We start from the raw sequence: 60,729 nt of genomic DNA, 5'->3' as shown, positions 1-60,729 counted from the left end.
CAACCAAATTTGCTGTAATCCAGGAGTTATTATTGTATTGTAAGCATCCCCATGAAAAATTGTCAGTATTGGTCCATGATTTGGTTTACTCCCCTATGATTTATATATCGATTTATTTGGGCAGATGTTACTTAAAAATATTTCAAAAAATATGAATTCAGCAATTAAAAAAGTGTGTTAAACTTTTGGTCATAACTGCCAAAACCGCAAATTTCCGCAAAAAGTCTATACAGTTTTAAAATCTACAGGCGCTAGGCTTCAATTTGGTACTAGTGGCCATTTGTGCGAATTTGTGGAAAGTAACTTAAACTTTAAGGGAAATCCATACATCTATATTAAATATTTTCATTTTGACCGATATTATAACCAAAATATTTGGCAACCCTTGCAATTTAGAGGAATTTTCATAACTAGAAAAATGAAGCTAAGGTAATTTACTAAATGATTCGACTTAAGTTAAGGCATTAAAAATAGTCCTTTGTTTCATAAATTCGCTTAAAATATAACCATTTTTCTCATTTTTAAATAAAATTTTTTTCTTCAAAATTAATCGTGTTTGTGAGGCTTTTTCTCCTCAAGAACCGCGAAAAATGGAAAAAATAAGTTGATTTTCGAAAAATTCGGAATGTTTTGAAGCGATTTGCATTTTTAAATTTTTAAGACGATGTCATGATGTTTTTATTTTTGTCGTTGGGCGCATCCACTGTGCAATGTCCACATTTTTTGATAGAGAAGTTTTTAACCACTGGGAACCATATACATACAGTGGCTCCAAGCGAAAGTCGTACACCTAATGAAATTTTTATACCCTCAGCATTTATGCTAAAGAGGGTATATACACTTTCATACGGGCAAAATGTGCCTCATCGAAATAATGGTTTTAGACCCCAAGTATGTTTGGACGAAATGTGTTTCAGACAATTTGGAGCCGATTGAGCAATGTCCGTCCGTCTGTCTGTTTGCTGTCTGTCTGGCTGGCTGGCTGGAGCTCACGATAACTCTCGAACGGATGAACCGATTCGGTTCAAATTTTGGCTTTCGTAATATTTTGCCCAAACTTAGTTTAAGTTCGAAGATGGGCTAGATCGGTCCACTCCTTCCGGTACCTCCCCCACACAAGTTCGAAAATGTTCAGAAAATTTGTGCGCACGATAACTCTTGAAGGGGGTAACCTATTTGGTTCATACTTTGCCCATCGCGAAATACGTACCAGACTTAGATAAGGTTTCAATATGGACTTAATCGGTCCACTCCTTCGGGTACCTCCCACACAAAATTTCGGAAAAGTTCAGTTTAGGGCCATCTGTCGAATCGCTTTGATTTTTGTTTTAGCAACTTGTATTTACTGCCGCCTATACCAAGGTACAAGTTTCATCAGGGGTAAGTCCATACTTTCTGAGAAAATGGCCTGAAAGTTGCAAAAACCACTATGACACCGAGTGAGGAGGTTGGATCGCAAGATAATTCTCGAACGGATCTGCCGATTCGGTCCAAAATTTGGCCTTAGTAATATTTTGTCCAAACATAGTTTAAGTTCGAAGATAAGCCATATCGGTCCACTCCTTCAGGTACCTCCCCCACAAAAGTTCAAAAATGTTCGGAAAAATTGTTCGTACGATAACTCTTGAAGGGAGTGGCCAAATTGGTCCATACTTTACACATCCTAATATATCTACCAGGTATAGATCAGGTGCAAATATCCGGTACCTCCCACACAAAATTTCGGATAAGTTCACTTTAAGACCTACTATCGAATCACTTTGCTTTTTGTTGAATCAACTTGCAGTTGCTGCCTCAATTAGGACAGTAAACGTTTTTTCAGGGCCAAGTCCATACTTCTTGAGGAAACAGCCCAATGGGTGTAAAACCCTCTATGTCACCATGTAGTGGCTGGAGAACACGACAACTCTCGAACCAAATACTGAGTGGACCACCACACTTTGCATGTCGTAGTAGTTTTTCCAATATTATATGAAATTCGAAGGTGGTCCTTGTAGATCCACTCCTTTCGTTACCTACCCAAAAAATTCGAAAATATTCGCTAAAATTGTACGCGCGATATCACATAAACAGGGCAAAACGGTTCGAGGATCACTTGAAAATTTTTACGTAGTTGTCTTGCTTACAGCGATATCATGTTTTTCGTAGGCAGGTACATGCTTCCTGATATAATGGTGACCAACTGAAACGAAAGGTGGTCGCGATATCTATCGAATGACACCCAAAATAAGACCCACTTCCAAAATGAACTTTTTCGGTCCTTTCCTTTAGATATCTCCCCCGCAAAACTTTTTGAGCTTCTATCGAAATCAATATTTTTGCCGGTTCATACGCCCAAAATTTTTACGATCCTATCTCAAAATGGACTATGTGGGTCCATTCCTTGAAGTACATCATCCGCAAGAAATGTGTATTTTAACCCACTTAGCGCCGAGAATTTTTTTGCGAGAAAACTTAAAATTTTTTATGAAAATTATATTTTTGAGATTTTTTAAGCATTTTTTAACAAATAACTTTTTTCTCTAAAACATATGGTTTTCCTGCAATCGGGCCTTCTTTTAAAAGTTCCAAACACTTTGGAGGGTAATATTGGTGTATCCTTACATGCCAATACCTTGGTTTTTGATTGAGAAAATACTCTTACTATATTCCTAACAAATCCCTGACTTTATATGATTCTAACATTTTTGATTCAATTTTTTATCGCATATTTAAATTTTTCATCAAAAGTCGAAAATTACAAAAAAAGTCGATTTTTTTGAATAGCTTGGGTTTTTGGCCAATTGCGTGGAAATGCGTAGGTCAAATGAAGCGCTATCAGCGTGAAATTACAGATAACAGACAATGTTATAACAAAATGCAAAAAAACCCTCAAAAATATTTGAAAAAAACCAGAGATTTACGTCAATTTTTGCAACCATTTTTTGTAGCGTTTAAACGACCAGTGGCTTTATCTGGGTTAATCACACAGGCTGAGGGTATATCTCTGTCGGCAAAGCCGACTGATCCTTTTTTACTTGTTTTAATTGACTTATATCACCGATACAAAAAGAGATATGAAGAAAGTATTTACGCAGCTTTATAGTGTATTTAGTCGACAATTTAGAAACACGATATAATAAAATTATCAACCCGTTTACATTGTTTTAAAATTAAAATATCTAAAATACTAAGTATTTTAGCACCAAGCGAAAGTCGTACAGCAATTATAAAGACAAAATATTTATTAATATAAATCGTCCTTCGGCATATTTCTGGTTTCAGTTGAATTCTGCAATCGATTTAGAATATTTTTGAACAGCTGAAGTTTAAAATATGTCGCTGTTTGTTTTGAAAATCTCTCCTATAAGGATGTCTGGAAGTATAAGTCGTCTGGAGACATTTTCCATTTATAGAACCACTATAGACGATTTATTGTTCGAGCTTGGACTACAGTCCAGCCAACCCATGTTATTGAAACAATTATTTAATACCAGTGGTCGCAAATAATAAGCTTTTATGCTTGAAGTCAGAGTTTTGGCAGAAAGAACAACGCTTACCTTGACCAATACACTATTCGCCAGGTAGTAAGAACTCATTTTAATTATAAAATCACTAAGTTCGATTCCCAATGACTTCAAAAAAATTGTAAAACAAAGATTCAAATCAGAAAGATAAGCCCCACACACTCACAGATACACTGATGCGTTATGTTCTATCATTCGTGTATTAGACATGAAGCTAATTTGTGGGGTTTATTCACAATGTAATGCCAGGTTTCGCACATAACTTGTTGCATCTATGAAAATTACACTCTTTTAAGAAAATTCATGCATTCAGCGCTATTGTTTTGATATTCTAAACATCGCTCTTGGATAAATTTATGTATAGCTTTTTTTACGCCTTTTTTATCACCAACTGATAAGGATTTATGTTGTAAAAATTTGACTGCAAATTGGAAAAATAAGCTTCCAAATATTTTTCTCAATCGATTAGAGTGTCGGGCAACTAAAAATCAACTCATTTTGCACTTCGTGTATTAAACTATCCACAAGAAAATATTATTTATTTAATGTTTGAGTTATTTTAAATATTTCATATGTGTTCTTTTCTTATTAGTAGACATCAAGGTATTGAATAGCTTTGCAGTTTTAATTTTCGATATCTGCTGAATCTAAAAAAATTGTTTTTGTAAAGTTGAATAAATCATTTTCTCATGTTGTGTCAAAAAAATAAATTTTATTTCATTTTTACGCTTCTTTTCCATTTAACCAAGTTTCCAGAATTGACCCTCCCAATTGTAAAGAAGCACAGATGTTACACTAAATCGATCGTAGGATTTAACAAAAAACAGGAACATGTACTAGAATTAATTATATTAACAAATACTTTGTCTTTATAATTGCTGTACGACTTTCGCTTGGTGCTAAAATTCTTAGTATTTTAGCTAATTTAATTTTTCAACAATGTAAACGGGTTGATTATTTTATTATATCGTGTTTCTAAATTGTCGACTAAATGCACTAAAAGGCTGCGTAAATACTTTCTTCATATCTCTTTTTGTGCCGGAGATATAAGTCAATTAAAACAATTTCATTAGGTGTACGACTTTCGCTTGGAGCCACTTTATGTTGACAATTATTGTTGGAGAAGTTATGTGACCACCCACCGGGTATCTCAAATGTCAAATTACAAAAAAGTCAAAAAATGTAGCTACACTCCTAAAAATTCGGAAATCGGGAAGTACCGTTATATGGCGGCTATACCTAGACATGGACCCATGTTGACAATTTTTGGTGAATAAGTTTCGTGACTGCAGGGAACACCAAAAGTCAATTTATTGATAGATAAAATCCTCAAAATATCGAAAATCGGAAAATATCGCTAATTCGTAAACGTGGACCTATGTTGACAATTTTTATACCCTCAACATCTATGCTAACGAATGAAGGTGCTATACACCTTCATACGGCCAAAATGTGCCTCATCAAAATAATCGTTTTACACCCCAAGTATGTTTGGACGAATATGGAGTTGATTTAGCCATGTCCGTATGTCTGTCTGGCTGGTTGGCTGGCTGGCTGGAGGGCACAATAACTCTCGAACGGATCAACCGATTCGGTCCAAAATTTGGCTTTCGTAATATTTTGTCCAAACTTAGATTAAGTTCGAAGATGGGTTATATCGGTTCACTCCTTCCGGTATCTCCCCCACCGAAGTTCGAAAATGTTCGGTAAAATTTTTCGCACGATAACTCTTGAAGAGAGTAACCGGTTTGGTACATACTTTGCACTCCTTCGGGTACATCCCACACAAAATTTCGAAAAGTTCAGTTTAGGTCCTGCTCTCGAATCGTTTTGATTTTTGTTGTAACAGGCTGAAAGTTGCAAAAAAACCCTATGGCACCGTGTGTAGTGGTTGGACCGCAAGATAACTCTTGAACGGATCAACCGATTCGGTCCAAAATTTGGCTTTCGTAATATTTTATCCAAACTTAGTTTAAGTTCGAAGATGGATTATATCGGTCCACTCCTTCGGTAACCTTCCCCACAAGTACGAAAATGTTGGGAAAAATTGTGCACGCTATAACTCTTGAAGGAAGTGACCGATTTGGTCCATACTTTGCACATCCAAATATACCTACCAGATATATATCAGGTTCGAATATGGACTATATTTGACTCCTTCGGGTACCTCCCACACAAAATATTGGATAAGTCCATTTTAAGACCACCACTCGAATCCCTTTGATTTCTGTTGAAGCAACTCGAATTCGCTGCCTTAATAACGACGGTAAACTTTTTCAGGGGCAGGTCCATACTTCTTGAGAAAACAGCCCAAAATGTGTAAAAACCTCCTAAGGCACCGTATATAGTGGCTGGAGAGCACGATAACCCTCGAACTATTTAGTCCAAAATTTCATCTTCGTCATATTTTGTCCAAACTTAGTTTCAGTTCGAAGATGGGCAATACCGGTCTGCAACTTCCGCTACTTTCCACTAATATTAAAAAAAAATCACTAAAATGGTATGCACGATATCTCCTGAACGGGGCAGCCAATTTGGTCCAAACATTGGATTACCTAATATGTTGCCCAAATTTAGTTTAACTTCTAAAATGACCCATATCGGTCCTATCCTTAGGGTACCTATTCCACAAAAGTTCGAAGACCCTTTGGAAATGTATACCGATGCAGTTCGTTGTGGTGCTGTTCACAGCCATATTATGTTTTCCGTGGACAAGTCCATGCCCAGTGGGCTCGATATCTATCGAAAATATATGACTCCCAAACTAAGATCCACTTCCATAATGGACTATGTCAGTACATTCCTTCAAGTACGTCATCTGCAACACTTTTGAACTTTAATCCTAATACACATTTTTGTCGGCAAGTTCAAATGTTCAAAACCTGTCTGTAGATGAAAGTTTCAATTCACATAAGCTGAGGGTATATCTCTATCGGCAAATCCGACTGATACTTTTTTACTTGTTGGTAGAGAAGTTTAGTGACTGAAGGTAATCTCAAATGTCAAGTTATGGGTAGTTCAGTCCAAAAAATTAGTTAAAGCCCTCAAAATACTGAAAATTGGGAGGTACCGTTTATTTATACATAGGCCTTCGTTGAAAAATTTTTGTGAAGAAATGTTGTGACCCCTAAGAACCTCAAATGTCAAATTACATCTAGTTCGGTTAAAATTGTAGCTAAAACCTTAAAAATACCGAAAATTGGGAGGTACAGTTATATGGGGGCTATACCAAAACACGGACATATGTATATATATTGACAATTTTTCATGGCGTATTTTCGTGACTGCACGGAATCTCAAACGTCAAGTTAGAGGTAGTTCAGTCAAAGGTAAGGGTAGGTAAAACCCTCAAATTATCGAAAATCAGGAGATACCGCTATATGGGAGGCTATACCTAACCATAGGGTTCTGTTGACAATTTTTAGTGGAGCAGCTAGTTCAGTTAAATTTTTAGATAAAACACTCAAAATATCTAAAATCAGGAGGTACCGCAATATGGGGGGGGGGGGGGGCTATACCTAAACATGGGTCTATGAGACAATTTTCAGTGGAGAAGTGTTGTGACTGCAGGAAACCTAAAATGTCAATTTAGGGGTAGTTCAGTCGCCAAATGTAGCTAAAACACTAAAAATACCTAAAATGGGGGTACCGTTGTGTTAACCTATGTTAATAATTTTTAGTTGAGAAGTTTTGTGACCACTGCGAAGCTTAAATATAGCTAAAATCCTCAAAATATGTAACGAAATCGGGAGGTACCCTTATATGGGGGCTATACCTAAAAATGAACCTATGTTAAAAAATTTTGGTGGTAGTTTCGTGATTGTAAAATGTAAAATAACGGGTACTTCATGTGCGTAAAATCCTCAAAATACCGAAAATCGGAAGGTACCGTTATATGGGGGCTATACCTAATAAATTTTGGACTAGAGCATAAACATAAAAGGGAATATTAAAGAGCTGACCAGCCAATTAAACATAGATGGAGTTAGTGGAGATCAAGACAAAATCCAGTCATATGAGGAGTACTTAATTACTTACTTTGTTTGCCACCTACAGATCATTTGTCGTATAAGCAGAACTAAGAAAATATTTACATTCCTCTCTATTTGCTGCTTTACTTTTTCCAATTGCGGATATCGTGTTTTTGATTGCGTTTTCCACTTGTCGATTCCATGGAAGCCTTGGCCTTCCAGTTATTTGTGTACTGCCATTATTATGTCATGGCCTACGAAAATCGTTGTATATCAATACGTTTAACTATATATTCACCGTCGACGCAGATTGGCTTCTAGATCATTCCAATTTTTTTTCTCTTAAACACACCAAACACTGCCTTATCTGCTTGCGTAATTAATTACCCAGGCTTCGGAACCATAGATTATCACTGGTAATATCAGTGTTCTGTAAAGTGTTATTTTTGTTTGACGAGATGTGTCTTGGTTTTTAAACTGATTATTTAAGCCAGAGTAGCATATGTTGGCCAATACTATTCTTCTTCTTATTTCACAACAGCTGATGTTTGTTGAGCTTATGGTGGTGCCGAGGTAGACGAAGTCTTTAACTACCTCAAAATTATATGTACCAGTTGCCACAGTTGATCCGAGTTCTATGGACGCATTGCGCGTCGATACCATCAACATAGTCCCCAGACCCACTTTAGCAGATTCTCCTTTGATCTTTTTAATCAGTATCAGTTACTTCTTTTAACCATGATGTCAATGTCGGGGAAATGTATATATGGGGGCTATATCCAAATCTGAACCGATTTTTGTCAAAATCGATAAAGTACATGTACTTATTGAAATTTTCCCAGGATTTGCCGCAATATATATCTGATCAATGGCGGATTTGCCAGGTCCAAAGCCGCATTGGCATGACCCAATTATTTCGTTGACCATATGCTTTTGATGTTCACACAATATCCATGACACTATCTTATAAACAAAAAGGAGTAGACAATGCCGCTATAATTAGAGCACAATTGGTATTGGAATATTGGTGGAAAGCTCATTTTCTTCTTGAAACTTAAAGCGGTGTTCTGTTCTTGAGGAGATCTTATCCTATTCGCCGCTTCTGAGCGAGTGGAGGGAGTATTACTGATCTCCTTTGGAGCATCGAGCTATTTATTTTGTTGTTGCTGTCGGATTCGGAGTCAGGGACGCTCACGAAGGTTTCCAAAGTTAGTGATCATACTACTAATCTCCAGACAGATCATATCACAAAGTGATTTCACTCGTTAAGAAAGGAGTAGTATAACCATCCAACTCCCCCTACGCGCCGATGGGGACGCGCCTTGTAGGTGAACTGACAAAACAGCCTCTGACATTCCACGGGGTTTGTGAAGATGCCATGCTCCACTATGAAATTTTCTGAAGTAAAATGGAATTATTAGTTTTCTTTCTGATAGGAAAATATCAATGTCCACAATTTGCGGTGGGGAAGTTTTCTAATCACTGGGAATCCCAGTTTCCAACTACAGCAAATTTGGGCCGAAAATGTGTATAACAAGTAAAAAAGTATCAATCGGCTTTGCCCACAGAGATATACCCTCAGCCTTTTTGAGATGAAACTTTCATCTACGGACACATCGAAAAGCGGCCACACAACAAAGATCCTTTTTCCCTAAAAATTTACTTTTCTGAATTTTGTGGCCTTTTTTGGACGTTCATATGAACTTGCCGGCAAAAATATGGATTTGAAATAAAACCCAAAAGTGTTGAGGAGGAGGTACCATTTTGGAAGTGGATCTTATCTATGTTTTCTTTTCGATAGACATCGCGCCCACCCACCAGTCATTTCAGTTGGCCACCGTATAACTTAGATCTTTTGGGCCATGGACTTGTACACCAAAAAAATGTCCAAAGGATCTTTCAACAGATCCTTAACTGCACTTAATCAAAAATGTTGAACTTTTGTGGGGGAGGTACCCAAAGGAGTAGACCGATATGGACCATTTTCGAAGTCAAACTATTTTTTGACAAAATATTACGCAGGCCACATTTTTGGACCGAATCGGCTGATCCGTTCGAGAGTTATCGTGCGCTTCAGCCGATACTCATGGTGCCATAGGGGTTTTTTGTGCCGTTGTAAATGGGGCAGCGAAAACAAGTTGTTACAAGACAAATCAAAGCGATTCAGTAGGAGGTCGTAAACCGCACTTTTCTGAAATTGTGTGTGGGAGGTACACGAAGGAGTGGACCTATATACACCGTATTCGAACCTACTCTATGCCTCGTAGAGATATTACAATGTGCAAAGTATGAACCAACTCGGTTATTGCCTTCGAAAGTTATCGTGCGCCGCATTTTACAGAAAAATTTTGAACTTTTTTGGGGACGTACCTGAAGGAGTGGACCGATATGGCTCATCATCGAACTTAAACTAAGTTTGTACAAAATATTACGGAAGCCAAATTTTGAACCGAATCGGTTAATCCGTTCAAGAGTTATTGTGCGCTCCAGCCACTACACATGGTGCCATAGTAGGTTTTTAAAGCTTTCGTACCATTTTCTCAGGAAGTATGGACTTGCTCTTGAAAAAAATTCTTCCGTCGTAATTGGGGGCTGGGAATACTACTAGTTAAAAGAAAATAAATGTGATTCGAGAGGCCTTTAACTGCACTTTTCCGAAATTTTGTGTGGGAGGTATCCGAAGGAGTGGATCGATAGAGTACATGTTGGAACCTCATCTAGTCAGGTAGAAATTTTACGATGTGCAAAATTTGGACCAAATCGGTTACTCCCTTCGAGAGTTATCGTTCACAACATTTTACAGAAAAGTTTAAAATGTTGTGTAGGAGCTACCCGGAAGACTGGACCGATATGGCCCATCTTTGGTTCGAATCGGTTGATCCGTTCGAAAGTTAAAGTGCGGGCCGTCAGCTAGACAGACGGACGGACATCGCTAAATCGACTCCAAATTATCTGAAACAAATGTCGTCCAAATATATTTGGGGTCTCAAACCCATTACTTCGATGAAGCGCATTTTTTGGTCGTATCAAAGTGTATAAAACTTCAAACTGGTTTCTGCAGGCGGGACGGTTATATGGCGGATATTCCAATTAAGACCAGAAATATAGATACCTGAATCAGGTGGTACCGAGGGCTATATCATAACGGGAGTATGTTCAACATGTTTAATCATTAAGGACCATTATTATATCTGTTCTTTTACTATCTGATGGATTTGAAAATTCAAAATAAACCAAACTGGAGGCATTAAATATATAATTTTACATTGAAAGTTAAGGCCAAGAAGCTCCTCCTTGAAATTCAATCATCACTTTTAACTATAAGTTAACCGGAACGCTATAAATCTGTTCGGTAAATCCAAACTATAACAACATAAGACTTATAATAATGGGGATTACCCCATTAGATAGAACAATTACCCCATTAGATAGAAAACTTCAAAACACCTGAAATCGGGTGGTACCGTCGCACAGTGTTGCCGCTTCCATACAAAAGTGGACAAAAATAGAAGGAGTTGACCTAGGTTGATGAATTTTTGCGCAAGTACTTATAAGGGCATAGGAATGCGACGCGTCGCACAATGGTTCAGAAATCGATTTTTCTTGCCCATTTTTGTTGGCACCGATTGTTAATTTCTATTGTTGCCTTTAAGAGTCGTTTTAATAAATTACGTTTACACGAAGTGAGCTATTTTATTTTTCCTCAGGTACTAAATTTTAGTGAAATTCCAAGTTTAATGGATTAGAACTTTTGGGGAACAGATAGGAACAAAGAATGATGCCCGAGAGTCTTCTCTTTCAGCCCATATATACTTTTGTACACGCTCCGTCCGTTTAACACTTTTTTTTAATTTTTTGAAATTACATGGGTAAAAATTGGGATAACTTAGCGCCTTTGCTTTGAATGTCTTCATTAATACAAGTCAATTTTGTTGAAACGCATTTAAGTGCATCGTCAGTACAACTCAAATAAAAAAAATGGAAAAGTGGGATGTACGCCAACCATCAGTAGGCTTCTTTCTCTGTGAGACCTCCATCTTTCTCTGTGAGACCCCCAACATTTCGTGAGGATCCGATCAAATTTCCGATCTGTAGTGTGATTGCACAAAAAATGGAAAAAGGGATGCATTACCGACTATTCCGATATCTCTGTTGTTTGACCACCAACGAAAACCTACCATCATTTTTTTCGGTCTAAAGACCAACTCAACAGAAAATAGTGAGAATTGGTCCAGATTTAGATACAGCTCCCATATATATTGGCATCCGAGTTTAGATAAATGATATACAAAAAGCGTTATATACATTTTGCCGTTTCCATTGTAAAAGAACTAAATTTATCAATATTAATTTTTGTAAAAGGTTGCTTCAAAATTTTGAAATGATTATTCATATTCTACTTGAAAAACAATCGTTTTTTCCGAATATCGCAAACATATATCAAGCTTTTTGTAGAAAATTAACTTATGTTGAAACTGAGGTATGGGGTATTGTAACTCGCGATCAGTTTAACTATACCATAACTTTTGACCGCATTTCGGTAAAATAAACTGTTTTAGCCCGATTCACCGAGGGGTTTCTTAAAATAATAATTTGAGCGGAAGCTGTGGTCGTACTAAGATAAAAAAAATCGTTGAAATAAACGAGTTTCATTATGTTATTTTCCAATTATTGGTTTTACAACACAATGTAGAGCTTAATGCTCAAAGGAGAATTTAAAGAGCACACTTCAGAGTTGAAGTTTCTAACGTATGATTTTTTAATATATCCACTGTATCTGCCTCAAACGGATGCTGACAATTTGAAACCTGAAAAATGGGGTTTTTTGAATTTTTGCTTTAATCGTGACGCGCAGCTGGATTTCCCTAAAAGCACACTATTTGATTGTAGTACTCGCGATTTCGCATTTTTTAATGTATAACATGAGGGTGTAGCCCTCACAGGATCACAGTAATCTTCGCCCAAACACGAAATTTTTGTGCGTAAATTTTTCTCAAAAACCTATTTTTTTTGTTTAAAATTTACAAACGTCTTTCGATTTCCGTGGAAACTCGCGTAAATTTAGTTTTTTTACGTTCTGAATCTAACAAGCCACGACGCGTAAAAATCCACCCACTAGATCGGCGGATATGATACCCCTCAAATTTCGAAAATTTGCAAAAAATTATTTTGAAAATATCGCATATTAAAACGCGTTTTGGATGTGTCAGTTCTACTTAAATAAATAGATCGACACGCGTGTTTAAACTGCGCGAAAACAGATATTTAAAAACTCTCGTAAATGCAGAGATATACTAGATTTTTTCTAAAAATTTAGTGCGATGCTACATCCACGGTTCTTGATGGATCGCATTGAAACGGCATAGAATGATGTATTTTTTAATAGTGATTATTGAAATCGGATGCGCATAAAATGTAAATGAACTTCGCGGAAATTATGAACATTTTACTGTATTTTGCACCATAATATGCAGCGGATGCTACATCGTGGCCGCCAAATAGAATTTGACTAACTGTACATCAAATAAGAGGGATTGATTCGGTGTGTTGGAAAATCGGATGCGCATCATGTCATTTTCATAATTACGCGGTTTATATGCGTCTCAAATGTTGTAATATTCAATACAACATTATTTTAACGTTATGCCACAATTGGAATTCCTTGTGATTTAATATAAGGTTCTAATAATGTTATCCAATAGGAAAACTATAAGCGAAAAATTTGTTACAACGGAATATCATCATTATTGCGTGAAATTTTGACGAAAATGCCGAAGAACTCAAACATTTTTTCTCCAACTTTTCCTAGAAAACCATAAAAAAATAAAATTAGAATAATACGATTTTAATTTTGTCGTAATATTTTCTTCGTATTTTTGCAAATAACTTGAATACTATCCCAGCAAAATGTTCGATGCCAAAGATGCCATTCAATCATGGGTGAAAGTGATCTGGCATGTCATCTTTTTAGCATCTTCATCGATGAATTTTGTATGAGCGTGGACCCCAAAAGATGCTATTCATTTTTTGATCCAATGCATGTCATTTTCACCAATGCTTTCAGATGTCATTTTCATCAATGCTTTGGCATGTCATTTCCACGAATGCTTTGTCATGTCATTTTCACCAACCCTTTGCAATGACATTATGATTACGAAGATAGTTTTAACAACGTTGGTTGCGATTTCGAGTCTCCGACAACATCGAGCCTATTGTAAACAATTAATCTTATATATTTAAAATGTGTATAAATAAAAACACAAAATTCATCTCTATTGGATCGATGGAATGGGTTTAAATGCTGATGAAAAGATTGGATCTTTCACGACTTCCTTTGCATGGGTACAAATGCTGATGAAAGGATCGGATCTTTCACGACTTCCTTTGCATGGGTTCAAATGCTAATTAAAAGATCGGATCTTTCACGACTTCCTTTGAACCAATGCAAAAGATGACATGAAACTACGTCATCGCATAGAACCCATTCCTTCAAATTTTGCTGGGTATAGCTCCAACCTTCACAACTTAGGTTTCATTTTACTCCTCAAAATGTCTGGATGCTGTTATAAGTTTTTATATATTTTTCGTAAGTATGAGAGCTATTGTTTCAAAAATATGTTTGTAAATACGTGAAATTATTTAACTTATTTGATTTTTCGCGAATCCATTGAGACTTTGCGATTATTTTTTTGCAGCATCGCAAAGGTTACGAATTCAGTTCACGATAATAGGATATAACAGCTAACAATATTAAGCCGCGATTTTTTTAGAATTTTTTCTAATTATCATAATTAAAACGGTCATATCTTTTGCGCGCAACGATCAAAATTAGTAACGAAAACAGATTTGGAATGCTGATTTTTTTCTTAATCTATGTACCAAAAATCATTGATGTAGTATCAAAATTTTTTTTTTTTGATTTTTTTGAAATGGAAAAGACAATTTTAGACATTTTTCCTGATATAAACTTTAGTTTTTATGGTGAATACGCCAGAGAACAAATAAAATAAGAAGTCCTGGCGAATACTGAAACCAAAATCTTTTTACATTTTGAAAAAATATCTTGCCTTAAAATTTTCATATTTTGAGCCTAAATTGAGAAAAATAGATTTTTTCGGAATGGCACAAATATGCGCAATTTATTACGATTGAATCTGATTTTGAAACTTAAGCGCTTAAAACATCAGAAGAAACAATAGTAGGGAAACTATGGGGAAATAGACTTTTTCAATACAGAATCTTTAGTTATCTTAAAAATTATCATAAAAACAAGTAAGAAAAGTCTATAGTCGGACGGAGCCGACCATGGGATACCCTATACCACTATCCCTGGAAAATCGCTCTCCACGGAACTTCTTTTCAATGATTGTGAAAATTTAATTATCAAATATCAGAGATGTAATCTATAATACTTATGACCAAAACCAAAAGGTTGTCTAGCATGACAAAGACATTTTTGTAGCAGGAAAGGAAAATTTACTTACTACTTCCGTTGTTTAACCGCTACGTTATTGAATTTTTTACCAATTTCACAGTAAGTATTATCAGATCTTCACTTTGGTTTGTACGCTTCTTCTTCATCATAAACTCAAACTTTGTTTAAAATTTTGCGGGTTATTATTTTGACCTACAGAGCCGCTACCAAATTGGTTAAATTTTGTTTTGTTTTTGGTCCATTTAATTCCCTGAACATTTCACGATCATCAGCAAAAACTAATCATTTCTATTCTGGCCCGAACCCAACCTCCTTAAAAAATTCGTTACAATCGGTCCATAAGTGCGGCCTTAAGCTTGTCTACAATTTTTAATGGACGGACACACATCGTTAAATCGCTTTATCTCGTCGAGATATGAATTTTGGCATACCAAATAAGGGGTCTAAGACGAATATTTCGTGGTGTTACATAAACTTTTGGAGAGACAATATGTAGGATAGCATAAAAATGTGGTTCTCTACACAGAACCCATTATATATTAGACAGTAGGCACGTTATCTAGCAAACACTTTATTGCAATTTACATCAGAGGAAAGGTCAGTAGTTTTAGTATATGTCCTCAAGGAATTAAAATATCGACCAAAAATAAAATTTTTATATTTTTCATACAAAAGTAATGGTCCATTTCACCCGCTAAAGAATATCAGATCATCATTCAAAATTGTAGGCATCTTTTTCGACCTATACTCGTACCCGGTGCAAAATTTCGTGACTGCTGATGTATAATTGCGACTTCTAGCGAGTTTATTATTACACTACAAACAAATAACAGAATATATTAGGCTGTAACTCTGTTATCTAATCATGCAGCCCTATACAATTGGCATCAATTGAAAGGTCAATCGTTCCACTTTCAAGTATATCTCACTTGTGCGGAATGTCACTTCCAAGAATTAAGATATAAGCTGTATATTAAAAAATTTCACAATTTTCACACAAAAGTTTTGGTCCACTTAACCCTCTAAATATTATCCGATCGCCATCTCAAATTGCAAGCTTATCCTTTGTGATATACTCTTACCATATTTAAAATTACGCGTCGATCGGACTATTATTGAGACCTACAGAGCCGCTAGAAAATTGGATAAATATTATGTTTTTGGTCCATTTCACCTGCTAAATATTTCACGATCATCACCAATAAGAATAGGGATCTATTCTGATCTGAACCCGACCTCCATACAAAATTTCGTGACGATCTGTCCATAATTGCGGCCTGGAGCGTGTTTACAATTTATAATGGACAGACGGACGGACGGAGGGACGGACGGACACACATCTCAAAATCGCTTTATCTCGTCGAGATATGAAGATTGGTATACCACATTGGGGGTCTCCGACGAATATTTCGCGGTGTTACATGAATTTTTACCAAAACAAACTTATAATACCCTTTTCCACATTGTGGTATAGGGTATAAATATGCATGAAAGGGGATATGTGTCACCATTATTAAAGAGTAAAGATGCTAAAACAATTTGAAAATTTTAAAAGCCTATCTTGTTCGGAGACTGTACAAAAACAATAAATTTTGAAAAATATACATTTTCGCGAAAATATCGCTTTAATATACTCCTAATTTATAAGTATTCGAACATGTATATTTTTGTTTTCAGTATGGCAGACTTCCACCGACTCCTGTATTGTATTGGTAATCTTACAAAGTTGCGGATGGTTATAGCAAATGTAGAAAAGAGTCAGGTTGTTGTTTCTCAACATTTTTTTCATAAAAAAACGGTTTTCATATTTTGAGTATTGAGCAACTTTAGGCCTATTATTCCCCTCTGTGCGTTGGCCTTTCCTCCAAATAAGTTTTTTTTTTGTGCTGTGGTACCCCTATTAACAACCAAAATTTCGTGACGATCCAATCAAAATTGCGATAAAACTTTTTGTAAAAAACCAACTTATAACACCCTCCACAAATAGTGGTATACACGGTGCTCTTGAAGCAACTTTAAGGGGTAGTTTACACTATATGTAAATGTCATATGACATGAAATTTTCCATCATTATATAGTCGCTAATATGTGCAATATTGGGGATTTTCCTTGCGCCATTTACTTTGTGCGTCCACACCAGCATAAATGTAATAAAATTACGTCTCCAGATTGCCTGCGTGGGTAGATATGGAATGTTTTTATTTCGTGTCATATGACATTGATAGATAGTGTAAACAACCTCTAAATGGGATGTTTTTGTGGATTCTGAAACTGCAATATTCGTAGACGAGAAAAATCAAAAAACAAAAAAAAATCGCCAGAGCGCTTTTTAAATAAATCGCGATTCAAGTTGACATTTTTAGAGGTTTTTTAGGTTTTCACGATTTTGCTTGGAAACCGCAAGTACTATCGAAATGGGACTAACGAAAATGTTGTAGCAGTGAAAATTCTGTACGAGATTGACCTACGTAATATTTTCATTTATTTTACCGTGTTTGAGATATAGAAGTTCAGATCAAGCATTCAGATGTTTTTCTCAGGTCTTCAGGATTTTGCTTGAATACCGCAGGACCTACCGGTATGGGTCTAAAGAAAATGTTTTAGCTGTAAAATTTTACTATGGGAAAAGGATCCCTCCGGTGGCACCGTTTTTGGATCAAATGGAAAAATAGGGGGCTTGCGTTTAAAAAAAAAAAAAACTTCGTCGTTTTTTGGGCCACCCTAATGGACATGCAAGATAAGGAATGCATGTACTTTATAGGATCGCAAATAATGAGTAGGGTATACAAATCATAATATTAATTAAGGCAAAATAAAAAAGATTTTTTTTTACTTTTTTATGACTATTACTAACCAATTTTAAAATTGTTATTTTTTATTCAACTCTCTGTTTATTTACTCAGAGGCCTCTAATACGATTCTGTAAGTGCTAATGGCGATGGTAATGGCACTGCTTCCACCGATACACTTGACAAATAATACACACTCAAATGAAATTTGTTTGATGCCGTCACAAACGAAGTGTTGAAATGCCTCAAATATTTGGTTACTCTTTCCGATTGGGAAAATATTGACTCTTTCCCGCCGCAAGCGAAAAAAAAGTGATTTTTTTCTATTTACACAACAAAAAAGTTAAAAAGCAAAAACTAGTTCCACAAAAAGTGTTGGCCTAAAAGTTTAAAATTACGACTTCTGAAAGCAACATAAAGTAAGTTATCACCAAACATAATGATGATGTTGAAGGTACAAACACACACACACCAAGGCACCTTCATAGATGCGGAGGGTCCGTCCGCAACGCAAAGTGAAGTTATCTCCAAACAGACACATGTTCGTATAAAAACATTTCACAATTTGCTTATCAATCCATAGAATTCAGATACTCGAAACTCTTAACAAGACTTCTTCAAATCGAACAAAGAAACCATTTTAGAGATTCATTGATTTTCGGTGAAAGAACACAAATAAGAACATTAAAAGTGAAAAAAAAAACGTTTCCAAAACACAAAACAAAAACGAAAAAGGAACCCATATTATTATTAAAGTGTTACAAACAAAAATAGAACAGAGAATAGCCGAGTGATTTTGTATTTTGGTTATTCAAAAGAGGATTTGTGACCAGACAAACTCTTCAAACAGATTCGCCAAAGTAGATGCTGACTTCGACGACGACGACGGCAGCAAGGTCAAAGTTCAACAAAATGTGGCGCCTTTCAGCTATTTTGACGGTATTTTAAAGTATTTATTTACAATATTTATGTATTTGGGCTACTTATTTGCCGTAAAAAAATTGAGAAAATATTTTTGGAATAAATTCCTTATTATCAAAAAAATCTTAAGATAATATATTCGAAATCTACTTATTTTTGCTCTGTTCTAGAACTGCAAGAGTCTACTACATATTTTCAATATTTTTATAATTTTTTTCTTTATAAATTTAAAAGAAAGTTAAAATATAATAGTTTCTGGAACAGAGCAATTATTTAAGGAAATATACATTATATGTCCAATACAGTATTTGAAAAGTTGAAGTATTTAAGGCCTGGGTACATAAGCAGCCTCGTTGCCTGGCTCCATTGCCTTTCTTCATTTCTGACATAATAAAAATAAAAGAATAAAGAAGACCGAGCAAATTTTGGATTAGGTTGCCCTTTTCTTTTTATTATTTTATAAGAAGCAAGCAAGGTAAGCAGTCGAGTCAGCATATGTACCCAGTCGAGTCAGCATATAGAAAATGAAACCCTATCAATCCGATGAATTTTGTTTATTATTCATGAAATCAACAAACAACCATTGAAAATAAAAAATATTATATTGTGATGGAATTAAAAATTTTGGAAACTTCAAGTCAAAATCGCGTTATGTGGGATAATTTACCATTTCTTACAAATTGGTTTTAAGAAACTCCACACACTAGTCAATCACACACGTATAAAATGGTTCATCGGAAGTAGCAGTTTCGCAGTATAGTGTGTGGCCCATAATTTTGCCATTTGATCCAAAAACCTTATATGTATATGAAATTTGATGGCTATCGTTTAACGTTGACCGTGCCACCAAAATGATCTTTGTTTCCACAGTAAATTGTATGGGACGAGAGGTAAATTTTCTAGAAAACTCCCTAAAAGCCGCATTTATGGTACAATCGATAAAAAACTTTACCAGTTCATTATTGCGGCTAAAAAAAGATTTATAGAAAAATTTATGATGATCGGTTGACGATAACCCGTGCCCCTTGACCGATCTTTATTTCCATAGTACTTCGGACGGGGGCCAAAGGCGAATTTTCAGGAAATCGCTCAACAGGCCACGATTATTTTCCAATTATATCACCTTTACAACGATGTAAAGTAATTTGTCGTAGGTAGTCAAACAACAGATATATCACAATAGTCGGTAATAATTCCCATTTTCCAATTTTTTGTAATCACGCTACAGGTCGCAATTTTGATCGGATCGTCACGAATTTTTTGGGAGTTGATGCGGGTCCCACAGAGGAAGAAGCCTATTAAGTTCGCTGATGGTCGGATAATATTCAGGAGTCGGAAAAAGCAAAAATGTTATGTGGTGAAAAGTCAACATTTTTTCTTATGCGAATATCTCCGCTTCTGGTAGGAGTATTCCAAAAGGAAAGTCCGTCAATGGAAGAAGAAAAGATCTCCTTTATATTCGCAATTTTGATCGGATCGTCACGAATTTTTGGGGAGTTGATGCGGGTCCCACAGAGGAAGAAGCCTATTAAGTTTGGTGATGGTCGGATAATATTTAGGAGTCGGAATAAGCAAAAATCTTATGTGGAGAAAAGTCAACATTTTTTCTTATGCGAATATATCCGCTTCTGGTAGGGGTATTCCAAAAGGAAAGTCCGTCAATGGAAGAAGAAAAGATCTCCTTTATATTAATACGAATTATGTTGGCGTAAGTGTAATATATCCAATTTTTCCATTTTTTGTAATTACGCTACAGGTTAGAATTTTGATCGGATTGGCCTATTGATTTTGGTGATAGTCGGATAATATTTAGGCGTCGGAATGGGGTAAAACTCATGTGGAGACAAATTCAAAGTTTAATTCTTTGTGAATATATCGACTTCTAGTAGGGATATTCCAACGGCAAGGTCTGTCAATGGAAGAAGAAAATATTACCTTTACATTGGTGTAAAGTAGTTTGGCGAAGGCGGTCAAACAAGGGAGATACCACAATTGTCGGTAGTGCATCTAATTCTTTAATTTTTTTGCAATCACGTTACAGGTAGCAATTTTGATCAGATGGTCACGAAATTTTGGTTGCTTATGGGGGTCCCAAACTAATATTTTTACTTCAAAAGTTACATCATTTTAAAACATGTTTTTTTTTAAATAGTCTGGCTTTATCCCATTGTCGTTGTTTTAAAATTTTAAAACAATTAATTTATTAGTGGAGAAAGTTTGGCATTGTTCGCCAAGAGAATACATCTTGCCACGTTCCTCCGCATTTTTTTCCACGTTAACTGCTGCTCCAGAATGGGTGACTTGCTTTGAAGAAGGTGTTGAGGTAAAAAGTTTGAAATATTCATGGGACGTTGAGCCAAGTCAACACCGCTCATGGTTTTTTCTTTAGGATAGGGCTTGGGAATTCCCGTTTTTTTTTTCATTCCCAGAAAAATGTGAATGAACATTCCTCATTCCCGGGAAATGTTAAATAACCGGTCAACAAATGTAGATAAAATCCTCAAAATACCTAAAATTGGGAGGTACTGTTATATGGGGGGCTATACTAAAACGTGGATCTATGTTTACAATGATTACAGGATATGTTTTGTGACCACTAGAAACCTTAAATGTTCACTAACACGTAGTTCGGTCAAAGAATGTAGCTAAAACCTAAAAATACCAGAAATCGAGAGGTACCGTTATATGGGGGTCTAAACTAAAACATGGGCCTATGTTGACAATTTTTGTTCGTGGCTGCATGGAGCCAATAACAGATAGTTCGATAACAAATTAAACTAAAACCCTGGAAACACCGGAAATCGAGAGGTACCTTTGTATGGGGGCTATACCAAAACATGGACCTATGTTTACAATTTACAATTTTTGTTGGAGATGTTTCGTGACTGCAGAGAGCCTCAAATGTCCAATAACAGATAGTTCTCTAAATACCGGAAATCAAGGTAAAATCCTCGAAATACCGGTGTTATATTAGAACGTCTAATTTCAATAAGTGTGTACAACAGAATGAATACATTTATTTTCAATATTGATTGACATTATACAAAATAGCAAAGGTTACTTTGATTATAAAATTACATTAAAAGTTTTAAGACTAAAGTAGTAATTGTTGTGAGTATATGTAATGCTTATGCATTACATATACTCTTACAAATATTAACATATACAACATCTCCCTTTTACACACAAACAAGTATTATATAGCATAATACATTATATTTAATATTAATGATAAAAATAATTATTCTTCAGCAAACCTTTTTGGCTTCCTAACCTCTCTACCTCTTTTCGTTACATAAGTTTCCTTATTTTCTTTGCTGTGGTTATTTTCCACTGGAAATTCATCCCTATTAATATCACTATAAATAAGATTATCTACCTCGTTAATTTCTGATGTATCATTACATACATTTATTTGCTCTTTCGGTTCTTCAGAAGCTCTCTTTGTTATGTGCTCTTGGCTTCTCCTATACATTGAACCATCCTCATCTAAAACTACAAAAGACCTTGGCTCTTTGCATGTTTCTATAATTTCCCCAGGTTGCCAATAGCTGGATGGTGTTTTCTTAAACATGACCTTATCGCCGTCACCAACTGGCTTCAAGACCTTGGACTTTTTATTGTAGTACTCTGAAGTTTTCTTTAAGTTCGTCTGTAGCTTTGCCCTATACTCATTTTTGTCAACTACTTTTGGTTCGTGATGGACTAACATTGATGGAACTTTAGTGCGTAAGGATCTAGACATAAGCAATTCAGAAGGACTAGGCATATTACCTTTTGGCGTTGTTCTATAATGCAATAAAGCCACATAGGGATCAGAATTACTCTCGGACGATTTCAATAACATTTTCTTTACTGTCTGCACAGACCGTTCTGCTAACCCATTTGACCTTGGTAAAAATGGACTTGACGTAATATGTTCAATTTCCCAGTCGCGACAAAAAATTTTAAATTCCTTTGAACTAAAAGGCGGGCCATTGTCAGACATAAATATGTTAGGTATCCCATGCCGTGCAAATATGGATTTTAACTTACTAACCACGTTCCTACTGTTATAACCATTATTTAGATATTCGACTTCTATATACTTTGAATAATAATCGACAACAAGTATATACATTTTATTCTTGTATTCAAAAAGATCGCATCCCACTTTGTACCATGGGACATCTACAATTTCGTGTGGCAAAATCTCTGGTCTAGTATTCGATTTTTTGTATTTCAAACACACCTCACAATTTGATACAAGATTTTCTATTTCACTATTCATATTGGGCCAATATACAGTCTGGCGCGCAAGATTTTGACACCTTGATACACCCATGTGTCCTTCATGAATCCCCTGCAATACTTTTTTTCGCATATTCTTTGGGATCACAACCTGATTGCCTTTTAATAAAATGTCATTCAGAATTGTTAGTTCATCCCTTATCTTAAAGTAAGGCATAACATCTTGGTCCAAATTTGTTCTACTCTTAGGCCATCCTTCCTTAACATATTTAAATAATTTTAAAAATGTTTCGTCCTTTTTACTTTCTTCCTTCACTACATCCATGTCTGCGAATGAACTCTCTAGAGAAGAATATATAAAATTGCAGTGAAGTGATATTTCCTCATCAAGTTCTGCCATGGCCACATCTCTTAGGGGAGCTCTTGATAGTGTATCCGCTATTTTCAATTCCCTTCCTGGTTTATATCTAACTACGAGATTATAGCATTGTAAACGCAGCATAAAACGTTGAAGTCTTGGTGGAATTTTAAATAGTGGTTTATCAAATAATGTGACTAAGGGCTTATGATCTGTTTCCACTATTACCTTATTCCCATAAATGTATTGATGAAACTTTGTACAGCCAAATAAAATAGCGAACAACTCTTTTTCAATTTGTGCATAATTTTGCTGGCAATCAGTTAAAGATGCCGATGCATATGCAATTGGTCTTCTTTCCTGCAAAATTGTAGCACCTAATGCAGATTTCGAAGCATCCACCGATAACACCAAATCTTTATTGGGATTAAAATAAGTAAGGACTGGAGCTTTCGTAATCTCGTTTTTTAAATCGTTAAACTCTTTTTCATGATGAGCTGACCAATGCCATAAGACGTCATTTCGTAAAAGTTCCCTAAGATGCTTGTTCTTCAACGAAAGATTTTCTATGAAGGAACCCAAGTAATTAATCATACCCAAAAATCTCTGCAAATCTTTAACATTTTCTGGCCTTGGCATACTAACTATTGCTCTTATCTTTTCGTCATCGGCTCGGACACCTGAATTATCAAAAATATGACCCAAAAACTTTATTTTATGTTGTAAAAATTTGCATTTTGATTCATTAAATCTAAGTCCCACTTTCCTAGCTCTTTCTAACACCATCTCTAAAGTTCTTAAATGTTCTTCTACATTGGATGAATAAATTAAAAAATCGTCAATATATATTACCAACCCGGGAATGTCACCAAATAGTCTTACCATTTCGGCATGAAATATTTCGGGGGCCGCATTAATACCGAAAGGCAATCTTAGGAAACAATAACGTCCAAAAGGTGTATTAAATGCACAAAGCTTGGAGGACTTGTCATCTAATGGCACCATCCAGAAAGCACTTTTGGCATCTAGCGCTGAAAAAATTTTTGCTCCACTAAGTTTTGCTTTACATTCCTCTATATTGGGAAATGGATGCTGTGGTCTCATTACTGCTTTATTTAAATGTCTTGGGTCCAAACAAAGTCTTATAGTGCCATTTGGTTTGCTTACAAGAACTATTGAACTCACCCAATCCGTTGGCTCACTCACTGGGGCTATTACCCCCATTTTAACCATGCGATCTAATTCTTCTTTTAAACTTTTATACATTTTGAATGGAATTCTACGAGGTGGTTCAACCACCGGCTCAATACCATCCCTAAGTTTTAGATTGCATTCCTTTTGCAAAAGACCAAGGCCTTGAAAAACATCTGAATATTTTTCAACTAATTTATTTTTGGTAGAAATATTATTAACCTGTCTAATCAAATCCATATCTGTAGCGGTCTCTAAACCAATAATACACTTGCAGGACATATTTACTACATAAAATTTAGAATAAAATACCTGTTCTTTATAATAAAACTTAACGTCAACTACTCCAAGAATTGGTATTCTTTCTCCACTAAACGTAAAGATTCTCGTAGCACTTTTCTTGAGGTTATCTTTGATTTTCAGCATTCCAGCCGTGTCTGCCGACATTATATTCGCCTGTGCACCTGTATCTATCTGACACTGTATCTTTTTATTTTTCACCACTACCTCCACGTTCCATTCAGCCGACGATTTGCCCCTTTGGTTTAAAACTCCAACAAATAAATCAAAATCTCGTTGATTATCTTCACTTTCATCCGCTTCTCCTTCATCTGCCTGCATCTGCTTGACAAATTTCTTTCGGTTCATACACATTCGAGCAAAATGATTAAATTTGTTGCATTTGTAACATTTTGCCCCTTCGGCTGGGCACTTGTATTTGTGATTCTGGCCACATTTTGGGCAATTTCCGTTTTCACTTTTGACATTGTTCGGTTTGAAATTGAAAATTCTTCCTGAATTTGTTTTTCTTACAACATTAACAGCACCTTCCAGAAATTCATCTTCTTGCAGTGTCATCACATTCGCTTTGGCCAACACCATATTGTTGGCTATTTCAATTGCTTTTTCTATATTAATTTTGTCCTCTGTCAGAAGCCGTTCTTTGATATTATAGTACTTATGTGACAATCCACATATGAAGATGTCTCGAACCAAATCATTCTTCAAATTTCCAAATTCGCAGTTCAAACTCAAATTTTTCAGCATTGTTGCGTATTCATCAATTGTTTGATTTTCTTGCTGCTTACACGTGAAAAATCTGTGCCTTTCCATCACAATATTTGCCTTTGGAGTAAAATGTGACCCCAACAATCGCACTAGATCCTCATACTTAACTGTATCAATATCCACATCAAAGGAATTAAAGATCTCCAACGACTGACTTCCAAGATGATGTAACAGCAACGCAACCTTTCGCTTGTCAGCCTCTGATTCCAGATTTGATGCTCTTAGAAAAATCTTGAATTTTGTATGCCATGTCTTCCATTCCTTTGCAAGATTGGTAGCTTTAAAATCCATTGTGGATAAAGCGGCAGCAAACGTTTGATTCTTTGAATTCTTTTCTTCCATTCTGCTTATTTCCAGAAAATTATTTTTTAGAATTTTGGTACACCTGACACCATGTTATATTAGAACGTCTAATTTCAATAAGTGTGTACAACAGAATGAATACATTTATTTTCAATATTGATTGACATTATACAAAATAGCAAAGGTTACTTTGATTATAAAATTACATTAAAAGTTTTAAGACTAAAGTAGTAATTGTTGTGAGTATATGTAATGCTTATGCATTACATATACTCTTACAAATATTAACATATACAACAACCGGAAATCGAGAGGTACTCTTATATGATGGCTATAACAAAATATGGACCTATCTTAACAATTTTTAATGGAGAAGTTTAGTGACCACTGTTAACCTAAAATTTTTAATAACAGATAGATTGGTAAATAAAATGTAGCTTGAATTCTTAAAATACCGAAAATCGGGAGGTACCGTTATATGGGGGCTATACGAAAACATTGACCTATGTTTTTAATGGAGAAGTTTTGTGATCACTGGGAACCTTAAATGGCAAATTACAGGTAGTTCGATCGAAAAATGAAGCTAAAATTCTCAACATAACGAAAATCGTACGATACCATTATATGGGCCATGGACCTTTATTGGCAAATTTTCAAAAATGTAGATAAAATAGTAATTATTCGAATCCCACTACCAAATAAAACTTAGTTTTTTTATTAATCGTAGTTTAATACAAAAATTTTTCAAGAAAATCGAAGGGGTCAATTCATTGTTAAAATTTGATTCTAAATATTAAATCGCGAAAATTGCATCCAAATTTTGGCATTGCAAATTTTGTCTACTTTTTATTAAATAATTGATAAAACATACAATTTTTTTAAATTGGAACAATATTGGACCAACAAATAAAGGAAATCAAAAAACCTCATTTTGAAAAAGTGTCCGATTTCATTCAGAAATCCCCATGTATATGTAAATATTTTGTTCACATTTTCTCAAAGCTTTATGACAAACAATTTTCTTCTCATTTTTAGCTCTTCGCGGTTGATTTATCCCTGGCAGCCGTCTACAACCATCGCCCTATCAACAGAAGACAATTTCAAATTCAACCACGTGAAACAAGCACCTGTGAAGGACGTCAGTCGCCTGGACCCATATGTGAATCGTGTGACCTCTTGGCTACGTGTGTCAAACATTCTACCGGCTGGGTCAATATACCCGTTGAGACATGTGATGTTCAAAATGGTTTCTATTGCAATTCATTGCTGGGTAAATGTAGCAATGAGACCGGACCATGCCATCCATTCAGTGCCGAAGGTAATTTCCCTTGTACCTCCCATGGTGTTTTCCCCGATCCATATGATTGTCAAAAATATCATATGTGCTACTTTGTGGGACCCACATTGGTATCGGCCAGTGTTGATTGTGGTGGCGATAAGGCATTCAATCCCGCCACTGGCCAATGTTCCTTGACCCTGACGCATGCCGTTTGCCAACAACAACAGTTTGTTTGTGAAAATGCTGGCGATGCCCACGGTTGGCCCATGAGTCCCAACATATTTTACATTTGCAAAGCAAGTACCAATCAAGATGAACGTATCCTATATCCTACATTGTATCGCTGTGATGATGGTGAGGTCTTCGATGGATATTATTGTCGTTCTATGTTGCCGGGTAATCAATTGCCAAATTTGCCACCCAACATGGAAGTGGTAAATAATCCTTCCGTTCAGATGACATCACCAGCTCCACCTAATCCGCCACAATCTTCGATACAACCCAAAGTTTGTTCCGAACTTGGCTTATTTGCCGATACTGAGGATTGTCGCAAATATTACTATTGTTCGGCGCTCAGTGGTAGTTTGAGGCATATGGAGTGTCCCGCAGGAACTGTATTCAATGAAGATTTGTCGTCCTGTACTCTGGGAGAATGTTAAGAAAGAAGTGAATTTTTTGCTACAATGAACGAGTTCGTTGAAAGTTTTGCCCATTAAATTATAAAAATAAATAAATATTTTCTTCTCTGGCATAATATTTCTTGTTTTTTTAATCTTAATATATAAAAGAGCTTAGTGATAAATGAGTAACAGACAGAACATCACCCAGATTAAACGGCTAAAGCTAAGGGATGCAATTTTAAGTGTGGTTTGTTCTTGGTGTGTGGGCATTAGGGATATGACTTTTTTATAACCTCATATCCCTGTATCATAGCGTGATGAGTTTTGCCATAAGATTACATAAAATCTTAATTATAAGGTGATTCGGTGAAAAAACCTCACGCACAAAATGATTTTAAAATTTGAATCTATCAAAATTATGGGCAATTTTTTGAAGTCACTGAAAACAGATATATAATTGGAAATAAACTTTAGAGCCACATGAGATAATTAAAATGACATAAAATTAATTTCTCACTATTTTTCTTCAATTCTGAGAATCGTAAAAATGTCGTAAACGCTTTTATTCAAAAATATAATTTTTTAACAAAAAACAAAGAATTAAAATTTTTTGAAAGTGACTTTTTTCGAGACTTTTTTAATATTTGAATGAAATAAACGTTATTATAGTTATTAGTAGGCTTATATTTATTCATTCGTGCAACAAGAAATAATTTTTTAAAAAAAAAAAATTTAATCTCATATAATTTTTCAAAAAATTATTTTTTAAAATCGATTTGTGCGTGAACTTTTTTATATTTCAATGGAATAAACGATAGCATAGTGATTACTAGGCAAAAGTTCATTCATCCCTGCTACAGGAAATCATTTTTGAGGAAAAATGTCAAAAAGTCATAACCCTAGTGGGCATGAGATAAGGCTGGGTTTTTGGAAATTCGAACTAGACGGGTACGGGAAGAGCTAGAATACCGAAGTTCGAAATAAGGATCACTGATAGAGAGTCAGAAAGATGTACCAAAGAGTTTTTGGAAATTCGACTTATATTTGTACGAAAAAGTACTAGGTTAGGTTAGGTTAGGTTAGGTTGAAAAGAGGGGCGAGTAATTGCTACATGTCCTGGTGGACTTACACTTAAGGCAGAAGTAGGCCTGTTGTGCGCTCTAGACTAAATTTATTTGAAGAAGGGGACTCTGTCGTATTTTGTTTAAGGAATTCTGTGCCCTTAACAAAATCCCTTTATTGTTTCAGGTCATATACCATTACCTGATAAAGATCTGGTTTTGTGTCGTTCCCTAAAAACTGGGATCTGATGTTTGCGAAAGCGGGGCATTGGAAGAGAAAATGTTCCAGTGTTTCGTCATCTTCTCCGCATGCCCTGCATATGCTGTTATCTGCACAATTAATTTTGTGCAGATGAGCTTGTAAACCCAGGTGACCTGTGAGGACACGCGTACGCCTACTCAACTCTGCCTTACTTAGCAGAAGAAGGATTTTAGTTTTTTTCCTCATGTGGGTCTCTCCATAGGATTTTTGTGGTTTCTCCCTATTTTCTCTCTATTCCATAGGGATAAGTTTTTTGTCCAATTTTTAACTCTAGCCTATTGCTAATTCCCTTCCATTTTTTGCCAGAGAATTTGCTATCTCATTACCTCTATTTCACGCATGTCCCGGTGCCCATATTATACGCACCGAGCCATGTTGAGAATAGTTGTGGATGGAATTTGTACAATCCAAGACTGTTTGTGATTTTATTGTCTTGGCTGTTATTGCTTTGATTGCATTTTTACTGTCCGTAAGGGCGTTAGTTGGTCTCGTGTTAGCATTAAGCCAGTTCAGACACTCTGTAATCGCTCAGATCTCCGATTTATGGACCGTATTGTGATCCAGCAAACGAAGAGATATTTCGGTCTCTGGTTCTTCAATGAAAAAACCCAGTCCCGTTCTCCACCTAGCATGGGACCGTCTGTATAACAACAGTTTACAGTCGGCATTTGTGCTAGAGTTCCGTCGATCCACGAGTCTCTGTCAGGAATACGGCCCGATACATGCTGTCAATTGACTCTCCCGTTGTTACCCATGAAATGTTTTGATGGTATGATATGTGGTCCTTTCTCATCCACTCGCCCATCGCTTTATCATCGTATATCTGCGACGGCCGTGTATGTATAGAATAGTTTCTAGAGTCCTCGTTGGTGTTGTCCTCATTGCGCCGCTTACACTTAAGCAGCACATTAGTCGGACTTTCTGTAGTATTTTAATATTATACTTTTTATCCATAGCTGTGTACCAGACCAGTGTTGCCGTTTGAAACATTTTTCTCGGACCAAACTTTCCCTAAAAAACGACCCAAAACCGCCAAAAATTCAAACAAAACATACAGTTTTGTTCATGTTGTTGTTGTAGCAACGCATTTATGTTTGTTCGTGTATTATTTCAGTTATCAAGTTCCTCTGTATCCAGACTCAAGAATTCTGCAACCTGGACTGGTTGCGTCCATAAAGAATGAGGAGACAGGTGAGTGGGGTTAGCTGGGCAGTTGAATAAATGCAGAGTATCGTGTGGTCCCAATCCACATGCTGGGCATATGTTGGGTATCGTGGCGTCAATTCTGGCCCAATACGAATTGAGGCGGCTGCATCGTCCGGATCTTAACTGAGCTAAAACCACTCGTGTTTGCCTTGGCAGCTGTCGTTCTTCTGCTGCGATGGATGGGGGATGGTTTCCAAGTACGGCATTCACACTGTATCTTCGTACTGCTTGCGCAACCATGTTGGTGTGAATGCGATTCAAGCCTGCCTGATAGGCTCGTTGATCTAGCGGTTCTCTTTTATACCTTTGGACCTCTCTCTCTAGATCATGAAGGTCTCTCCTGACGTGCCTGGGTGGGGGGCGCCTGTCCATTAAATCGTGACAGGGATGCTCACTGCGGTAACACCCAAGCAGGTACTGCATCGACAACATCTTATTGTGCTGACGCACCGGTAAAACCTTCGCCTCCTCATGAAGATGGTCCACTGGTGTCATGAGGAGGCACCCTGTTGCAGTCCTCAGGGCGGCATTCTGGCAGGTTTGAATCTTCTTCCACTGCGATGCGCTAACCTTTGCGGACCACGCTGGCGCCGCATAGCTTACCACAGACCGGCCTATTGCATTGTAGGTGGTCAACAAGGTTTCTTTATCAGCACCCCAAGTGCTGCCGGCCAGCGACTTGAGAACCTTGTTCCTACTTCTGATCTTATTGCAAATAGCTGTGGCATGCGCGGACGACTTGAACATGCTATCGAACGTTACACCCAGTATTTTAGGGTAGTTAGTGGTCGGAATCAGTGCACCATCGACCAATATGTTCAGTGGGAGCCTCATCTCAGCCGTCCATGTGGTGAATAGCGTGGCTGTGGATTTAGCGGCGGATATTTTCATATTCCTCAGATGGAAGAACTGCACTAGGTCAGCTATGTAGACATTTAACCTATCACATATGTCATCGACGATAGGACCCGACGCCAAGATCGTACAATCATCCGCATACATCACGATCTCTATGCCGTCTGGAGGGTGTGGAATTTCAGAAAGGTAGAGGTTAAACAGTTCCGGAGATATCACCCCTCCTTGGGGAACTCCCTGTTTCACTCTACGGGTTTTGGACTTCTTGTTTCTGAATTCTACAAACGACTGGCGTCCACACATATAGTTGATTACCCAACGTTTCAAACATGGCTGGAGATTAGTTTTCTCTATATCCTCGAACAGCTTGGCATGGTTGACGGTATCGAAGGCCTTCGATAGGTCAAGAGCCACCATGACTGTTCGGTCGCACGGCCTTTTCTGGTTCAGTCCTCTACTGATATGTGTGGATATGGCGTCTAATGCTGTTGTAGTACTATGCATTTTCCGAAATCCATGTTGATGTTAGGCAACTGGAAAACACCTTCTCATCGTGGGGAGGAGTAGCGCCTCTAGGATCTTTGCTACTGGCGACAGGAGTGAAATCGGCCTGTACGATTCACCTCTGCTGGCATCCTTGCCAGGCTTCAGTAGCGGGACCACCCTGCCAACTTTCCAGGCATCCGGTACAACATGGGTGGCTAACGATAGGTTGAGAACACTTGTTAAATACTCATCTCCAGGTTCATCCAGCTGCTTAAGCATTACCATCGATATTCGGTGCGGGCCCAACGCTTTGGATGATTTAGCGTTTCGGATGGCATCTGCAACATCGCTCATCGTAAATTGTGGTGGTACCTCCTCGGCTGGAAGAGTTCTTCTTATACGGCGTAGCACACTTCTCTTCGCCCTATCACTCTCGGGGTGCTCTATGAACTGCCGGTTAAAATAACACGCGCACCTCTTTGGGTCAGTTACTGTCACGCCGTTGAAAGTAACAGCCGTTCTGTCATCCTTCTTTTCCGGACTCGAGAGTGATTTAACCGTTGCCCACAATTTACTTATTCCTGCACCAATGTTGCACTGCTTCAGATGGTCTAGCCACTTTTTCCGCTTATGTTGACTTGAAGAGTAAGTTGTTGATGTTGACTTGAAGAGTAAGCTGTTGACTTCAAGAGTAAGTTCTCTAACTCTTGGGTCTTCGGGGTTCGTACGACGAAGCTCATCACGTTAATTTGCTAGTCCCGTCGCCTTTTTTTTGTTCATATAATGGTTAATCTTGTCCATGTTGGCCTTATTTGTATTTATTTAACATTGATGACATCCCAACAGTTAATTCATTAATAGAAATGTTGAAATTTGTTTTAAATTATTTCTGTTTACACCAACATTATAATTTGTCTTCAAATTTTTGTTCGAAAAATAGGAGTGTGAATGAAAAAGGATAACAGAAATATTTTTACTTGAATTTAGGTCCAAAATTGTCAATATTTTAGTTGATAGTAAGTAGTAAGTCCATTAGATTTGAAGGCCGATTTAAAGCTTTTGGTAGTACCCAAAAACAGTCTATTGTGTTTTTAGATTCTATTGTGTATTTAGATTCTTAAGCCCAGTTTAAACCAATTTCCAGTTGACCTTTATGTAAGGATCGGTGAAAAAAGCATATCTATAAGGCATTCATACATCGACCAAGTAATGTTTTGGATGCTGAGGACCATCCTAACTGTATGCAAAACACAACAACACAACATACACAACATCCCAGCTAACAATTTTTTCCGAGGGCTCTGATATCAGATTTTTTCTGAATATTTTTTAGAATTGTGGCCGATTTCTCTAATATTTTCCTAGAAATTTGACCGATTTTCTATAAGTTTATTTTAAGAATCTCTGCACATTTTCTAAAGAATCTTAAGAATCGTCATTCCGAACTCGTTCGGATTTCTAATGGATATTCTAAGGGATTCGTTTGATGTCGAAGAACAAAATGACTGGTCATAAAATTCGCATATACAATTTTAATTTTTTTTTTAATATAAATGCTGCATATAATAATTCAAGCTAGTGTTGATAGCTTCAACATATGTATATGTGGAAGTATACTTCTGCATATTGTTCTACTGTTAATCATAAAATGATAACAACAGGCAAAATCATTAGAAAGTTTGAAATTAGAATCTTCCATAAATAGCACATTGAAAGAAAATTGTCTCTGAGTGGGGTTTGTTCTGTGCAGTACGACACGTGGCGTCAGCGTCAGAATTGTTTCCGATTTTTTCAGAAAATCTGAACTTTTCTCCGAAGTTTTCCAGAATTTCTTTCCGAATTCGGACGGATTTTCTTAAGAAAATCTAAATTTTTCATCGAATTTTCCAGAGTTTTCTTCCGAATTCGGACCGAATTCTGTCAGAAAATCTAAATTTTTCTCCGAATTTTCCAAGAATTTACTTCCGAATACGGACGGAATTCGTCGCGAAACTCTAATATTTTTTAAGAATTTCCTTAGAAAATTCTTTCCGAATTCGGTGAGAACGTCCATACAACTTTCGTACCGAATTCGGTATCAGAATCGGATATTTTTTCAGAAATTCTGTCCGAATTCGAAACGAATTCGGAAAAAAATGTTAGCTGGGATGTTGCCAAAATTTTAAAAACGATCCCAGACGAGCAATGAACGTAAACAAAACAAAACGATTCCCGTGCCAATCACACAAATCCACAAACTTTTCAGATTCTCTGAATCGTTTCTTTCTCACAATCAAAACAAAACCACAAACTTTTCAATGCAGAAACGTGAAATCCGTACGATTGCTGAAATGTACTTCGGCTATGCTGTGCCGAGTTGTTACATTCAATAACAAAAAAAAGAATTTTTTGTGATTGCTTAACAACCCTGTAAGCTAACATCAGCATACTGCGGTGGATGTTTTATCAACCATCAAAAGTTTTTGAATTATTCACATGTGTTTAGTACTATTTCGTTTTCTATCTGCTGTTTTGGAGTTGAGAACTGTTTGCTTTTAATTTTATTCGCACTCACGAATGAAAACAAAACGAAACTAACCAGCGAACTCGGCCAACGTGGGCATTGTTTCGTTTTGTATTGGAAATAGAAAATACGAAACGAAATCATTGGAAATGTTTTTAAAGTATTCTTACGTACGCTGCAGACGGGTCCTTAAACTGCACTCTTTCTAAACTTTGTGTGGGAGATACCCGAAAGAGTGTCCCGATATAGTCAATATTCGGACACAATTCGAGCCTGTATCATATAGTACGATGTTTTTGCCTTCGAGTTTCATCTTACGTACTACCCAGCTTAGTTGGTACCGGCAGGCTTTTTTTGGTGATTGTGGGCTATTATCTCAGGAAGTATGGACATTAGGGTTATGACTTTTTTATAACCTCATATCCCTGTATCATAGCGTGATGAGTTTTGCCACAAGATTACATAAAATCTTAATTATAAGGTGATTCGGTGAAAATCCTCATGCACAAAATGATTTTAAAATTTGAATCTATCAAAATTATGGACAATTTTTTGAAGTCACTGAAAACAGATATATAATTGGAAATAAACTTTAGAGCCACATGAGATAATTAAAATGACATACAATTTTTCTTCAATTCTGAGAATCGTAAAAATGTCGTAAACGCTTTTATTCAAAAATATAATTTTTTAACAAAAAATACATCTTTGTGTTTATTTCAGCTCGAGTCCATATTTTGTTGCAATTCAATTGTTTGAATAACAACAAAATATTTTAAAGTGGATATGAAATTGATTAGTTGCGGGCGAAGGGTAGGGAATACTATAGTTTCAGTTGTCACCAAACAACTTCATCAGTTCCCTTTTTCGCCGACTCTGTATCGATAAACAGGTCAATAAAGCCATCTAGCAAATTAAATAAAATGAGAAATTTGCTGTATGGCCCTAAAGCTGTTTACCCTACAATTTGAGTCGAACTAAAGAATTTCATATCCACCACTGTTTTTATGTCGTCTTTGCTTCGCAAAGAATACGAACATAGGAGTGTTGCTTCAATAAGCGGGGGTAAAAACAACAAGAAAGTTGTTTTTGCATTACGCATTGGTCAACAAGGCCGTGCTGATGCCTATTATTGTTGTTGGCGTTTTTTATTGTTGGACTGCAGAATTTTACATCTTTGTGTTTATTTCAGCTCGAGTCCATATTTTGTTGCAATTCAATTGTTTGAATAACAACAAAATATTTTAAAGTGGATATGAAATTGATTAGTTGCGGGCGACTCGAGCTGAAATAAACACAAAGATGTAAAATTCTGCAGTCCAACAATAAAAAACGCCAACAACAATAATAGGCATCAGCACGGCCTTGTTGACCAATGCGTAATGCAAAAACAACTTTCTTGTTGTTTTTACCCCCGCTTATTGAAGCAACACTCCTATATTCGTATTCTTTGCGAAGCAAAGACGACATAAAAACAGTGGTGGATATGAAATTCTTTAGTTCGACTCAAATTGTAGGGTAAACAGCATTAGGGCCATACAGCAAATTTCTCATTTTATTTAATTTGCTAGATGGCTTTATTGACCTGTTTACGATACAGAGTCGGCGAAAAAGGGAACTGATGAAGTTGTTTGGTGACAACTGAAACTATAGTATTCCCTACCCTTCGCCCGCAACTAATCAATTTCATATCCACTTTAAAATATTTTGTTGTTATTCAAACAATTGAATTGCAACAAAATATGGACTCGAGCTGAAATAAACACAAAGATGTAAAATTCTGCAGTCCAACAATAAAAAACGCCAACAAAAACAAAAAATTTAAATTTTTTTAAAAGTGACTTTTTTCGAGACTTTTTTAATATTTGAATGAAATAAACGTTATAATAGTTATTAGTAGGCTTATATTTATTCATTCGTGCAACAAGAAATAATTTAAAAAAAAAAAAATTTAATCTCATATAATTTTTCAAAAAATTATTTTTTAAAATCGATTTGTGCGTGAACTTTTTTTATATTTCAATGGAATAAACGATAGCATAGTGATTACTAGGTAAAAGTTCATTCATCCCTGCTACAGGAAATCATTTTTGAGGAAAAATGTCAAAAAGTCATAACCCTAATGGACATTTTTGAACATTTGTGGGGGAGGAATGGCCCATCTTCGATCGTAAACTAAGTTTGGGCAAAATATTGCACATGTCAAATTTCGGATCTGATCGGTTGGTTCGTTTGAGAGTTATCGTGCGCATCAGCCAGACGGAAAGTGTCTGAAACAGATTACCTCCAAAATATTTGGGGCCTAAAGTTTAGACTATAAATCCATTATTTCGATGAGACACATTTTGCCCGTATGAAAGTCCAGTTCTGGAACAGACCATATCTTATAAACCTAAAATATATTTCATATATTGAACAATTTTGAAGACCCGGCCCACACTATAGGGATTTCATTGAAAAATGTCATGATATTACTCTACTATGGAACTCAACCTAGGGACGCATAATTTCATGACATCTTTTAATGAAATCACTCTAGTTTGGACCGGGACTACGCAAACATTTAAAGCAACAGAGAAAGACTAATATTTGATATTTTATAATTTTTTGGTTTTTTATTATTAGCATGAAAACGGTCCAGAATGGATTTGGGCCCACCATCGGACCAAATTGAACATTTATTTATTTTTCGGACAAAATTTGGTCCAAAGTGGCCAAAACGGCAACGCTGTAGCAGATACTGAAGCGTACGTTAGAATATGTCTAATGACCAACATCTATAAGCTTTATTAGCTCACTCTTAATCTTAAATATATTGTCTTTCCATTCAAGTTTCCTATCCAGGATTACTCCCAGATATTTAACTTTATTGGAAATACAGATTGTCTTGTTTAGGAGAACTGGTTCTTCAAAGTGTCTCAGTTTTGTTTTCATTCTGAAAAGACATATTTCCGTTTTTATCGGCTTTACGTTAAGACCTCTTGGTCTTACTCCTCAGAAGTATTATAACGGGTCAAATCCCTCATATCCATAGATCCATAGGAGTGGGGATAAGATCACCCCCCCCCCCCCCCTCGGAACAGTCTCCTTTGCGATGTTCTTGGAGACGCTCTTTTTCTTCTTTCTCGACTTTGCAGTGTTCTGCTCTTCGGGGGATCTGATCTTCTTCGCCACTTCCGAAGAAGTGGAGGGAGTGTTCATTATCCCTCTGGGAGCATCCTGCGGTATAGCCTTTTTGCTTGCCCGTTGCTTCCTGAACTTGCGCCGTTGAGCCCCAGACAGCTGTTTATTGTGTGTTGGAAGCTTTGCAATGCTGTCGCTCACTTCGTCTAACATCTTGTGGACTTCCTCCTCATCTGGGATTTCCATGACGATTATATTTGGATTTGGATTCTGAGTCGCTACCTGTATCTGAAGGCTGGGTCGAGCATGAGCTTCCCCTTAGTTTCTCAGTCGCTTCCTCCCTTTATTTTTCCTTAAGCGCTCGGCACATACGGTCCGTTGAGCGTCCCGTTACAACAACCACATGAAAACTTCAAGAACAAACTTGGCATCACTTACACATTTTTCGTGTGGTTGTTGTTTTTAACGCGTGGCGCGACTCGCAACGGACCGTATGTGCCGGGGTATTAGGCTGTGTGCTTGTCGCAGTACCTTCGACCACAGGTGCCAACGCACCCATACCTGTGGGAGAGATTTCACGGAAAGTACTAAAATTTTTTTAAATTTGTTACCAATTGTATATTTTGAATGGATATAGCTAAAATCTTGACATTTGGTATAGGAATCAAGGTTGGGAAGTGGTGCTGATATAAGGAAAGGTTTTAGATGTTCGTACTTATTGTACGAGCAATACTAAATTTGGTACAATTTGAATTTGGGTGAATGGATAGAGCGGAAACCAGAAATACGTACGAAGTACTAAATGGTACTAAATTTGGTACAAATGGGATTTGGGTGAGCGGATAGCGCTGGAATCCTGAAATTTGGAATTAAGATTACTGTTGGAGCGTAGGATTGAGCTGGTTTTGGAAATTCATACTTATTAGTACGAAAAGTATTAAATGGTACTAAATTTGGTACTATTTTAATTTAATCGAACGGATAGTGCTAGAATCCTGAAATTTGGAATTAAGGTTACTGTTGGAGTGTAGGACGAGGTTGTGTTGAAAATTCGTACTTATGGGTACGAAAAATACTACATAAGGCACAATTTGGAGTTGGATGAACGAATAGAGCTGGAATTCTGAAATTTGAAATTGACATTATTGTTCGAGTGTAGGATTGAGGAGGTTTTGGAAATTTGTACTTATGTATGCGAAAAGTACTAAATGGTACAGAATTTTGTACAATTTGGATTTGGGATAGTCCTGGAATCCTGAAATTTGGAATAAAAATTACAGCTGGAACGTAGGATTGAGGAAGTTTTAGAAATTTGTACTTATGGGTACGAAAAGTGCTAAATAGTACTAAATTTGGCACAGTTTGGATTTGGGTGAGCGCTATCCGCTGGAATCCTGAAGTTTAAAGTTATGATTACTGTTGGCCTGTATGATTGAGGGAATTTTGAAAATTCGTACTTATGGGTACGAAAAGTACCAAATTTGTTACAATTTGGATTTGGTTGAACGGATAGAAGTGGAATCCAGAAATTTGGAATAACGATTACTGTTAAAGTGAAGGGTTGAGTTGGTTTTGAAAAATCGTACTTATGGGTACAAAGAGTACTAAATGGTACTAAGTTTGGTACAATTTAGTATTGGACAAACGGATACAGCTAGAATCCTGAGATTTGGAATAAAGGTTGTTATTTTGTATTAATGTCAGTATAGGGTTGGTATGTGGGGTTAAGATCTGTATGAAGATGGCTTTGGAAATGCAAACAATATAGCACAGAAGTTAGATGAGGTTTCGGAAATTCGCACTTATGTTTAAAATATGAAGTACTATAATTGAATCTGGGGGAACTGATAGAGCTGGAAATAAGAATCGCAGTTGGTATATACGGTTCATATAAGAAGGTAATTTTTTAGGGTACTAAATTTGGTACCATTTTGTTATTGCATGAACGATAATATAAGGTATTATTTGAATTAATCGAGCTAACATGGCCTAAGGAATTTGTATTAAAAAATGAGTTCTAGCGAAGTACCACACACTCAGCCACTATGCTACGATCGTTTCGCTGGTGGTTTAAGCCAGCTCATCAGGCATATTTTTAATGCAAATGGCTAGAAGACAAAGGCTGATTTTGATAACTTCTATTTATAAAACAATTTTTACAAATTTGTAGATATGGCAAATAACAAGATTCCATTGCAATTCCATTTGAAAAAAATTAAAAAAAATTTTCGTGAGCACATCTACGATTTTTGGCATAGAGTTAAAGGAAAAAAAATCTGGTTTCAAATCTGCTCGCGTTCACGAAATTGGCCGATGCGCGCAAAAGTTAGAGCGGTTTTTATCCTCTTATAAAGAAAAAAATATTTTAAAATTTCTTATTTTTTGTATTGAGAAAATGTAAGCATATATCAGTAACAGCATTTGATATCCATCCGTAGATGCACCAAAATTTCCAAAATGTGTTTTTATTTTCGCGGAAAATCAAAAAAATTAAAAAAAATCTGGCAGTAAGTTCAAATTATACTAACTCAGAGTCCGTATAAACCTCTAAAACCTAAATTAAAAATACGTACGGAGACTAGACAACGCGTAAAAAAATGTGAAACCAAAATTATAAACATTGGCTTTATAAATTGCATATTATAACAACAACAAAAGAGAAACAACTCATTGTTGGAAAATATTGTTACAAATATATTTTTTGGTTTGTTTCGAAAAATTAGAAAAAAAATATTTGAGAGTTATCCAACTATTTCGCTAAAATCTAATACATAAATTAAAGTATTCTGCTAAAACTTTATCAAAATATATGGTTTAACATCGTGGAAGCTTAACTGCTTACTGTGATTACATATAAGGATAGGAAATTAAGAGTAATATTGAAATTACTATCATTTAAAAGATATGAAAATTAAAAAGCCTGTAACTCGTGAATTAGTTAAAGTCGGTTGATGCGCAGCCGATTTTGGATAAAGCGAATCAATCTCTTTCAATATTTATGCATATTTCGATGTTTCACTCAGCGGCCATCGTGTGCCGCCAGTTGCATCATGCACTGCAAAAAACCTTAAAGTTGGTAAAAGTCGCGCAATGTGCATACGATGTTGATGCGCATCCGGTTTCATCAGCGCCCATCAAAAATACGTCAATATACACCTATTTCAAATAGATTCTTCAAAAACCGCGGATGTGCCTCCACATTCAATTTTTGGCTAAATACCCATATTACTCGCGTATCTCTGTTTTTTTTATGACACGTGTTTTCGCAAATATTATAATCGCGAGTAAACGATTCCATTTATGTAAAAAAATGTTAAAGAAAATCGCGGTTTAGTACGCGGATTTGTCAAAATATATTTTCCGATATAAAAAAACTAAATTCACGCATGTTTCAAAGGAAATTGAATGACAGTTGTAAATTTTACACGCAAAAAATATGTTTTGTAAGAAAATTCACGCATGAAATTTTGGCCTTTCGACTCCAATTACTAGGATGCTGTAAGGAGCACACTCATGAGATATGCACCAAACGACGTAAAATCACGAGTTCTATAATCGTGTTATGAGTTTGGAATATTATCTTCTTGCGCGTCCGGATTATTAAAAAAATTCAAAAACCCCGAAATTCCGCCTTCAAACTGTCAGCATCAATTTCAGGTGAATGCAGTGGATATATCGAAAAATCATACACTGCTATCTTATTGCCCATGGAGCATTCTCTGATTCATTCTTTGGGAATAGATCTATAAAATGTAAGGTTAAGCCAGAAATCGTATGGGAACATAAAAAAACTTGTTGGCTTCCACCCATTTTTACCCATTTTTCTACATTGATGCCAACACAGCTTCCACGAAAACTAATTTTAATGGTCGACATTATGGGATCCCTCCTAAAACACTTCATTTTAAAGAATTGTAGTCATACTTTATAGAATATGTTAACAGTTCGCGAATTCTGAAAGGGTGAAACTCGGATTCATCGATTGCAAAACATTTTTGTTATTTACTCTTTTGAAGTCTTGTTCTATATCAAGTCACCCTAGTGTCTTGTCTAGGAATCATTTTCTCAATACATACATATGTACAATCGAAGGGGGGTTTCCTTCATGAATTGTAATGCCCTCCATTTCGGAAGTTTTTGTTGATATCATATCAAGAAGTGTTGATATGATAGGTTGGCAGTGGCTTAGAACGCTAAGACCTCGACAACATTGTCTATTTGTTGGAGAGGACCCAGGTTCAAACCTCAGCCGGGGCATCCGGGCTCTGCTGTGAGTTTTTATTTATTATTGTCTTTTTAGGACGAAGGCCCTTAATTATTAAAGTTTTTAATTAATTACACTGTGCAACAAAATGGAGCTCAAAGTCTGGGGGGTGGAAAATTCTTTTTGGCGATGAAAGCTCTTGGTGAGTATATACAGAACCCAGAAGGACAGATCCGCCGTGAGTCGAACTTTTGAGATATGGCGTGATGAATATTTTGCTTGAGACCCTATAAGCCCTCAGATATTAGCGTTATATCTTTGTCCGCTGTTGTTTTATCTTATTTTTGAGATCACATTTCTTCAGCCAAATCAAATGAGGATTGTTTTCGTAGAGCATTTTGACCTTCTATCTCGCTTCCTTCAATGTCCTTTTCGTCCTTTATTTCAAGAGCCGCCATAAAAGTACCACAAGATGACGTTTTTCAGCTTCGAAATGTTCTGCAAAAATGTCGCGTTTTCGTGGTCGTTTTGTGAGACAAAAACATGTGTTTCCTTTTAAGATGAAAAATAAAGAGCGATTCACGTTTTGTCTAAAAATGCCACTAGACACGTTTTGTCTAAAAATGCCAGATAAGAATTCCTGATTTGTCTTTCGAAAAATAAATTTGTCACCGTCATTTTAATTAAATAAATTGTACACTTTGGTTCGATTTTAATCTCGTATGTGTTAAACAAGAAGAAAATATATTTAATTAAAACCAAATCAGAACGATTTGTCATCGGACTCTTTAGGTATAAAACGAAATCGGATTAAAAACACAACAGTTAGTAATTCATTTGACTTCAGACGGTAAAAATATGAAACTTCTTTGTCTTCATTTAATGGTAAGTTCTTATTATTAAAACCCCATAAAAATTTCAAACATTACTACTTCTCCTAAAAATGTTCCTTAGGCTTCCCTAATATTCTGGGTAAGTGGCAATATAACCACGGAGTATTCAAGTTTTGTGGATCCCTTTGCCGTAATGCAAAATCCCTGCGATGATATACGCAATGGTCAATTTTTGTGCAAAGATTGTGCCACCCTGGCCTTTTGTTACCAGGAACAAGGTAATTGGAATACTATGGAAATTGCCACCTGTGATACAGCTCGTGGTTTATATTGTGATGAAACGGCTCGTGGTTGTGTTTATCAGAAAGAATGTATCAGTCGAGGTCCAAAATTTGAATGTCAGAATGCCGGAAAATTTCCCGATCCATACGATTGTAAACAGTACCATGTCTGTAGTTCCACCAAAGAAGATGAACGCATAGTGTGTCCATCTGGCACAGCCTATTCACCAACAACGAAATCCTGCTCTCTTTCCACCAACAATGAAATATGTCACAAAGCTCAATATACTTGCAATAATGCCTTTAATATGGGTGCTTGGTCATCTGATCCAAATATCTACTACATCTGTTGGTATACAACAGTCGATGGAGAGATTGTACGTTATCCTTTGTTGTATCGCTGTCAGGATGGTTATGAATTTATAGCCAACACTTGTGTTCCCAAAAGTTCGCCAGCACAACCCACAGCCTCAGCACCTACTACTACGACATCGGTCGCCAACCCGCCTGCTGCATCATGCGATCTTTCAACTAATCTAATGCCTAACCCGAATAATTGTCGTTCGTATTATATTTGTAAAAATGGTCTATTGGAAGACAAAGAATGTCCCAGCGGAACTTATTTTCAGGCCAGTACACTTATGTGTGTCGTTGGAAGTTGTTAAGTAAAAAATTATTAATTCCCAGTAAATATTTACGATTTTTTTTTGTACCTTCCCTATAGTTTGGAGGGTATATTAATTTTGTAAGTTCTAGAAATAATCATTTGCAATCCTACAACGTATATACATACTAGCAAAGTGCCCGCTACTTCGTATGCGGAAAGGAATATAAAAGAATATAAAAATCAAATAAACAATATTTAATAAGGAAATGGCGAACACTGAACATTTTGTTGTACTAATACCAATTTTAATTAATATTTATTTTTATTTAAATACTGTTCTCACCACTTTAGTTCGATATTCGAAAAAATCAGCCGTATCTCACACTCACACATCAATAGCGGGCCACATTTTTTGAGGCATGTTAAAATATTCTTGTAAAAAGTAAACCCAAGACTAATTTTAGTACCTTTTAGTACTTTTCGTAGCCTTATAGTAGATCAATATCATTTCACCCCTCAACGACGCTCATACCAAATTTCAGAATTTCGTTCTTATATCAATCACATATACACACAGAAAAAAATGGCCTCTCTAACATACATATGTCCCAAACATATTTTGCAGCAAACATATATTTGTTTGCAAGCAGTCCCAAACATAACAACGCCTTTCATAAAGCAAAAAAAAATACTGGGTTTTCTGAGATATTTACTTTTTATTTTTTAATTATTTTTTATGTTTTTATTTATTAATTCTTTTATTTTGTAATATTGTAACTTGCCGTTTCTTCTAAAGATTTTCACTGTAGTTGCTATCGTCTTGTAAGCATAGCAGAACAATATGAATCATATGTACATATATGTTGAGTCTATCAGCGCTAGGTTTAAATATTAGATGTTGCCTTTATATTAAAGAAATTACAAATTTGTAGTTGCGAAGTATTTGACTATACGAACTTTGTTTTTTTGGACACCAAACGCACTGTAGTTGTTTGGTTTGTCGGACAAACAGTTAACTAACAACAATTGTTGCGACAGCGGTAGTTGTTGTGTGTGTGTGGTTTGTTAATAAGGCATTCCGCAGCTGCGAGAGCCCTGTTGTTACTCTTTGACCAAAATCCCCTCCACCCATAAAAAATATTTTCTAACATAAAAGATATGTTGGTACCCAAACATATTAAATTGAGATATGTTACAAAATGTTGCAAACATATATTTGTTTGGACACAAACAAATTATGTTTGGATCCAAACATATATTTGTTTGCAATCAGTCCCAAACAAATATTTGTTTGGATCCAAACATATTTCTAACATATATTTTTCTGCGTGTACCAGTTCCCAAAAACTCCATTATAGTACTTAACATAAAAATACACAAGAACGAACGAAACGAAACCTCCTCCTTAAATTTCAAAATTTTTTGCTAGCATACAGATCACCTATATCCAAATTGTACCAAATGTAGTACCATTTAGTTCTTTTCTTACACATAAAAACGAACTTCCGAAACCATTTCCTTATATCACCACCACTTCCCAACTTTGATTTCCATACCAAATTTCAATAATCTAGCAATACCCGTTCAAAATATACAATTGGTACCAAATTTAGTAACTATAAGTACTTTTCGTACACTTATAGGTCGCCTTTCTAACTCTCCATCAATGACCCTCATTCCAAATTTCAGAATGCTACCTCTTCCTGTTTGCCTAATACAAAGGGTACGCTATTTAGTATGTACACTCCCGCTCATCTGAATAGGTTTGATTTTTTTCTTTTTATGTGTTAAGGTCACTTCAGCTGTGTTTGGATTACAGGTCCATACGGTATAGTTTCTGAGAGTCCTATATTATGCCAAAATTCACAAGAAAAATCATAATAGTGTTGCCATATTTTGTTGTTGTAGTTTCAGAATCTGAAAAAACTTCCCGGGTGTAAGCACCTTCCATTTAAATTTGGTTAAGGCACACCGTGAGACCTTTTGAGGTCTTTTCTAGATATTTTACTGTTTTCTATAGTAGACAGAAGACCTTTTAAGGTCTTCTATAGTAGCCAGATGACCTTTTAAGATCTTCTCTAGTAGACAGAACACCTTTTAGGGTATTCATTAGTAGACATAAGAGCTTTTAAGGTAGTATCTAATAGTCAGAAGACCTTTTAAGGTCTTCTAGAGAGGAAAGAAGACCTTATTAGAGAGACAGAAGACCGTTTAAAGTATTAGCTAGTATACAGAAAACATTTTAAGGTTTGCTCTGGTAGACAGAAGAACTTTAAAGTTTTTCTTTAGTACACAGAAGGTCTTCCATTATAGACAGAAGACCATTTACGGTCTTTCTATAGTAGACAGAATACCTTTTAAGGTATTCTATAATAGACAGAAGAGCTTTTTAGATATTCTCTAGTAGACAGAAGACCTTTTAAGATCTTCTCTGGTAGACAGAAGACCTTTTAAGGTGCTCTAGAGAAGACAGAAGACATTTTTAGGTTTTCTCTAGGAGACTGTGGACCTTTTAAGTTCTTCTTTAGTAGACAGACGACCTTTTAAGGTCTTCAATAATAGACAGAAGACTTTTTAAGGTCTTCTATAGTAAACAGAAAAATGTTTATGGTCTGCTCTGGTAAACGAAAGACCTCTTAGAGTCTTCGCTAGTAGATAGAAGGCCTTTCAATGTCTTTACTTCACCTTTTAAGGTCATTACTAGACCTTTAAGGTCTTTCTATAGTTGTCCTTTCAAGGTTTTCTATACCTTTTCAGGTCTTCTATAGTATATAGAGGTCCTTTGGGCTATTTCCGTCCACGTTTTGGTGTAGTCCCCATATAACACCTGATTCCAGGTATTTTAACGTTTTTAGCTACATTTTCTGATCGAATAAGTTATAATATGGCATTTAGGGCTCCTAATGTTCACAAAACTTATCTATTAAAAAATGTGAACATAGGTCAGTTTTTTGGGATAATCCCCATATAACGGAATCGTTATTTTGACGTTTTCAGCCACATTTTCAAACGGTATTAGGTATAATTTAGCGTTTAGTGTTCCTAGTGGTCAAAACATTTATCTATCGAAAATTGTGAATAAGTGGCCCCGATATAACCGTACCGCCCGATTTCAGGTATTTTGACGTTTTTAACTATAGGTCTGTACGATAACCCAAAAATGTTTACAAATTCATACAAATTTTTACTGAATGCTGTTCGATAACAAAATTGTCCTGTAAAAGAGAACAAGTTGAGAGAGATTTTTTGCCAGTGAAATTTTTTCCCGTAAAAATTTGTAAGTTTGGCCAGCTAACCTTTAGTCAGCTGTTGAATGTAAACAACTTAAAATGTTAACAATTTTGACCAGGAACATTTCACATTGTTTAGATTCTAATCCCCTGTTTTAGAAACTAATTTTCCGTTCCATATATTGTTAAGAATTCCTCATTTAAAAATCAGCGCTCTACATTTGCGCTAAAGCGAGTAAATCGATCTACAAAAATTGACAATCGAATAATCTTTTTTACAAAAACAGGGGTAAAGCGTTGTGGATAGGATTACTGCTTTAAATAAGTAGAAGTAAGAACGGCGTTAAGTTCGACCGGGCCGCACTTGTTATATCCTCCACCACGACCTATATTGAAGTTAAATGGAACAATTATTATACCCTCAGCCTTTAGGCTAAAGAGGGTATTTACACTTTGATACGACCAAAAATGTGCCTCATCGAAATAATGGTTTTAGACCCCAAGTATGTTTGTACGATATCCGTTTCAGACAATTTTGAGTAGATCTAGCAATGTCCGTCCGTCTGTCTGTCTGTCCGTCTGTCTGTCTGGCTGGCTGGTGCGCACGATAACTCTCGAACGGATCAATCGATTCGGTTCAAATTGTGGGTATCGAAATATTTTGTCCAGATTCGATTTAAGTTCGAAGATGGGCCATATAGGTCCACTCCTTCAGGTACCTCCCCCACAAATGTTCAAAAATTGTCGCCAAACTTGTGCGCACGATAACTCTTGTAGGGAATAACCGATTTGGTCCATACTTTGCACATCGTGTAATTTCTACCAAACTTAGATGAGGTTCCAATACGGACTCAATCGGTCCACTTCTTCGGGTACCTCCCACACAAAATTTCGGATAAGTTCTGTTTAGGACCTGGTCCCGAATCGCTTTCATTTTTGTTTACGCAAGTTGTATTCGCTGTCCTCTATACGACGCTGTAAGTTTCATTAGGGGCAAGTCCATACTTCTTGAGAAAATAGCCTGAAAGTTACAAAAAACCCTACGACACCGTGTGTAGTGGTTGGAGCGCAATATAACTCTCGAACGGATCTTCCGATTCGGTCCAAAGTTTGGCTTTCGTAATATTTTGTCCAAACTTAGTTCAAGTTCAATGATGGGTTATATCGGTCTACTCCTTCCGGTACCTCCCCCACAAAAGTTCGAAAATGTTCGGAAAATTTTTGCGCACGATTACTCTTGAAGGAAGTAGCCGATTTGATCCATACTTTGCACATCGTAAAATTTCTACCAGTCTTAGATGAGGTTCCAATATGGACTCAATCGATCCGCTTCTTCGCGTACCTCCCACACAAAATTTCGGATAAGTTGAGATTAGGACCTGCTCTCGAATCGCATTGATTTTTGTTGCAACAACTTGTATTCACTGCCCTCCATACGACGGTACAAGTTTCATCAGGGGCAAGTCCATACTTCCTGAGAAAATAGCCACAAAAAGCCCCTATAACACCATGTGTAGTGGATGGAGCGCAAGATAACTATCGAACGGACCCGCCGATTCGGTCCAAAATTTGGCCTTCGTAATATTTTGTCCAAACATAATTTAAATTCGAAAATAAGCCATATCGGTCCACTCCTTCAGGTACCTCCCCTACAAAAGTTCAAAAATGTTCGGAAAAGTTGTGCGCAAGATAACTCTTGAAGGGAGTGACCGATGTAATCCATACTTTGCACATAATAATATATATACCTGATATAGATCAGATTCGAATATAGACTATATTTGTCTACTCCTTCTGGTACCTCTCACACACAATTTTGGATAAGTTCACTTTAAGACCTGCTCTCGAATCACTTTAATTTTTGTTGAAGCGATTTGCATTCACTACCTCCAGTACAACGGTAAAAGTTTTTTTCACGGACAAGTCCATACTTCTTAGGAAAACAGCCCGAAAGGTGTAAAAAAATCCCTATGTCACCATATGTAGCTTTCGGAGAGCACGATAACTATCGAACTGTTCAACCGATTTGGTTCAACATTTGGTCTTCGTCATATTATATCCATCCTTAGTTTTATGGGCAATACCGGTCCACAACTTCCGGTACTTCTTCTTTAAAAAATTTCACTAAAATGCTAGGACGATATCACCTGAATTAGGCAAACAATTTGGTCCAAACTTTGGATCTCCTAATATTTTGTCAAAATTTAGTTTAACTTCTAAAATGGCCCACATCGGTCCTCTCTAAGGGTACCTCCCCACAAAAGTTCAACATTAGTGCAGTTAATTCTAAATCCACATTTTTGTCGGCAAGTTCAAATGTCCAAAAAGGGCCACAAAATTCTGAAGAGACCTTAAATACATTCGATCTGTCCGTAGGTGAAAGTTTCACTTCACATTGGCTGAGGGTATATACCCTGTAGGAAGTGTGGGGTCATGTGTTGACATGTCGCCACTTTGTCTACTAATATGGTGACAAAGTCAACACTTTGTCACCAGGTTGTCAACTATTGATACCTTTACCTTAATAAGAAGAAGCATTGTGTATATTGACAGATGATAGCCCAACGAAGCATCCTTTTTTTAATTTTCTTAATTGTTTGGCGTAAAATAATTTTAGTGGTTGGTGTAAAAATCAATAAAATATCGTGAAAACTTAAAGCATATAATTTCAATAACAAGTATGAGCAAAAGAAAATATAAAAGACATGTGAAAAATAAACAATTCTATAGCAAAGTACGAATTCTGAGGCGACATTTGTGGTGAAATTTCGACATTTAGACATTATGTGGAAATGCTGAATGCTGAATGCAACTAACATAATAATGAATTTCAATGTTGGATAATTATTTGGCAAAAATCGATTGTGAGATTTTTTCAATGTTATACAGCTGTAATAGGTTAGCAAATTTAAGGACATATTTTTTATTTATGTTTATTTATACATGTTTATTCTTTTCAATTCCTAGGTGTTATATCAACATTCAGCGAATCGCCTGATAAAACGTTAAGTGCAACAGAAGAAGAACTATTTTAAGCAGACAAGTCATTGGTGCGACTTGGCCAAGAAAATAAAACGAAAACGTTTTTCTATTATTTATATGTTAAAATGTTTAAGCAGCCTGAAAACATTGTCTTTATTTACTAATTTTTACTTATGTGGAATCTTTGGCTTAGCCATTTAAAAAGATAAAAATACTGTAATACGCAATTTGTACATTTTTACCATTTTCAATATTATTTGTTTTATTCTTTAATGAAATATAGTATTTAAACAAATGTGTAGCTTCATCTTCTTATTACTGTTTTATCTATGAAAAGTTCCAAATAAGCTAAAAAATTTTGTATTGAAAATCTGGTACTATTGACGCACAACCTCCAATGTCTATACTGACTCACTACCTCCATTGTCTATACTGACTCACTACCTCCAATGTCTATACTGACTTAGTACCTCCAATGTCTATACTGACTTACTACCTCCAATGTCTATACTGACTCACTACCTCCAATGTCAACACATGGTTCCTCAGGAACTACTGACTTACTACTGACATACTAGTTCCATTGTCAGTACTGACTTTCGAATGACACGTTCATACAAAATGTCTATAGGAAATTACATTAGTTGTCTACAGTTTGTCAGTAGTACTGTTGACAATGTCAGTAGTAAGTCAGTATAGATTCACTATTGACATTTCCTACAGGGTATCTGTCGGCAAAGCCGACTGACACTTTTTTACTTGTTTTCTTTCGTTTATGAAGAAGACTATTACCAAATTTCAGCTAATTTCGTCGATAAGTTCATGCGAAAAGTTTTTAGACTCAAAGAAGACTAATTACAAATTTCCGATATTTCGGTAAGATAATGTGGCTAAAACCTAAAAAATACCAAAAATTAAGAGGTATGCTTCTATGGGGGATAAAGGAAGACGTGGACATATACTAATAATTCTTTTCGGGAATACTTTATAACCCCATGGAAGACGAAATAACAAAATCCAGTCATTTCGGTGGGATATTGACGTCACAACCTTACTTACTTACTTAGCTGGCCCATTACAGAACATTTGTTCCATAGACCGAACTAAGAAATCATCTCCAATTCTCGCTGTTTAGTGCTTCGCTTTCCAGAATACCGCGCCTTGTCATCTCTTCATCTACTTGTTTGTGCAATCTATTCTTGGCCTGCCAATTCTGCCATGCGGCCCGAATTTATACGCATTTTTTCGGGTTCATCATCGCTCATTCTTATGACATGGCCTAGCCAACGCAATCGCTGCATCTCGATATGCTTACCTATACTGATGTCGTTGTATAGCTGATACAGCTCTTGTTTTATGCGGCGTCGATATTCACCGTTAACGCGGATTGGTCCAAGCACTGCCTTATCTTAATTCAAAATTGTAGGCCGTAATAATTTGAAGACGTCTGTTTCCTTTAACCAATATTCCAAAACTGAATATTTATTTATTTTCTTTTTATTAATTTTCTCGTTTAGAGTTAAGCTTAATGATCTGAAATTATTTGCAAGTGAAAAAGGAAAGCCATGGACTCGAACCCACATAGTCACCAAATTACGTTACCTGGTTTCATTGGTGGTAAAGCAAATCTTCGGACGTATCGACTATGTAATGGCTTCTCTGTCCTAGAACTTATCGTTTTTCAAATGCAAATGTGTTTTTATACATTAACGGATATTTGGCCGTTTGAAATGTATTTTTCTTCACAACAACCGCTTTTTGCGATGCCTTTGAAGTTATGAGTTTTGGCTTTGAACGCTAACACGCCGTGACAACATTTTTTTGATATGTTTATTTATTTTCATTTGACATATTTTAGAATGTATACATTGAAATAAATTATAGTAGGCTAACTCATATGTAATAATATTCAAAGTAGTTTATATAAGACTGGGTAACAAACGAATAGAAAGAAATAACAAGTTCAAATAAGATATAAATAGAATAACAGTAAGGTATATATTGTACAAACTACTACAATTCGGCCATCCTGACCGAGAGAGCCCCTGATCTCTCATTGGCTATCACTTCACAAGACTATTAGACCAAGGTCGCATATTTGAGACCGCCCACCCACCTTTTCGAAACTGAAAACCGTCAGCATCTTGAACCAAATAACGATCATTATCTAATATTTTTGTTACTTTATATGGAACTCTATATTCATGTATGCGAACACCTCCAGAATTCTAGAAATTTTTTACCGTTACATAATCTCCGACCTTATAATTTCTTGGTTCTTTTCGGGTTATATTGAAGTAATTTTCATGATTGCATTGAAGGACTTCCTATTTTTTCTTTGCTTCTTTTCTTCTTAATTCGCGGTTTACACTTAAATCCGCTTTCGAAATTTCATTTTTCTTTAGCTGAGCAAATATACCTTTTTGCTTTCTATGTCTATTCTGGCATATTATTAAATTGTCCTCAAACGTGTTCGAACACAATGCTGGTACACCGTTACTCAAACTTTGTGCATCTACATTTTGCTTTCTTTTCCCGGAACTATGCACAAAACAATTTTTCCTGTCACTGACTTCAAGACATTTAGCAATTTTAGGTTCACATACGCCACTTTCTTCGATGTCAATTGCCATAATTGATTGCACAAACATGTCCCTATTTTCATCACTTGATCTCTCTTCTACTTGTTTAGCTTCACTTTTCTTATGAGGACGGGTTGCCACACGCTGTTCAAAACTTCCACATCCATAACATGCTCAAAAAACATTCTTCGGCTTCTCACAATCTGTTGCCATATGGCCCAGTGTATTACAATTGAAACATTTAATGTTATTGTCTTGATTTCTTTGGAATACTACTCTCGTATACATCGATTCCGGTTTCTCCAAATTTATTCTTGAAAAGGCTTGCAACCGTTGCGATTTGTCCTTATAACATTGTAGGCTTGCCTGTATTTTGAGCTGCTTGTCGGGAATACCGTCTATGATACAATCAGTTCATCATCTACGATATCAACGTTGTTAGCCAGTAATATTTTGTCATCATAATAATCTATAAATGATTCTTCATATTGCCAGGTTCTCGCTTCAAACTTACGACGCAACGAAAGTTGCTTACCTTCACGGAGAAAACATCTTTAATTTCATTCAACAAGACATCGACATCTTGAGTAACAAAATTCGGTTTATTGTGTAACCACTTGTGGATATTTCCTTTTAGTTTGCTCAACAATAGAGCCTTTGCGGTCTTTTCATGCACATGATAAACTTCGAGGATTCCCCGGAATTGGCTTACCCATACATCAGATTGTACACCGCCATCATAATCAGGAACAATATTCTTAATGATTCCAATCATCGAATCGATTTTCTCACCATCTCGGTTTGTTCTTCCAAACTGTTTCAAGCTAATATCTTTTTGTCCAGCACCTTCAAAATTAGCGCATGTTTTTTCATATTCCATCACTTTTTTTATAAACTCATTCTCATGATTCAGAAGTTCGTTTTCTTGGTTCAAAAGTTGCAGTTCTTTCTTCATTATATTAAATCTTGAAGCTTAATTTCTCTCTTCAGCCATTGACCCATTCTGATGTACTTCCTCAATTCTTTCTAACTTCCTTTCACTTTCACTTTCAATTTCTTTCTCTTTTTGTTTTCCACAATCCTCAGCAAAATCATTACGTTCAGCTTCACTAGCATTCTCCGCTTCATCCGTCACATTCCTTAGGAATGGAATTTCGTTCAGCCTTAGTATAAGCATACTTTTCGTGCCTGAAGATGGTAAACCGAGCTGTTGTAGCCACATACGTAATTGTGGAACGGTATAATCATTTCCAACAATAATCTCCATTGTATATGAACACAAAATTGTTTGAAAGAAAAAAAATTCGTTCCCACTTCTGAAAATTGTAGGCCGTAATAATTTGAAGACGTCTGTTTCCTTTAACCAATATTCCAAAACTGAATATTTATTTACTTTCATTTGACATATTTTAGAATGTATACATTGAAATAAATTATAGTAGGCTAACTCATATGTAATAATATTCAAAAAAAAAACAACTTGCATTTGAAAGAGGAAATAAGTTAGAGGATAGCGAAGCCGCCCCACAGTCGATGTGTCTGAGGAGCCTTCCTAAACCAAAGGCGAAACATGCATGTCACACAGTGGTGATTGTGTGGGTTTGTATCGTCGGCTTTCCTTTTTCAAAAAGCATCTTGGTCAGTAAGCTCGTCTCTAACGAGAAATTAATTAAAAAATATTCAAAGTAGTTTATATAAGACTGGGTAACAAACGAATAGAAATAACAAGTTCAAATAAGATATAAATAGGAATAACAAGTAAGGTATATGTATATTGTACAAACTACTACACAACTGATGTCGTTTGTTGTGTTTACGGCTGTGCCGAGGTATACGAAGTCTTTTACCACCTCAAAATTATAGGAACCAACTTCAACAGTCGCGTCGACAGCATCAGCTTGGTCTTCTCGACGTTTATCGCCAGACCCACTTTAGCATATTCTCCTTCGACCTTCATAAAGGTATCGGTTACTTCTTTTACTGATCGTGCCATGATGTCTATATCATCAGCATAAGCAAGTAACATGTGGCTATTGGTGTAGATTGTGTCATTTCTTCTAACGTTTGCCTCTCGTATAACCTTTTCTAGCAGGATGTTGAAAAGATCACATGAAAGGCTGTCTCCTTGCCTATAACCTCATTTGGTACAAAACTCTTCGGAGAGGTTCTTTCCTATTTTAACTAATCTTGTGTTAGCTAGAGTCATTTTACAAAGCTTTGCGGGGATACCAAATTCAGACATGGCTTGGAATACCTTTAAACGTAGGGGGCTGTCGAAGGCTGTTTTATAATCGACAAAAAGGTGGTTGGTGTCGATCTGCATCTCTTGAGTCTTCTCCATGATTTGACGCAGTGTAAATATCTGGTCGATGGTGAACTTCCCAGGTCTAAAACCGCATTCGTAAGGTCCAATTATTTGGTTGACCATGGGCTTTAGTCGTTCGCACAATATCCCCGACACTATCTTGTAGGCGATAGGCAGAAGACTTATGCCCCTATAGTTAAAGCATAAAGTCTTATCTCCTTTCTTATGGACGGGACACAGGATGCTCAGGTTCCAATCGGCGGGTACGCGTTCTTCCTGCCAGGTGGAGTTGATGTATACACCTTATCAGCGTGTCGCCTCCGGTTTTAAACAGCTCGGCTGGTAGGTCTTTACCTCATCTTGGCCGGGTGGTATACATTCAATACAATCTTCTGGGATTGGATCTGTGATATCTTCGTCGACTTCGCTACTATTGGCAATCAACAATTTGGAAAAATGCTCTTTCCATATCCTTAGCACACTATCTCTATCAGTTACCAAATTACCTTGCTGGTCTCTACAGGAGGATGTGCCAGTGCCAGATCCATCAGTTTGATGTTTTACTCTTTGGTAGAATTTTCGGACTTCATTCTGTCTCCTGTACATCTCGATTTGTTCACACTCCCGCTTTTCCATCTCTCTCTTTTTCCTGCGGAAAAGGCTTTTCTCCTCTCTCCTTTTCTCCCGATACCTCTCTCGTGCGCTACGCGTTGCTACTGATTGTAAAGTAGCCCTATATGCCGCATTTTTCTTTCTTTCTTTCTGTCTTTCACGACACTCCTGGTCATACCATGTATTCCTTGGTGGAGGTCTCTGGTACCCAAGCACTGTTTTTGCGGATGTTTGCATGGAGTGGGCATAGTTTTGCATTGTCCTGATATGTTATCGGGACGAGGAGTGCTTTGATTAAGCAATTGGGCCAGTTGAGTGGAATATGCTGTGGATATCTGTTGTGATTGCAGTTTACCGATGTCCACATTTCGTGTTTGGTCTGTTCGCACTTTGTTTGCCACGTTTAATCTGGTACGTACCTTTGCTGCAACAAGGTAGTGGTCCTCGAAACGATCGTACATCCAACACGCTCGATGCATGTCTTCCATCTATCATAACCTGATCAATTTGATTTTTTGTTCTTTGATCTGTCGATAGTCAGGTGCCCTTATGAATATCGATATGCTTAAATCTGGTACAGCTGCAAAGTCTATCAGCCTCATACCATTGTCAGATATTTCGCTGTGGAGACTGAATTTCCCGACTGTTGGGCCAAAGACATTCTTCTTTCCAATTTTGGCATTAAAGTCGCCTAGTATAATTTTAATGTCATGGGCAGGGCAACTGTCATAAGTTACTTCAAAGCGCTCGTAAAATATATCTTTGGTCTGTTCGTCCTTGTCTTCAGTGTGAATTTTGCTTTTAATCGAATTGCAACAAGTCTTTCATTCACTGGGGTTAAGCTGGAGACCAGATGTTTTAACCTCCAACCAACTACAAATCCGCAACCAAACTCAAGCTTTGTGTCATGGCAGCTATAATACAGTGCGTCACTTTTAGGTGTTGTTGTGACGCCTTTCCCAATCCATCTTATTTCCTGTATGGCAGTAATGTCGTCCTTGTACTTTTCAAGTACAACTGCCAATGCGAAAACTGCACCTGCACCGCAGATCATGGTCCTTAAAACTTTTGCGGGGTTCGTCAACTTTAGAGGGATTTGTTTTCCTTTTCTTTTGTTTTTTCATAGTAGGCTGCATTTTTCTAGGGGAGGGTTACTAACCCGGCGCCCAATCCTAAGTTTTTAACGTTCTTATGGGTGAACGCGCGGCACATTTTAGATCACTACATTAAACGGGTGTTAAAGGCAGCTACCTCAGGTGAAATCACGGGGAGGTCAGTGTCCACTTGAAATGAGAGAGGGACAAAGATAAATCCTGGGCTTTGCCCAGTTAAAGCCGGTCAGGACCGTTCCTTGGTATCTTTCATCCCCTACACGCAGAGAAAAAATATTTTTCGCTTTTGTTGGAACAAAAATATCTGTTTTGGTTCCAAAAATGTATTTGTTTTGTTCAAACATTGTAATCCAAATCCAAAAATACCATCAACCCAGAAAACCAGACCAGAAATTTTTGATTTGAGTGCATATACTTCTCATATACACTTTTCGCATAACTTGGATATAAATGTCGCGTATAATATTGCAATCATTGATGAACACAATACATGGTTTGCTGCATTGGCTGACAACAAAGACAAACAAAAAGCCACAAGCACCCACCACAACATAAGGAATAATTAAACACCATAACAAACTCCGGTATAACACCAAACCTCAAAGCACAATGAAGATAGAAGAATGAAACAAAACAGAAACAAATAAAAACAATAGTCTCCTTGTTGGTATACATACACACAAAAACAAAGATAAAGGCATCATGTCATACAAACAAACTCACCATAATTGTTTTTTTCAACACGGCATCGAATAGCGAGAGAAGAGAAAAAATTGTCGGAGAAAAGAGAGAACTATTGTCCAATTGACAAAAACAATTTTTGGATTTAACAAAACCCAATTGTTGGAATCACAATACTACATTTGGAATTTAACAATATCTTTACAATACATATTTTGCTCTTCGAATATTGTTGGATCAATCATATTTTTTTCTCTGCGTGTACGCTACAGTTCTATGGGGTCTATATAAAGGCGTGGACCTATACCGACAAATTTCATATGAAGAGTTTTATACCCCAAATGAAGATTAAACACCAAATTTCAGCCAATTTGGTAGAATATTGAGGCAACAACTTTCAAAATACCGAAAATCGGGAAGTACCGTTCAATGGGGGCTATATGAAGGCGTGGAGCTATACCGACAAACTTAGAGGGGAAAATTGAATATCCCCAACTAAATACGAAATTTCAGCCACTTCGATGGAATATTGTGGCCATAACATTCAAAACACCGCAATTCGGGAGGTATGGTTATATCGACTTAGAATATTTCCATGTGTTACAAACGGAATGACAATTTTAATTATACCCTCCATATTATGGTGGGTATAAAAATTCAATTTTGAAATGTATATGGCGAAAAACAAAAAATTTTTACAATCGATGAATCCGAGTTTCACCCATTCAGAATTCGCGAACTGTTGACATATTCTATAAAGTATGACTACAATTCTTTAAAATGAAGTGTTTTAGGAGGGATCCCATAATGTTGACCATTAAAATTAATTTTCGTGGAAGCTGTGTTGGCATCAATGTAGAAAAATGGGTAAAAATGGGTTGAAGCCAACAAGTTTTTTTATGTTCCCATACGATTTCTGGCTTAACCTTACATTTTATAGACCTATCCCCAAAGAAAGAATCACAGAATACTCCATGGGCAACAAGATTGTAGTGTATGATTTTTCGATATATCCACTGCATCCACCTAAAATTGATGCTGACATTTTGAAGCCGGAATTTCGGAGTTTTTTGAATTTTTTTTAATAATCCGGACGCGCAAGAAGATAATATTTCAAACTCTTAATGCGATTATAGAACTCGTGATTTTACGTCGTTTGATCCATATCTCATTAATGTGCTCCTTACAGCATCCTAGTAATTGGAGTCGAAAGGCCAAAATTTGATGCGTGAATTTTTTTACAAAACCTATTTTTTGCTTGTAAAATTTACAACTGTCATTCCATTTCCTTTGAAACCCGCGTGAATTTAGTTTTTTTACGCGACGGATCTAATGAAGCCTTCCGCGATAGAATCCATCTACTAAAACCACGGATATAGATACCTTAAAAATCGGAAAATCAGCAAAAATATATTTTGACAAATCGGCGTACTAAATCGCGATTTTCTTTAAAATTTTTTACATAAATGGAATCCTTTACTGGCGGTTATAATATTTGCGAAAACGCGTGTCATAAAAGAAAAGAGATACGCGAGTAATATGGGTCTTTCACAAAAAATGGCCCCTGAGTGAAACATCGAAATATGCATAAATTTTGAAAGAGATTGATTCGCTGTATCCAAAAACGGATGCGCATCAACCGACATTAACTAATTCGCGAATAACGGGCTTTTTAATTTTAATATTAATTGAATGATTGTAATTTCAATATTACTCTTAATTTCCTACCCTTATAAGTTATCACAGTAAACAGTTAAACTCTCGCGATGGTAAACCATATTTTTTGATGAAGTTTTAACAGTATACATTCATTATTGTATGGGATTTTAGCGAAATAGTTGGAGAACTCCCAAATATTTTTTTCTAATTTTTCTAATTAAACCAAAAAATATATTTGCAACAATATTTTCCAACAATAAGTTTTTCTCTTTTGTTGTTGGTATAATAAGCAATTTATGTACCCAATCTCTATAAATTTGGTATCATATTTTTCTACGCATTGTCTAGATTCCGCATATATTCTTTAATTTATTTTTTGACGGTTTGTACGGATTCTGGGACAGGATAATTTTGATGTACTTCAAAATTTTTTTATTATTTGTTGATTTTCCTTGAAAATAATAATAAATTTAATAACTATTTAAACATCTACGAATAGATATGGAATGCTGTTAACGATTTATGCATACATTTTCTCATAACAACAAAAAATATATTTTTAAATATTTTTTCTTTATATGAGAATAAAAACCGCTATAACTTTTGCGCGCATTGGCCAATTTCGTGAACGCGAGCAGATTTGAAACCGGATTTTTTCCCTTTACCTCTATACCAAAAATCGTAGATGTGCTCGCAAAAAAAATTTTAATTTTTTTCAAATGGAATTGTAAAGGAATTTTGTTATTCGCCATATGTGTTTGTTTACTCAAAATTTGTACAAATTGTTACTGGATCTTGTTGGTTTACATTACAGTACAATGCTAAAGACCTTTAAGGTCTGGGTACATAAACTGCCTTGCCTGCTTGCCTTGCTTTCCTGCTTCATTTCCGACATAACATAAAATAAAATAATAAAGAAGGCCTTCTTTAGTCGTTTACAAGAAGTTACTATACTTGTACAAATTTGTACAAGTTGTTGAGTAAACGAACACACCTTATGTTGAGAGAGTAAAATTCAGTGAGAGAATTTGCTGAAACTTGCTGAGTAATTATTGCTGAGAAAGCTATCGTACAGACCTATAAATCTATATAAATCAACGGTGCTCAAAATATTTTGTGCATTAGTCTCTCTGAGCGAATCTTTCCTTTGCTAAACCACGACAGATGAGAATAAAAATAACATATTTTGTTGTTGCAGTCACGATAACGTATATGGGTGATCTTGGCTGATATAAATAAAAATCAAATGTCGTTCGTTGGTAATGGCATTAGTCTTTAACGGCTGGACCGATTTGGATAATTTTTTTTTTTTTTTTTTTTTTGAAATGTTCATCATAACCCAACTCAGGTTTGACCACGCCCACTTGTACGCCCACTTTTTTAATTTTAATCTTTTCTACAAAAACTACTGAATTGATTTTCCTGAAATTGTCAGGGAATTTACAGCGATGCCCCAGGTGAAAATAGGCTACATATTTTGTTGAATTTCGGAAGGGACGGAGTACTTCGTCTATACGCTATTTCGTTATAAATGCTATATTTACAATAATTACGAATGTATCGGTTGGAAAATTAATTTGCGAGACAATTGTGGTTGTGTCTCTGACTTTATCTACTTATTTGGGACACAAAAACTTGACTTTTTAAAATATGTTACATCTACAAAACTACTGAGCCAATTTTCTTGAAATTGTCAGGGAATGTACAGGGATGAGCCCGAAACAGGCTTCATATTATACTATATTTGCAAATATTACGAATGTAAAAATGTACATGAAATTTGCAGCAAAGCTCTAGGTTTGCGTTGTTATTAGAGTTGTACTTTTTAGCTCTTTTAGCTGATCGCTCTTCTTAGTTCAGCTCTTTTCAAGGAACTAGGTCGTTCTTTTAGTTCAGTAGTTCAATCGTTCGTCGAAAAGTTCTGTCAGTCAGCTGTCTTTTCGTTCTATCGTTCACCGGCTCTGACTCGTTCGCTTACAAGTTCGTTCATTATACAAACATACATACATATGTATACCGATAAAGAACAAACAACAGAAGAATATTTTTGTAATTAAGTTAAAAATAAATGAAAATATTCAAATTATAAAATTACGATGAATAAAGATGTATGTGGGTAGCTGTGTAAAATTCAAAATGTAAACAAAACTATTACCTTTACAAGGGCATCAGTTAACTCTGACGACGGCGTCATATTATGATACGTGAATGACGTGCTGAATCGTTCGTTCTTGAATCGAATCGTTTGATTTGATCGTTCTTTTATCTTTCGGTCAGTGCTCAGTGAGCTACTGAACTATAATGAACTATATCGACTGATTTAGTTCGTACGCTCTTTTCAATGAATCGTTCAATTGAACTAGTTCGTTCGTGAACTATACAACTCTAGTTGTTATGTATATTTAATGAATTTCGGAGGAGGTGGGGTACCTTCCCCACGCCTTTCTTTTAAGCGCTATATGTATAAGCCAAAC

The 60,729-nt window shown here is 36.2% G+C and overlaps 2 protein-coding genes and 1 long non-coding RNA gene across 4 annotated transcripts; all 3 read left to right on the top strand.

Moving 5' to 3' along the window:
* Window positions 1–18,376: 18,376 nt before the first annotated feature.
* On the top strand, window positions 18,377–27,792 carry LOC141402229 (uncharacterized). Of its 2 annotated transcripts, none has more exons than XM_073983101.1 (2): window positions 18,377–18,640; window positions 26,808–27,792. In XM_073983101.1, exons 1-2 carry the CDS (start codon window positions 18,566–18,568, stop codon window positions 27,708–27,710), a joined length of 978 nt encoding a protein of 325 aa, XP_073839202.1. In that variant the 5' UTR covers window positions 18,377–18,565; the 3' UTR covers window positions 27,711–27,792. The 2 variants fall into 2 exon arrangements, with proteins under 2 accessions (XP_073839202.1, XP_073839201.1); XM_073983100.1 differs by lacking the exon at window positions 18,377–18,640 and adding an exon at window positions 20,065–20,330 and having other exon boundaries at window positions 26,808–27,786.
* A 14,437-nt stretch (window positions 27,793–42,229) lies between these two features.
* Window positions 42,230–43,150, top strand: LOC141403081 (uncharacterized). The gene is made up of 2 exons (XM_073985247.1): window positions 42,230–42,256; window positions 42,326–43,150. Exons 1-2 carry the CDS (start codon window positions 42,230–42,232, stop codon window positions 43,148–43,150), a joined length of 852 nt encoding a protein of 283 aa, XP_073841348.1.
* Window positions 43,151–49,156: 6,006 nt separating this feature from the next.
* LOC141402547 (uncharacterized) lies at window positions 49,157–49,599 on the top strand. The gene is made up of 2 exons (XR_012412655.1): window positions 49,157–49,220; window positions 49,290–49,599. It is a non-coding gene; the product is annotated as an uncharacterized lncRNA (long non-coding RNA).
* The last annotated feature ends 11,130 nt before the right edge of the window (window positions 49,600–60,729 follow it).

This window comes from Musca autumnalis, unplaced genomic scaffold (genome assembly GCF_047663935.1).
Source record: "Musca autumnalis isolate F117 unplaced genomic scaffold, ASM4766393v1 scaffold_4, whole genome shotgun sequence".
Taxonomy (NCBI): Eukaryota; Metazoa; Arthropoda; class Insecta; order Diptera; family Muscidae; genus Musca; species Musca autumnalis.
This window is presented reverse-complemented; position numbering and strand designations above follow the sequence as displayed.

Coding starts and splice junctions, on each gene's coding strand:
- LOC141402229 (XM_073983100.1), top strand. CDS start 20,205: ATGTGGAGAAAAGTCAACATTTTTTCTTATGCGAATATATCCGCTTCT. Junction 20,331..26,807: donor TTAATACGAATTATGTTGGC/GTAAGTGTAATA, acceptor TCTCATTTTTAG/CTCTTCGCGGTTGATTTATC.
- LOC141403081 (XM_073985247.1), top strand. CDS start 42,230: ATGAAACTTCTTTGTCTTCATTTAATG. Junction 42,257..42,325: donor TTCTTTGTCTTCATTTAATG/GTAAGTTCTTAT, acceptor AATGTTCCTTAG/GCTTCCCTAATATTCTGGGT.